This window comes from Gossypium arboreum, chromosome 2 (assembly GCF_025698485.1).
Source record: "Gossypium arboreum isolate Shixiya-1 chromosome 2, ASM2569848v2, whole genome shotgun sequence".
NCBI lineage: Eukaryota > Viridiplantae > Streptophyta > Magnoliopsida > Malvales > Malvaceae > Gossypium > Gossypium arboreum.
This window is the reverse complement of record NC_069071.1, coordinates 96,522,047-96,594,135: the sequence shown is the minus strand read 5'-3', so window position 1 is coordinate 96,594,135 and position 72,089 is coordinate 96,522,047. Positions and strand designations below refer to the sequence as shown.

The following is a 72,089-nucleotide window of genomic DNA, read 5'->3' as shown; positions in this document are numbered from 1 at the left end:
GAGTACTGGTTGGAAGCCACCGAGCGGATCATGGATGACCTGGACTGCTCAGTAGAACAGAAGTTGAAAGGGGCGGTTTCGTTACTACGGGATGAAGCATATCAGTGGTGGATTACTGTGAGAGAAGGTACCCCAGCTGAGAGGGTAACATGGGAGCTGTTCAAACAGACCTTTAAGGCAAAATATGTTAGAGCTAGCTATGTGGATGCACGCAGAAAGGAGTTCCTGAATCTGACTCAGGGAAATAAGACCATTGCTGAATATGAGGCGGAGTTTCTACGATTGAGTCGGTATGCTAATGGCATCGTTTCCACTGAATACGAGCGCAGCGTTCGTTTTGAGGATGGTCTCAGAGATGAGTTAAGGGTGCTCATAGCTCCGCAGAGGGAGCGAGATTTCGCTGCACTGGTAGAGAAGGCTAAGATAGCCGAGGAGGTGAAACAAACCGAACGAAAGAATCGTGATAGGGATCGGAATCGGTTCAAGAGGGATGCTGGACCAGCGGATGCTGCAAATCGAAATGTTAAGAGAGCTAGGATGGAGGAATCGGTTCGAGCAGTTCCGGTGAACACAAGTAGACCGCAAGTTTGTGGGGATTGCGACAAAACGCATCAAGGAGAGTGCTGGAAGCGTTCTGGGGCTTGTCTTCGTCGTGGGTCTAAGGAGTATAGGATTAAGGATTGTCCTAGGAGGGCCACTTAGGCTCGTGGTGAACAAGGGGTCAGGCGACCGCTCAACTCGTGAGGATGGACCGCCACGCCAAGAGGTCATGGACAAGGTCGGGTGGTAATGGCCGTGGACGTGGGGCACCGGCAGGGTATTGGTAACGCGGATGATCGTCACCGACTTTGGTGTATCTTGCTCGTCGCCGCATGAGGAGGGTGACGCTACCGATGTTATAACTGCACGTTTTTATCTATGGTGTACCTTATCTCGCTCGATTGATGTGGGATCAACCCATTCATATGTGGCATCTAACATTTCGGGGCCTGGGTGTGCACTCGAGGAGATCGTATATGGGGTGTCTGTGATAAGTCCTTTGGGTCATTCGGTTAAGGTAGAGAAACTCTTCAAGGAGGTGCCTCGGAGATTCAAAGCGGGGTTTTCGTGGGGATTTGATGGAGTTACCACTTGAAGAATTCGATTTGATACTAGGGATGGATTGGTTGACCAAGCATAAGGCAACTTTAAATTGTGCACTAAGAGGATGGTGTTAAGGATCACAATGATGAAGAGGTAATAATTATTGGAGAACGAAGGATTACTTATCCAATGTAGTATCGGCGTTGAGGGCTGAGAAACTGATGCGCAAGGGGTGCGAGGCATATCTGGCTTTGGTAAGCCAAGCTGAAACTGAGGATCTGACTGTGGAGACCATCAGAACTGTTAGGGAATTCCGGGATGTTTTTCCGGAGGAGCTTCTGGATTACCTCCGAATCGGAAGTTGAGTTTGGAATCGATTTGTTGCCTAGAACACTCCAGTATCTATTGCACCCTATAGGATGGCAAGAAGGAGTTAGTGGAGTCAAGGCTCAAATTCAAGAGTTGTTAGATAGAGGCTTCATTAGGCCTAGTGTGTCTCTCGGGGAGCACCGGTCTGTTGTGAAGAAAAGGACGGAACGATGCGCATGTGCATCGATTATCGCCATTGAACAAACCGACGATTAAGAATAAGTATCCACTACCAAGAATTGACGATCTGTTTGATCGACTTAGGGAGCTTGGTATTCTCCAAAATCGATCTTCGTTCGGATACCATCGCCTAAGGGTAAAGAAGGGATATTCATAAAACAAGATTTCGAACTCGATATGGACATTATGAGTTTGTGGTCATGCCGTTTGGGCTGACGAACGCACCTGCAGCTTTCATGGATCTGATGAATCGAGTATTCCAACCTTATTTGGACTGATTCGTAGTCGTCTTTATCGATGATATCTTGGTATACTCTGAAATGGAGGCGAAGCATGATAAGCATCTCCGTATTGTACTGCAAGTGTTAAGGGAAAAGGAGCTCTATGCGAAATTCAGCAAGTGCGAATTCTGGTTGAAGGAGGTAACCTTCCTAGGGCATGTGGTTTCTGCCGAGGGGATTAAGGTGGATCCTCATAAAATTGAAGCGATTCTGGAATGGAAGCCACCTAGGTCAGTATCGGAAATTCGGAGTTTCCTAGGGTTGGCAGGTTACTACAGAAGGTTTGTGGAAGGTTTCTCGGTGATGGCGGCACCCTTGACAAAACTCATAAGGAAAGGAGTACCATTTGTCTGGACCGAGAAACAGCAAAAAGCTTTTGATCGGTTGAAAAAGGTATTGACCGAAGCGCCAGTGTTGATTCAACCGGTGTCTGGGAAGGACTTTACCGTATATAGCGATGCGTCACATGTGGGGTTAGGTTGCGTACTGATGCAAGAGGGCAAGGTGGTCGCTTATGCATCGCGACAGCTTAAGGCTCATGAGGTGAATTACCCTACGCATGATTTGGAGCTAGCAGCAGTGATTTTTGCGTTAAAAATTTGGAGACACTACTTATATGGGGAGAAGTGCATCATATACACAGATCATAAGAGCCTAAAGTATTTGTTGACTCAGAAGGAGTTGAACCTTAGGCAACGAAGATGGGTGGAGTTGCTTAAAGACTACGACTGTTCGATAGAGTACCACCCAGGAAAGGCTAATGTGATGGCGGATGCGTTGAGTCAAAGGGTTGTTAATGATTTGAGAGCCTTGTTCGCACGATTAAGTCTATACGACGATGGAAGCTTGTTGGCAGAACTGCAAGTAAGGCCTACTTAGACCGAAAGTGATTAAGGAAAAACAGTTGAAGGACGATTCATTAGCTCTTGGTTCGATCGGTTAAGAGTGGTGAGAACGAGGATTTTGGGTTGAACACTTGAAGGAGTTCGTGCTTTCGTGAAAGGGTTTGTATTCCAAAGGACCACGAATTGAGGCGATTAATTCTAAAAGAGGCTCATGGTGGACTCGTGCCATGCATCTGGAGGGAATAAGTTATACCGAGACTTGCGAGAGGTGTCTTGGTGGCCGGATTAAAACGAGAGGTGACTGAATTTGTTGCGAAATGTTTGACGTGCCGACAAGTTAAATTGAGCACCAATTGCCGTCGGGATTATCGCAACTCGTGAAAATTCCACTATGGAAGTGGGAGAGAGTAACAATGTACTTTGTGAGTGGGTTACCTTTGACACCCACCAAGAAAGATTCGGTGTGGGTAGTTGTGGATAGGTTAACAAAATCGCTCATTTCATACTGTTCGCATCGACTACTCACCGCAAAAGTTGGCGAGTTATATGTGGCGGAGGTAGTGCGATCGCATGGGGTGCCGTGTCGATAATATCCGATCGAGACCCTAGGTTTACGTCTCGGTTTTGGCGGAAGTTGCAGGAAGCATTGGGTACACGATTGATTTTAGCACCGCTTTTCACCCACGCATGATGGACAATGAAAGGGTTATTCGAGTTCGGAGGATATGTTGAGGGTTGTATCATTGATTTTCGTGGAAGTTGGGAGGACTACTTACCATTGGCGGAGTTTGCGTACAATAATGACTATCAAGCAAGTATTCGGATGGCACCATATAAAGCGCTTTATGGGCGAAGATGTCGTGACGCCAACGTGTTGGACGAGTTGGGTGAACGACGAGTGCTTGGACCGAAATTGGTGGCGCATAATCGAAAGCAAGGTTAGGTGATTAGGGAGCAGTTAAAAGCGGCATCGGATAGACGAAGTCGTATGCGGATCTGAAGCGCAAAGAGATTGAGTTATTTGTTGGGGATATGGTTTTCTTGAAGGTTTCCTTGGAAGAAAATTTTGAGATTTGGTAAGAAGGGTAAGTTGAGCCCACGGTTTATTGGGCCTTACCGAATTGTTAAGCGGGTTGGACCGTGGCTTATCACCTAGAGTTACCACGTAATCGCATCGTATCCACGACAATTTTCATGTATCCATGCTTGGCGGTATCGATCGACCCAACTCATATCATACCGATGCAGTAAATCGAGGTAAAGTCAGATTTAACTTTTGAAGAGGAACCTGTGCAAATACTTGATCGTGACGTCAAGATGTTGAGAAGGAAATCAGTTCCACTAGTGAAAGTACTTTGGAGAAACCATGGAAAAGAAGAAGCTACTTGGGAGACTGAGGAGGCTATGCGTCAACAGTACCCTCAACTATTCTGATAAGGTAAAATTTCGAGGTCGAAATTTCTTTAAGGAGGGTAGAGTTGTAACATCCTGATTTTTCGAATTTATTCGTGGTTTTCAATATTTTATAAAGACTTTAAATTATTGTATTTGGATGTGAAATTAATATTTTGAGTAAGTAAATGGGCTTATGGAAGGCCCATGAGTTGGCCAAAACCCAGTTGAATTTTTGGAATTTTAGACTTAGGAGTTAGGGGTTCGGCTAAGTGGCCCTTAAGTAGATTTGTGGGTAAATTGCATCACAAAAGAGCCTTGGTAAAGTGGCAAGGGTGACGCCACTAGGCTCCTAGAAAAGTGGCGTGTGGAGCGATGGGAAGGCATGGGATCGATTCCTGTGTTGACAAATAGATGCATTTATTTTTAAGTGCGGGAGGGTAAGTGTTGGAGTTCGGTGGATTCGCTAGAAGAGATTTGGATCAGTTTAAATGCTTGGATTAAGGAGGGATAATAGGAGAGATTTAAGGGATTTGGATGAGGCTAGGAGTTGGCCGAATTATGAGAATTGAAGAGGGAAAATCAGCAGGGGGTATTAGGTTGGTATTTCGGCACTTAGGGTATTGAGTGGTGCCGTTTTTCTTCTGCTTTAACATCTTAGGGTTGTTTTTCCTCTCTTTTTCCTCTCTAGCCAAACTATCACATCCCTATTCTTCTTCTTCTATTTTTCTACTTCAAAACTATTCATCATACCGCTATTCATCAATACTTTTGCGAATCTATAAAAGCCGAAATCTCGTGATCTTTGCTTGTGCCGATTTCTTCAAAGTCGTCCTTCTATGTTCTTTGTTTTATTAATCTACGATTATCTTTTCTTAATCCTAGATACCGATGCAATTCTACTTCAAGGTTATAGTTCCACATTATCATCTTCTTCACCACCCAAAAGCCAAAAGTACCACTAGTTTAGAGGCTTATAGCCGAAACTTCTTCAAACTCCTGGATTCGGGTTTTACCATTGTTCTAAGGATAAATCTACACTAGATTGCGTGGAAATCAAGTAGGAGTAAAGGGTAAGTATTTATCATCTCAGATCTGTTCTTATTTTGCGATATTGGGAAAAGCCGAAATCCCTAAAAATTAGGGAGGCTGTCGATTTGAGCATAAGGCTTTAAGGGTTTGTAACTAATGTTTTCTCTCGGTGATTAGAGTCTTCTTAAGTGTTGGATTGAAAGCGTGAATCATTGGAGCAATCGGATTCGGAGCTAGCTATCGATTTTGACAAAAAGGTAAGGTTTCAAAGGCTTTTAGGGACATGGTTCGATCATGGGTGAGTAAGTTTTGGAATTTAGTGATTATAGTTTGTAAATAAGCACTGTGCTAATCAATTGTAGGATATCGAAAGAGATCTCAGTAGCAGTCGTCGCGAATCAGGTGTGTACCGAACACCTTTTCTTAGTTCAATTCGGCAAAAAGCCGAAATGCCGAAATTCCAGCATTTCATAGGCTTGTGAGTATGCAAATGCTCTCAAGACATAGAGTAATTGTTAGATCTAGCACCGCAAAGTGGTAAGTAAGTTTGTGTGCCGTTTCAACGTACTTCGGAAATAGGGCCTCGATGGGCCAAAACTGGGCCCAATGGACTTACGGCCTAATATGGGCAAGAGGTGGGCAAAGTAGCCTGTCAGTTAGATGGGAGAATCAAATTGCATATGATTTTTAAGAATTACTGGAATAACGTGTGTAGTTGCGTAAGTACGAAATTACCCCTAAAGAGCATAATTACCGAAATACCCCTAGAGTTTAAATTGGTTAAACCGCATGATTGATTAATCTGTATTTTACATGATATGCATTTATTAATATCTATTGCATGGGATTGGGGTATTGATGGAGGAAATCTTGAATGTGGTTCATCCACGTCTTGGAGGCTTTGCCTCAATCGATCGATAATTGAGGCGTTCTTTAACTGTGGAGTGTGGGGTGGGTGGGTTGAGATATTCCCCACATGGAGTGTAGGGGTGATGCAGGCGGTGTAGCGGTTGGTGGGTTGAGTAGTCTCCCAGTTGGGCTTGCATTCATTCTTGATATTGTTACATATGTTATTGAACCGGGCCTATGGGCCATCTTGTTATGTTAAAAGGGCTAAGGCCTTGCTCATGTATTCGAAAGGGCTTTGTTCTCTGTGTATTGTTACTGAATAGGGCTTAGGCCCAATGGGCTCGAGCTGATTTGGGCTTTGGATGGGTTTCTGTATACATTGAGTTTTCCCAAACTCACCCTTCCTCTTCCATCCTTGCGGTGAGCCCTAGTTGGTGGACTTGGAGTCGGGATTTAGAGTGGCCATGAAGCTTGATTGCCGATTTTAAATAAGTTTAGCATTTAATTTGGATTATTTTTATTGTGCTTGAAGTTGTAATAAGGCTGCTCTTTTTATTAATTTTATTTTGGGGGAATTATTAAACTGGTTAGCACTAGGGTTCGTTTTATAAAAACTACTTGTTTTTAAAAGATCACGATGACGCATAAAGTTTCCGCAAAGTAAATGTTTTCCAAGAGAATAAATATTTAAGCAAACGTTTTTCAACCTTAATCATTTTCTTAAGATGGACATAACCAAACGGTTTTCTCAAAATTATACGAGATGTTAGAGTGTGGCAATGGCGGTGTGCATGTCTAGGATTGGATCCGAAGGAGCTTGGTACTTAGCGATCCGACGGACTCACCTCCTCTTCTTCCGGTTTCCTACCGGTGCACTGACTTCGTTCACTTTAACCTACTTTTAAAAGTACCTTTTTCAACACCAACTAAGTTTTTTCCAAACTAGGTAATACGGAATGTTTTGAACGCTTCGATGTGGCGCATCAGATCCGGTCATATCGTCTAGGCCGGGTTTGGGGTGTTACATAGGTACAAAAACTCTTATTTGTATTTTGATTTCTCTTTAAAGCATCTAATAGATTTCATCTTTGTAACATTAAAAAGTTCAAAAATCTCAACTTTGGTTGTGCTTTCATCACCATTGGTGCTGCTATCATCTTCCATAAAAAATCCATCAAAAGTCACTAAGATTTTCTCAACCTTACTTTTTATGCTTTCTTTTATGAATCATTTAAGCATGACACTAACTGATGTTTGTATTTTGATGATGGGTAGTTTCTAAATTTTATGGTGGTCGATTGATGGAAATGTTGCATGGTTAGTTTTTAGGGTAGGGACTAAATCATAAAAAAAACTAAATTGAATGGACTTCAAAACCTAGAATTGACGTCTCTAGGTGAATAATTAGATAGGCGAGACCAAGAGGAGAGCCTATTGAGAACCAATTTGGTTCTCTCGATTTAATTTAGTGAGATTGAGAGATAAACAGGACTAAATCGTCTAATTGGGTAAAATGGTGACTTAAAGGTAAATTTGGACCAATCAGGAGTTTGAATGATTTAGATCCTCAATCCAAGAATTGACTAGCAACATGGAAGCCAACTAGCCACTTTAGTCTATTGAATTGATATTTGTGTACTTTTGTCTATTTTGCAATTTAATCCTCCTAGGGGTAAGTAAGTATAATTAATCTATGCTGATTATTTTTCATGCTATAATGCCTAGTGAGTAGCTAACTAGACTTTGTAATTGGATGCATTTTCATTATGAGTCACTTTATCACCCAATCTCTCTTGGGTTCAATCCTCAAAATACTATGTGTTCCATTGTAAAACAAATATTACAATTGACTTGTCACACTTGCAGTTAAGCCGCATTCATTCTTGATATTTTGTGTTGATTCTCTACTTGGCGTTCATACACCGTGGCATGATCAATTGACCATCGTTGAGCGGTGTTGACTAGCCATTGATCGTCCATATGGCGCTATTAGAACATGTTACATGTCCTTTTTCCAGTTTTTAAATATTATATATATATATCATATTGTTTAAAATGTAAAAAATATAATATATAAATAATTTAAAAATAAAATGTTTAAAAATAATTTTATAAAATTCTAAAATATATAAATATAAATTTTAAAATTCAAAATAATATATATAAATTGTAAAATTTTATAATTTAAAAAAGGTATTTAAATTTAAAATTTGAAAAAGGATACTTAAATTGTCAAAATATATAATTTAGAAAAAAATTAATTTTTTGAATCTAAATATATTTTTTTGAAAAAATAAAATGTATGAATTTTTTTAAATTATATATTTTTAATTTTATATATTATTTTGAATTTTTAAAATTTGTACTTATATAATTTTTAATTTTAAATTTTTAAATTATTTATAAATTATATATGATTTTTTACATTTTTAATCAATAGAATGTATATAATATTAAAAACAAAAAGGACATGTGCCACGCTCTAATAGCACCATTGTGGATGGTCAATGGTGGTCAACGCCAATCAATGGTGGGTCAAAGTCAAATATATTTTTAATATTTAAATATTTAAAATTATAATTTTTTAAACATTATAATTATAATTTAATTTTTTATTTTGAATAAACTTAATTGTCACGTGACACATTTTGATTGGAGCAGTATGTCAATTGGTTTTTTAACATCATTTTATAAAAAATGGCTGAACCAAGTAATAAAACGATAGTTTAGGTACCAAAGTGGGAGAACATGTATAATTCAAGGGCTAAATTAAGCATTAAGCCTTTTAAAAATAATAGATTATTTTACAAAATGAGATGGGCCAAATGGGTTGGGCAAGGTGGCCAACCAGAGCGGGAATAGGTCTATTGACCAATCAACAACTACATTGACATTAAACAATCAAATCGGGTGAGCCAAGACTTATTTGGAGTAATGATTAAAACTTTCATTTGACATCTAACTGGCATGAATTGAAACCCTGTCATTCCCCTTCCATTCCTCTAATATTGTAATGATAAAAATATGAAATCGAAAATTAGTGTACAAAACGTCATGGCCTTGAAAAGTCTTAAAGAGAAAAAGGATTAGTATTAATGTTTTAAGAAGATGAGCAAATTATACCATAGGTCACCCAATTATGGGTCATTTTCTTTTTGGGTCACTCAATCATGAAATTTTTTAAAATTGATCATCGAACTATGGATTTGTTTCTTTTTTATTTACCTAACTATGATTGTTTTTTTTTTTTAAATTGCTCACCAAACTAATCAAGATTGTTTTTTCTTTTTTCAAATTTAATTAATTGCATTAATTTGAGGGCAACATGACAAATGAAAATTTGATCTAATAACAAATTTAGCCATCAACTTTTACATATTATATCGATTTAGTCATAATTTTAAAAATTAACCCTCAAAATTTACAAATGATCTCAATTTGATCCTAATTCTAAAAATTCAAAAATATATATATAAATGCATAAATAATTTCAAAAATATATAATAAAAATTTAAAAATATATAAACATAAAAATAATTGTTGACAAGAAATAATAATATATAAAATTTTAAAATATATAAAAGAAAATTAATATTTTAAAAGTTGTGTAACAATGAATTTAAATTTATATTAATATTAAATAAAAAAGCCCCTCCATCAAGTTGGTTTTGTGGATACTTGGTCCATAAAAGTAAAAGAAACAAGAAATCATACGAAGAGGACCAGAAAATTTGATAAAAGAAAAAAAGAAGAGTGAAACATAGCTAAATATATGAAACAGAGTATTCAAGTTGTCTATAATCAAGTTGGGTTTTTAATGAAAAGATAAAAGAAAAATAAATATTATTATTTAAATATTTTTTTCTAAATGACACTACATGATACATAATTCACACTGCATAATATAATAGAAAGGGGGAGAGAGGGATGCGAGGGGGTGTTAAACAATACAACAAAGATAGAAAATAATGCTTAAAGTTTCATTTTCATTAAATCTTTCATGCCTGAAAATACTTGAGCTAGAGTATTTATACAATAAGGAATACTTTTGCTACCAACAATTATAGCAACACTAACCACATTAACTACTAGTAACTAACTTACAATTGACTTACAACTGACTTAACAAACAATATTTATCTTAACATTTCCTTGGTTCTCCAACTTTTGCTAAACTGATCTTCACTTGACAACACTCGTAATGTTTCTCTAAAAGTAGAAAACTACTTTAGTGTAATTGGCTTTGTAAGCACATTAGCCACATGTCTTTCTGATGGAACAAAATTGACCTGCAACATGCCATCAAGAACTTCCTTACGCGTAAAGTGATAATCAATTTCCACATGCTTCACCTTAGCATGATAAGTAGAGTTTGCAGCCATTTTCATTGTTGATGTGTTATCACACCATACAACTATCGGTTGTTTTACAGACACACCAATCTCAATTAGAAGTTTCTTTATCCATAACAACTTAAAAACACAATCTGCTAGGCTTCAATACTCTGTTTCTGATGAGGATCTGGACACAACAACTTGCTTCTTAGAGCACCATGCAACTGGATTGGGACCAAGATAAATGCAATAGCCTGTAGTTGATATTCTATCTTCAACAATAGAGGCCTAATTAGCATCAATGTAGCCAACTAGGTCAAACTGTCTTTTTGTAAAATATAAACCATAATTCATAATGCCATTCAAATACTTTAGCACTCTCTTTACAGCCTTCTAGTGAGTGTTACAAGGTTCATTCATGTACTGACTAAGCTTGTTGACATAGAATGCAATCTCTGGTCATGTAATGCACACATATTGTAGTTTGCCAATAACACTCCGATATTCATGAACATCAACAAGTAGACTACCATCTGTAACAATCAACTTGGGATTGCCTACCATAGGTGTAGGTGAAGCAATGGCTGTAGCCATGCCTTTGCTATGAAGCAAATCTAAAACATACTTCTTCTAAAAGAAACAAATCAACACATGAGGTGCGGTAAATCTCTATACCCCAAAAAAAGTAAAATTCACCCATGTCTTTAAAAGAGAACTTGTTGTGAAACTGCATGATGACTTGGCTGATTTCTTCAAATGAGCTACCTGTTACAGCTATATCATCTACATATACCATTAGAAAAATTGTTGAGTCATTAGTTATTCAAAAAAATAGTGATGGATCAGCTTTAGAAGCTTGAAAACCAAGGTGCTCTACCAAATGTTGCCTCAAGGTAAGAAACCAGGCTCGAAGGGCCTGTTTTAAACCATACAATACCTTGTTCAATTACACACAAGTTGTTCTCGATTGGCTCCATACATCTTAAAATCTGGTGGTTGATCCATATAAATTTCCTCAGTCAATGTGCCATTAAGGAAAACATTATTCACATCAACTTTCCTGAACACCCATCCATTAGTAACAACAATTTCCAGAATAGTCCGTATTGTTACAGCTTGAACCACAGGGCTAAAAGTATCACAAAAATTAGAACCAACATGTTAAGAGAACCCCTTAGCTACTAGTCTTGCTTTATACCTATCCATAGATCCATCAGACTTCTTCTTCATTCTGAACAACCACTTACAACCAGTTGATCTCTTAAAAAGTAGGAGAGGGCAAAGGCTCCAAGTATTATTTCTGAGAAGAGCTTGTAACTCCCTGTTCACCGCTTCTTGCCAATAACATGAGTTCATTGCTTCATGAATATCAATAGGTACAGTAGTAGATAAACCATCAGTAGGCACATATAAGATGAACTAGTTAACTTGGTGATGTATGCTTTTGGTTTAAAGGTTCCTACTTTGGCACGAGTAACCATAGGATGAATACTAGTGGCTTGAGATGGCTAACTTTGAAGTAGACACTGAGTTGGTGGATGGGAAACAGCTAACACATTATTAGAAGGTGAAGATGTTGACACACTAGGAGAAGCTGATATAGAAGTTGAATTTATTATTGTTTTAGATGATATAGATAAACTTGTGGACTCGTGAGGTGACCCTTGATTTGAAAATAAGGAGGATGGAAATATAACTAATTTAGAACTAGATGGTACAATTGAAAGACTACTGGACAATTTGGATGTATGTAGAATATTTTTAAATGGACAAATACTTTCATGAAACATGACATGACGAGACACAAACACCCTACCTAAAGGATCTCGACACCTATAAACTTTATGTTGAGGAGAATAACTTAAGAATGTACGTGGAACTGATCGAAATTGAAGTTTGTTAGTGTTATAAGGGCTAAGGTTAGGAAAACATAAGCAACCAAGCACTCTAAATGGTAGATAATTAGGTTTAACACAAAATAGTTTTTCATAAGGAGAGATATTGCCTAAGGATAGAGAAGGTAACCTGTTTATCAAATAAACTACACTTCTGAAAGATTCATACCAATAAGTCAAGGGCATGCAGGCATGAGCCAGCATGGAGAGACCAGATTCCGTAACTTGTCTGTGTTTTCGCTCAACAATACCATTTTGCTCAAAGATGTACGGACACGTGAGCTTGTGAGAGATACATATTTGTGACAAATACCATTTCAATGCTTGAAACTCACCCTCTCCATCCGTCTAAAGTAATTTTAATTTGACCCCAAGTATTCGTTCAACTTGCTGATGAAACTGAGGAAACACTGAAGTATCTAACTTTTTCTTTAAAAAATAAAGCCATGTGTATCTGGTATAAGCATTTTTAAAAGCAACATAATAAGAGAAGAACAGACTGAGCTGGCTCCCAAACATCTACAGCCACCATATGAAGAGGAGCAGTGCATTCAGATTTAGAAGTAGAAAAAGGCAATTTATGTTCTTTGCCCAAATGACAACAAACACAATCAACCAAATTTTTATTATCACACAAGTACATTATAACGAGTCAAAGCTTTCTTAAGTGTAGCTAAACATGGATGCCCTAGTCTAACATGCCATACAACTAAAGGAACATATTTGATAGCAACAAGAGACTGTGTTGAAGAAGTAGGTACAATAGATTTGACAGCATCATTTAAATGCAACTTGTAGAGACCATCATGAATCGATCCTTGAAGAAGCACATCTTGAGTCTGCAAATCACGCACTTGACATCTATAGGAAAAAAAAACTCAAACACCACCTGATTATCCTTTGTAAATTTAGACAGACATCAGATTTTCAATAATACTAGGTACAAACAAGAGAGACCTCATATACAACAGACGAGAACGAGTAAGTAAAGATGGCAGACTAGTATGAAGAATAGGTAAGGCAGATCCATTACCCACATACACTTTACCCGGGTCATTGTATAGAGTGCTTTGTTCCATTGTTGAAGTAGAGTGAGTGAGATGATGTGTGGCACCAAAGTTTGGATACCAAACATTATCTCCAATAGTGTCAGAAGTAGCAACATAAGCTTGAGGATTAGAACTCAAGACAGGAGTAGTTGTTGAAGCACTTCCAGGCTACGATGTTAGACAAAACAAGTTAAACCATGCATTTGCAAGAGTTGGAGAAGGTAAGAAAACCCAATTTCCATATGGAACCATTGTAGAAGAAGGCATTGGTAAACTAAATAAAGGCACCCATGATGACATTGATGATCCATTACTAAACATACACACATTTGCTTGTGGAAATAACCAATACTCTTGTAAGTAGCATCAAACCTATGATAGCAACGATCAACAAGATGCCCTATTTTTCCACAAAGCTGGTACTGAATGCAAGAGCTACACATGCGACCACGTCCTCGACCATGTGAGGAACCCAAAGCACGAAAATAAGTAGGATTTGAATCACTATATACCACTGAAGCAGTCTGTTGATGAGTAACCATGTTTGCTAAACTAGGAATCTCAGCTAAAGCAGATTGCATTTGTGCTTCAACATCAAGAAGCATAGTAGTAATATTCTAAACACTAGAAGGTAGTTGGCTTGCTAACAGTTATAACTGATTCATACTTAGGAGAAAGACCATTGAGAATGGCAGTAACATGCTCATGCTTACTAATGTTCTCACCACAACTAGCTAGACTATCACAGTAGCCTTTAACCTTCATCAGGAAATCCTTCATTAACAAATCTCCCTTGCACTGAGAATGGAGAGCACGTCTATAGAACATTAATCTAGATGTGGTCCTACTACCATATATAGTAGCAAGTGTATTCCATATCTGTGCGCTAGAATCCATGCTAATAAGTTGAGGTAACACATTTTGGCTAATAAAAGAAAGAAGCCAATATGCAAATACTGTCCTGTTGCTTGTATAGCACAAAAGCAGGGTTTTCTTGAAGCACACCATTTTCATCAAAGATCATCGATGTAGGAACAACAGTTTGAGGATCAAGAAAATGTTGCAGCTTGTAAGTTTTTTTGCAAGAAGTACCTATTGACGACATAACAAATAATTGGAGTTATCAAGAAGAATATTAATCTTCTTGGTGGAAAAGAAGCGACTATCAAAAATTGAATAAAAAACCATTGTTGGTGCAATGGAACAACCATGAATGCTCTACAAATCCTCAAAAATCTGTAAGGAGAGAGACTTTTGATACCATATTAAACAATACAACAAGGATAGAAACAAAATGTTTAAAGTTTCATTTTCATTCAATCTTTCATGCCTGAGAATACTTGAGCTAGGGTATTTAGACAACAAGGAATACTTTTGCTGCCAACAATAATAACAGCACTAACCACATTAACTGCTAGTAATTGACTTACAACTGACTTAACAAACAATATTTATCTTACAGAGAAAGAGGGAGAGGGATGGGGGAAGGGGGATATTGGGGGAGAGTATTTTATTATTAATTTAATATTAATATTAATATTAATATAAAATTAAAATTTATTAGTATATATATTTAAAATAATTATGTATTCTTATATATTTACAATTTTATATATTATTATTTTCAACAATTTTTTTATATATTTTTAAATTTATTATTATATTTTTATATATAAAATTTTTATGTTATTTTATATATATTTTTAAAATTTTAGAATTAGAAATAAATTGAAATAATTTGTAAATTTGTAAAATTTATTTTTAAAATTATATGTAAATCAATATAATATGTATATATAATTAAAATTATTATTATTTAAAAATTGATAGTTAGTTGAAAAAAAAAAACAGCCCAGTTGGTTTACCGTAAAAAGATACATCGAGATTTGCAGGCAATCGACAAAAGGGTCAGCGTTGGCGCGGGGAGTGCGTGGTGAGTTTTGGAGGTAAAAAGCCAACAATTTTCAACATGCCTCGTTATAAAGAAGATCCGCCAGCGGTTCGCGTCTATACAGTCTGCGACGAATCCAGGTCAATCCTTTCCTTGTTCACTTACCAATTGTTTCCAGTTGAAGAATTCAAATTCATTTTATTTCACAAACAAATCATCAAAAAGTCCTAAAATTGAAACTGTTGAAGCTAAAATCTATCTTGCCACAAACACAACCAAAAATGAAATTGAATTGTTGGTTGACAGATATTTGATTGTGAGGAACGTTCCCGCGTTGGGATGTGGCGATGATTTGCTGAAACTCTTCGCTAATTACGGAGACGTTGAAGAGTAAGTAAGTTCTCTCTCCTTTTTTATTTTTTCCTTTCCATTTTTAATTATTTGAAGAAAAATTTTGATGATGCTTATGCTCACATTTGCCTTTCAGATGTAAACCAATGGATGCAGAAGATTGTGAGCAATTTACTGATGTTTATTGGATCAAATTTCGACTCGTTAGCAATTGCAGGTCATTGAACTTGGCCCTTTTCTAACATTTTCCTCCAATAACTGTCACACTGTTTCATGTACTTAGTCAATAATATACCTCTGTTGGAAAGCTAATTTGAGTATGCAACCATGGAAATTGGTGAAAAACTGAATATATATTTTGTTAACCATTTAACCCATTAGGTTTGCGAAGAGAAAATTGGACGAGTTTGTGTTCTTGGGGAATCGTTTGCAGGTCTCATATGCTCCTCAATTTGAAAGCCTTGATGACACCAAAGATAAGTTAGAAGGCAGAAGGAAAGAAATCCTTGCAAGATTGAATTGTATGCTTATACATTACTCTAAAAATTTAGCTTTTTGACGTGCCTATCTTTTACATATAATTGGAAAAAAGAATGTCCATGTTTCAAATAGGAACTGCTTTCTAGTTGTGATTATATTTTCTTATGCATGTTATGTTGTTATGCTGTGATATCAGCTCAAAGATCTAAAGGGCGTCCGGTTCATCGCATGCTCTCTTCCAATGAGGCTCCATCACTTCCTGCTTCATCTCATCATATTCCTAACCAGATTAATAATCGACTGAGGTAGTATGCTGTTCAAATTCATGTTGCTACTGTCATCATTATTTCCTTTTTGCATTCTTTCTCTAAATAAACTATGGTTTTTCCTCTCCTTAGGGATGTTGGGGATGCAGAGTTCAGGTCTCAAAGTAATAATGCTCAAATAACAAGAGTGTCATCTGACAAGGTGTGGAATACTTTCTAAAAACATCATCCCAGATTTTAATCCTTTAACTTGTTTACTGTTTGAAAGTAAAAATTAACTCATTTTATTTCTTTCTTCTTCTTCTTTATTACAATTTGACCAGTGAAGTTCACTGGCACTACATGGTATTCTAGTAGTTGTTTATGACTTAGATGAAGTATGTTGTAAGGCTAAGTTTGTAAATGCCTTTCAGCTGCCGACCCCAGTTGAATTAAGTTAGGTCCAGTTGATTGAATTAGGACAGAGTACATGTCATTCCTGAGTATGTATAATCTTCTTTTATTGTGCATCTGGCTGTGTATTATAATGCTTTAATTTAGGGCTTTGTTTGTGTAATCCATTTTGTTGCGACTGAGATGGATTGGGTTTTGTTACTGGTCAAAATGGATTTATTGGGATTACATTTAGGAGCTGATTGTAGCATTTTCCCGTCACCCTAACATAAATGAAATGTCAGAAAGGGTGTTAAAGAGAGAAAAAAGCCTTGCTAATCTTTGGGTGTTTGAGTTTCACATTTTGGTCCTTGTTTTAGACTTACTGGTGGAAACAAACAATAAATTGTTGGAACTTCTTCTAAAGGAAAGTTTCTTGTTACCTTCCATTATTTTCTTTTCCTTTTTCTTAATTGCTCAGATTTGAATGTAGACGTATGCCTAAAGATCCAGAAGTTTCACTCCTCTTTGAAACAATTGAGCTAAACATGCTAAAGCATTTTGATCTAGATGTTCTTTTAAATTTGTGGGTGCTAGAATGCTAAAGTGTTTGATGGGGTTGCTGAAATGTTGTTTCACTCCTTACCAAGAATAGGTTCTGTCAGTCAAGTACTTTTTATATTTTTAGGTTCTGTCAGTCAAGTACTTTTTATATTTTTATCATTTTTACATGAATATATTTACGAATATACATTTTAGTTTTATATATGCCACTTATATGGAAACTGCATGCTGAGATTTTGAATTGGTTTCAAACTATTTAGTAACTCATATTGGCGCTATAAGTGCTATTATATAAAATATTATTATTGTATATTAACATCTGACTCAAATCAATGCATATGCGGCCGAATAACTAGAAATGAATTAGGTGTTTTATGATTGGTGTAAGTTTAATATAGGTGTTTGTCGGTTAACTGTTGCGCTGTTTTTCACCATTGCTTTCTTTGCTTTTGCTATAGTTCTTTATTAATGCCTTGGTTGCTATAGTAATATAAGAACATTATACTTGGTTGTGGAATTTGTGTGATAAATATTTGCTCTATGCTGATATGGGGACTGCTTTCAGGACTACTTCCCTTCCCAGTCAATGAATCAGACGGTTAAAACGGTTAGGGACAAACTCAATAAGGTGATAAATCTCTGAACTGCATGATTCTTGTCTTTAGAGAATAATTTAGTTATGTTATATTTTCATAGTAATATGACTTTTTTTTTTTAACCTACTCTCTACAATTTCTTGCTTTAGATTCAATCAAGCACTGAACATTTGCAAGCCGGACCTACACCCAAGAAAACACGAGTGGACAATAGAAGAAGAATCTGATCAACCTTACCTTTAAGATATGCTTATCTACAAGTTAGTTTTTCTAGTTTTTGTTAAATTCGCTCTAATGAAATAGAGAAGGAATGGAATGGTATTCGGAGGGAATTGAATAGAGATATTATGCAATTTGGTTGGGTGGAATGTAATAGATGAGGAATAGAGTAATACGTTGTTTGGGTTACAGAATATGCAAAGAATAAACAAAATGTCAATTTTACCCTTTATTATAAAATCATATTTTTATTTTAAAAATTTATTTTAGTAAGATATTAATAATTTATTTAATAATTATAAGATATTATTAAAATATTATTTTTAGAAAGCATTATTTTACAATTTATAAGATGTTTCATATTAAAATGATATAGTATAATATTTTAAATTTATTATTATTTAATCAACCTAAGCATTTTATATTTTTTCAAGTAGACTTTTTAACAAAATATTAAAAATGTTATATTAAAAGGTCAATGATGTTACGATTAACCAAATATATACCATATATATAGCATATTTTGAAGGGTATTTTGGAAAGTATAAAAAATTTGTTTATTCTTTAGAGCACCGAATGAGCCAGGGGAAAGCTCAGAATAGAAAACATTGAATAAACTCTGAATGGTATGGAATAGGGGAAGCGGCCGAATTATGCGCGAATCAGTTGGCTGTAAACTAACATGCTGTAAGTTCAGTCAAATGTTTATTTAAGATTATGTTTTGGTGATCCAATTTTAAAACATTTTTATGTTATGGTTATACAGCTCTTAACTCCCATTAAAAACAATGCCATTTTAATGTCATATTTGATATGTAAATTTGGATTAGATTATATAATTATGCGTTTTTGGGATCTGCGTGCTCCTTGGTTAGAACCTCTAAGAGGTCCCAATGGTTTGGACTTGAGTAGGTTGAAAAAAGACATACAACCTTGGCAAGAACGGCATGCTCTGCGGAATATATGATGTATATTCCTTTAGGGTCTTTAAATTCTGAGGTAGCGTAGCTACCGAGATCAATCTGATTAATTATGTCTCTCAGAAGTTGGTTAGCTACCTCTCATTTTGTTCTAGGATTCTTCCTATTCGTGGGTCATTTATGGCACGTAGGAAGAGCTCAGCCATGCAATGGGATTTGAAAAAGGAATTGATCGTGATTTTGAGCCTGTTCTTTCCATGACTCCTCTTAATCGAGATAATCGAGACAGAGATCCAATGCTTAAGGTAAGAGTCAATTTGATTACACTATATATATTGAAGGAATCAGGTGATATTTAAAAAGTATTCCCAGATCACAAGCACTTTTCGCCCCTTGCCATTTTCACTGGACTGGCAATCACAAGCATGGATAACATCACCACTAAATTGTAACTTAAAACATTGAATTTCAACCATTTTGAAAATCACGACATAATTCAATCAAACTCATGCATAACGTCTCTTATTCGAGCCTTCGAGGCCTTCGAAACACTTTAGAAACGATTTAGGAGTAAATCAGAAACATTTATAACTTCATGAAAAAAGATAGAATTTTTCACACAGTAGGGTCACCCGGCCGTCTAACTCACATGGCTGAGACACACGCCCGTGTCTCAGGCTGTGTGGCATTCGAAGTAGGGACACACGGCTGTGTCCACCCCATGTAACTCTCTGACTTGGATCACACGGCTAAGCCACACACTTGTGTGCCAGGTCGTGTAACTCTCGAAATGGCCTCACACGCCCGTGTGTCAGGCCGTGTAATTTCCTGACTTGCAATCTTTTGAAACCTATAGGGGACACACGGTTGAGACATAAGCCCGTGTCCTAAGCCGTGTGGATAAGAACTAGGCCAATTTCAAGCAATTTCTTTCACCCAAACCATGCTCACACCTACAAGCCATTTGCATATATATTCAAGCATTCAAAATGTACCTAAAACATGTATAATAAAGCTAAATTACTATGGTATCTATGCATACAACCAATATGCCAAAAGGCACCTCAATCATAAATCTTAAAATCAACCTAAACACAAACATGTTTGGGCATAAATTAACCACACACAACCACAAATCATCATGCCAATACATAGCACAATTGACCATATAACCACATCCACACATACCAATTTGGTCATTCAAAACATATATTTACTTGACCATTTCAACATCAACCATCAAAGCATTAAAATGTCAAAAGATCATCAATCAAAATACCAATTTACAAGCCAAACATAATGGCTATTTCATCAAGCAAAAAACACCTATACATGCCATTATAATTATGACTCAAAACATCAAAATCTACCGATATAGTCGCTGGATAGTGCGATAGTTCTCTGACGAGCTTCCAAACCGATCGAGTTTCCGATAATCTATAAAACATAGAAAATAAACACAACGTAAACATATAATGTTTAGTAAGTTCGTAAATCATCAACAATGCTTACCATTTCAATGCATTAGCTTAAGAGTAAACATGAATCAATCCAACATAGCTTGGCACAAGCCTAAGCTTCATCAACAACACAAGTTAGTGATTAAACACATAACTTAACAATACCAGCACATGGTAAGATAATTTCCATGAACTTAATGCATATGAATTCATGCTTCTTATGACATGACTATACACAAATTGCTCATCAATACATCATACCTTTCCATAATTTCATAGTGTAGAAAAATGGAACCTTTTCCAGTTCATCCCTTTTCATGTCCGTTGAACCACTTAGAATAATATCGGATACACGAGAAGCTCACACATAGTGTACTAGCACATGGCCGAAACCATTCATTTCCTTTTCCTTTACTAAACACTCTTTTCAAGGAGGCAGCAGGGATTCGACTTCCCTTGGAGGTAGGGTACTACGAAAGGAAGTTGATCATGGATTATCAATAAACTTAGAATTGATTCTTCCTGGGTCGATGCCCGAGTGGTTAATGGGGACGGACTATAAATTCGTTGGTAATATGTCTATACTGGTTAAAATCCAGCTCGGCCCAATAATTCACTAATCCGCCATAACCTAAAATGCCCATTTTTTTTTTTGTATTTTGTTTTCCTGAAAAGCCAAACAAAAAAATTAGGGAAGAATAAAAAAAGTCCAATTTTGTGATATATGCATCCCTACCGCTATTTGTTGATGGTCGGAACGTAGCTACATGATGCCGCTCACACAAGCTGACAAGTATCAGCAACAAATGCCAGAACTCAGCCATCGGTAGGACGTTCAGGACTAGCACTCGAAACATGGTAAGCCTAATGACATGTCAGTTGTATACTATATATTCCTAAGGTTCAAATGAGGCTCGATAGTTGTCGTAACGTCGTTGGATTTTCCATCGAAGCATAATATGACAATTAACATAATAGCATTTGAACCAAATACATTAAAACTTTATTTAAATTTACGAACTTACCTCGATGACAAGAACGATGAAATAGGATCGATTAGTCTGACACTTTATCTTTCCCTCGATCTAAGTCCGTACGAGGCTTAACTTGATCATGCACATAAGAATTCAATGGCCAAACCTAGAATGCTCCCATGGTTTCTTTACTTGGAATTTTCGGTGGAGAAGAAGTGAAAAGATAATAACTTTTGTCTTTTCTTTATTTTACTAACATATATTTATTAAATTACAACTTTAACCTTAATTGTCAACCTTTATAATCACTTAATTAATGTCCATACTTGTCCACCAAATGTAACAATGGTATAATTACCACATAAATCCCTTAACTAATTAATTTCATAGTCATTTAGTGCCTTTAACTTATAGAACTCTTATTTTGCACCTTTTACGATTTAATCCTTTTCACCAAATTAAACATGCAAACGATAAAAATTCTTAACAAATTTTTTATGCAATACTACTAGCATGCTGTAGATATTAAAATAATAATAAAATAAATATTCTCACATCGGATTTGTTTTTCCAAAACTACTATTCCAATTTCACTGAAAACGGGTTATTACAGTTTAAATAAATGCTCTGAAATATATTATATAACTATGAATAGGATGATTACGAATAAAAGGGGAGGACTCTATTTATAGCTGAGCTCTTTCAGATCTGCAGTACAGATTGAGTTATACCAATGGTTGAGATTAGTGTCTATCTACAAGATGAGAGTTCTAAGGGATTTAAACTCTATACAAGCTTATCCCTTAGGATTTACAATATTCACCTTGGTAACTCTAGTTTTAATTGTATGCTTCATTGGGCCACCGAGACTTCAAGTAGATAAGTTTTATCTACATGTTTCAAAAACCGAGCAAGTTTAAGTGGTTCAAATGAACCTCATTTAAAAATTGAATTCCATGGGATGCTTCATGTGTATTCATCATGAGCTTTGATCTGTAGCTCGTGACATTCTCCCCAACCTATTCTCGTGACATCTTCTTTGCATACTCGAGATGACACTGGTTTGACTCATATTGGAACCACCTCAATGCCTTAACTAATTTTTGACTAGCCACTCTGTTGGGTAGTCCCTTCCCTCGGAGCCTTTGCCTTGACTTATGTCTCTATTGTTGCCTTACTCAAACAGTTTCTCTCTTTTGTACATCTCATTCACAAGAGCCCACTGCTCTTACTTGCCCCATTTTGACTTGCCTCGATCGGGATCCCCTTGATCCGCACAAATATGCTTAGACATGTTCACATTAAACATCGAGTTAACCTTTAGAATTGTCACTAAATCTGGTTTGTGAGTCTCTTGACTTACCTGTTTCAAGACTTTGAAAAGGTTCTTGTGTCTTTGTCAAGCCAACAGCAAGCCATAATGTAAAACATTAGGAAAGTGTTTGAGATGTACTTTGCTCATAGAATTTATTCGATTCGACTACCCAATTTGCATCACCACTTTTCCCATAAATTTTGTTACACAACCCACTTATTTCATAGGTGGTATTCCCACCGATAACTTAATAGGCTTCACATTGATTTGTCGCACTTCTAGCATTTCCAAAGGGGTCTCTTTAGCACTCTGATCTACCAAGTCAATATTCTTACCACAATGAACATCCTTAACTAGTTGAATTGCCGCCAGCACCTTAGTTCCACCTTTTTCATCATGACTCACTGGCACAACACATTGTCTGTAATGACTTGATTTTTAGTGGTATCAGAAAGTGCAGTTTTAGAACCCCATTTCCATAAATCGAGTCTGTAAATATTAAATACTAATATTTATGTGTACAATATATTGTTACATCAAATTTTGGTTAATAAATTTTTCACATTAAATCGTAAAGTCCAATAACTATAAGTTTTATATTGACCAAAGGCTTGAAGACCTAAATGACAATTAACCAAAAGCCTAAAATGGTAATTAAACCATTTTCCATGGAAATTAGTGGATGGTGATGAAAGAACCCACTAAGTATGTTTAAAGAATTATTAAGTTAAACAAATCATGATTCGTTTAATTAATCAAGTTAGTTCATTTTTAATCTTACTATATATGTAATAACTCGTTTTTTAGTGGTGTCGAAAATATTAGTTTTGAAATCTCATTTCTGATGAGCGATTCACTAAATACTATTATTTAATATTTACGACTCTAAATTAGAAATATATTGAGTTTTGTTATAGTAATTTTGGTGAATTGATAGCTAATTAAGGTAAAAGGACTAAATCATAAAAATGGTAAAAGTTTAATTGCTATAGATTTTAATTAGCTAATGGAACAATTATGCAATTGGACCAAATTTATATATTGAATAATGGAAAGCGATGTAAGAATGCACTAACTTAATTTAAATATGTTTAATATTATCTAATTAAGGTTTAAGTAAATAAATTAAGACTAATTGATAATTGATAATTAATTTAAGTATATAAAGGAAATTAAAAGAAAAAAAATAAACATTCCTTCATCTTTTTCTCTCAAAGGCTGAATGTAAGAAAAAGGAAACTCTTACAAACGTTCAAACTTTAGTCCTTGATTTGGTGAGCAATTTTTAGTTCGTTTTTTATAATTTTTATATTTTTGAGGACCTGGGAGCTTGATTTAGCTAACCTATGTACCAATTTGTTAAACTGTTAAAGTTTTGAAAAGTTTCCATTGATGATTTCTTGAAGTTTTTGGTGTTAAATGGTTAGATTGTAAGCTTAGATGTGAAAATGGACTAATTTGTAAAGTGAAATTTGTTAGTTTTGAACATAAAGGCTAAAGTGTGAATATTTTGAAATTAGCATGAAATTTCTATAAATATAGATTTTAGAAAGTTGTATAAAGATGGAATTGAGATCCGTTTCGAAATTGAAGCTCAAATTTGAAAGTTATAACAATTTCGATTTTAGGGACTAAATTGAATAGAATGTAAAACTTTAAGGAACATATAAAAAATGAAATTGAACTATCATATGCATAAAATAGAATGTTATAAAGTATTTGGAATTGATAATTGAAATGAATCATTAATATAGATCGAGATTGAACCAACCGATTGATAATCGAGGAAAGGAGAAAATCCCTGACTTCTTATTATCGTAGTTTCAACCAGGTAAGTTCATATGGTGAAATTATATTTAATAATAATATAAAAATTATGAAATTATTTTTGTAAATGTAATTTTGAATGTGTTGTGATTTGGTACAAAAAGCTGAGATATGGACTAAATTGTAAAGAAATGTTCTATGATGTAATTATATGTATATGATGACTCTATGTAACATCTCTTAACCCTTATTTATCGCCAGAATAGAGTTACGGAGCATTACTGAATATTTCAGAATAAATACGAACAATTATATAATAATATAACATACACATCATAATTTAATCATAATACCCCTTTATTGAGCCCTCGAGGCCCAAATTACGTGTTAGAAACAAATTGGGACTTAATCGGAAGTTTAGAAAAATTTTCGTGAAATTTTAAAATTTTTCCTAAGTACAAGGCTCACATGCCCGTGTGACCCTAAACACACCCATGCTTGAGGCCGTGTCCAACCCCGTATAACTCTCTGACTTAAACAAAAATTAAGTGCAGTTTTCACATGGCCCGATCACATGCCAGTGTTCTAGATCCTTTGCCTCACACAGCTGAGGCACACACCCATGTCTCTGGCCATGTGGATATTCTTTGGCATTCTGTTTTTGAAAATTTTAAAATATAGGGGACACACGGCCTAACCACACACCCATGTGTAAGTCGTGTGTCTCACACAATCTGGTCACACGTCCGTGTGCCAGGCCGTGTGGACTCAAAATGAACCTTATATATCAATTTAACCAACCCTGCAAATGTAACACTCCTAACCTATACCTGTCGCCGAAACAGGGTTTCGAAGCATTACTAGAACATTCAAAACATTTTTCAATGAATTCATGCAAGTCACTATTCATTAATCGAGATTATTCATAACGTCCCTTAATTGGACCCTCAAGGTCCAATACGTGCATTAGAATCGAATTGGGACTTAATTGGGATCTTTAAGAATTTTTTGCGAAATTACAAATTTTTTCTAGGGTGCAGGGCTCACACGGCCGTGTGGTCCAAGGGATACCCCCGTGTGACCCTGGGACATGCCCGTGTTAATGGTCGTGTTCGACCCTGTGTAACTCTCTAACTTGCACACACGGCCATGTCACACACCTGTGTGCTAAGCCATGTGGTTAATTAATTTAATTCAAATTAGATACAGAGGACACATGGCTTAACCATATGCCCGTGTTACCAAGCCATGTGTCACACACGGTCTAAACACATGCCCGTGTGTCTGCCCGTGTTGACAAAATGAAGTCATTTCCTAGCTTCATTTCTCACTCAAAAATCACTCAAAAACCTGTACTTGAAACTCACAACTAATACCAACCAATTCAAGCATTCCAATTGAACAAATCCATGGCATACTATTTCATGCATACATGGTTTCAAACTCACATTAACTTAACTTAGGTATTCACAACATTGGGTCACATGAACTTAGCATAACACATGTGGATATATATATATATATATACCATAATAGTTTACTAAATCATATCCAAAATGAACCACTACTAGCCATTCCAATGGCTAGGTTACAAAATGACATTTCAAGCCACTATTGGCCAAGTTTCCCTATACATGTCATTACACCAAAATGATTTCACTAAATATACCCAAAATGCTAGTTGATAGTTTGACGATGCTTTACGATCTTCCAACCTTCACGAGCACTATAAAACAGGGGAAAAATAAAAGGAGTAAGCATTACATGCTTAGTAAGTTTGTATAGCAGAAACTAAACTTACCAATCTTGTTTATTAAAATCTAGGCATACAATGTTATGTTTCCATCATTTGGCTAAATGGCCTAATCACATACGTTTCATCAAACATGTTAGTCACCAACTATTCATATAAATCAAGTAACATAAATGAGCTCATCAAGCAATGTTCTTTCAAGTCATTATCATTTTATCTCAAGAGTTTCAAGCCAAGTCAAAAGTTATATGTCCATTGAATTATTGAAATTCCGATGAAGGCTCAAGTAGTACAGTCAAGGTGTATGATTCATTAATCCATTAATTCTTATCGGGGGTACCCCTTAGGGTACTTAACCAAGGAACACACTCACAAGCCACATGTCGTATAACAGGATTACCAGTCCAGGCTAAATCCTAATTGTAACATATGCTCGAGAGATATTATATCAGGATTACCCGTCTGAGCTAAATCCTTCTTATAATGAGATTAATAGAATTACTCATCCAAGCTAAATCCCGTCAGCAACAAATGCAGGACCTCATTTTATAAGGTAATCACATTTATCCATCGAAATTCAATATTCAAAGGAGACTTTACCCTTTTTCCAACATTTCTGAACATGTAATCATTTCACACATTTATAATATTCACATAAATATTAATCATATTGCATACAATCATAACATTCAAGTTAACATATTTACATGCTCGATTAAGTTTCACAAACTTACCTCGACACTTGTTCGCGTAATAATCTACTAATCCGAAATCTTTTCCTTTCTTCGATCTAACCTCGAGTTTGTTTTTTTCGGATATATAAATGAATTTAATCATGAATTTTATACATTTCATACTTAAACGAACTCAATTTACATCCTAGGTAAAATTACCATTTTACCCCTAACTTTTCCAAAATTCTATTTTCGTCTCGAGGCCCGAAAAATGAAACTTGTACAAATTACTTCCTATTCCAAGGCTAACCAAAACCTCATTACAAATTTTCCAGCACATTTTACATAAAATTTCAAAATTTTTCCTTCAATTTCACAAGTTTACATTTTAGTCCCTAAATCAAGTTTTCATCAAAAATAACATTGCAAAAGTTGTTTATCTATCAATAATATTTCATTTTCTACCATAAATTTCTAATTTCCAGCATAATACATCCATGACCCATTTTCATACCTTGATAACTTCTCAAATTAATCCCTCAAATAGAGAGATTAAGCTATCTCAGTTTTAAAAATACCAAAATTACTAAAAACGAGACCTAATTAGGCCTTGAAAGCTTCTTTTCTCTCTCCTAGGGTTTCCATGTATTTTTAGGTTAAAGATGATAAAAATAAGATGATATAAATTTTTTTCATCTTTTAATTAATTAAGTATATTGGTATTTCTAATTTAGTCCCTTGTCTTTTTCTATAATTCCATGGATAAGTCACCATAAAAATCTACATACTTTTATTAATGGTATAATTACCAAATAAGGACCTTTAGTTTTGAATTCCATAGCTATTTGATCCCCATAGCTATTTGATACAATTTAGTCCTTCTCGTAATTAGGTACTAAATCGATAAAATTTTCCTATCAGAATTTTCACACATCATTTCTATCATATTACGGGCCATATGGTAAAATAAAAATAACATATATTTTGAATCGGATTTGTAGTCCCGAAACCATTGTTCTGATTTCATTGAAAAATGGGCTGTTACAGCAAATCTTGAACCTTAAGCAACATAAAAACCAAACATTCAACCAATCCAAAACACGTTCAAATATATTTAAAACATGTCTAATTAATCATCCTAAGTACCTAACCAATGTAATCTTATAGGTATTTCACATATACTAGCCAAATCAATACAATTAAAAACTCATTCAAACCAATTCTAATTTCAAACAAATTTACTACTAAAACTTATCATTTGATAACTTTAACATTTCATATATATTTAACTAACCATTATCATATTGCAACATTATTTACAAACATTTCTTAAAATGAGAAGCACAACATCCTAGGTACATGCCATTTACCAAAAAGAAATGTACTTCACCACAATGAGTTCGAGATCGGCCTTGGATGTTGATTCAACGATCAAAATTTAACCTAATCTGCGCACGAAAGCAAACCGTACACTGAGTATAAACTCAGTGGTATTTCTATAATCTGAATACTTTAAAGATAATAACATTATAAAACATACACTTGAAATCATATAAGAACATTAACCAATCTATAATTCAATCCATCCAATTAACTTTCATTTCTCATCAATAGCTTTTCACTTTGATTCATATAACATTAACAATAATAACACTCTATTTATGAACTTTGGTTCATACATTTCATTTGTACATTTCAATTCAATGTCCAATTCTAAATTCACATTCAATATCATTCAATATCAATCTTATTGTCAATTCATTTATTTACCCCTATTAACAAAACTCGAACTTCGACAGATACACGGATCCAACCAAAACACACCAGTATGGCACCTAGTGCCTCATCAGATAATTCGAAGTAATAGATTGGCACCCAGTGTCTCATCGGCCATGCCGAAGTAAGTTGGTACCCAGTACATCATCGAATTTATCCAAATTAATAATATGACACCCAGTGTCTCACTGAATCATGGTCGAAGTAATCCCTGAACTCTTCCAATCCTGTAACGCCCCAATTTTCGGGAATTCTGTAAATGTTGGCAAAATTTCATGCTTTGATTTTGTCATTTGTGAGTGAAATTATGAAATAGAACCTATGTGAAAATGTTTGAAAATGCTATAGGCTAAATTGAAGTGGCCAAATAAATAGGAGTGCAAAATAGGAGGATTTGCATGACAAACCTCCTATTTTACATGAAGTGGCCAGCCATCATGTTGTTGTAGACAATATGAGCACTTGATATCCATAATTCATGGTACAAATTGATAATGAGTTAGGTAAATGTTCCATGATAATGGATTAGGTAAATATTCCATGATAATGGGTTAGGTAAATGTTCCATGATAATGGTTTAGGTAAATGTTCCATGATGGACATTTCATGTCTTTTGTATTAAAGAATTAAATGGATGAAATATGAAATTTTATTAAAAGAAAAAAAAGGGGTGAAAAGAACATAGTTTTGTCCATCTTTGTTCATCATAGCCTAAAGTTAGAGAAGAGAAAGGAGAGGAGAAAGCTCTTGAATGTTCAGTCACTTGGGGAAGAAAATTGAAGGTAAGTTTATGATAGTTTGCTTCTATCTTGATGTTCATGAGTTATTCTTGATTCTACCTTAACTCTTGAAGCATATTTTGGTTTTTGGTTGTGTTGTGAGCATTTGTTCATGAATTAAAATGAAGGAAATGGTTGTTGTTTCATATTCTTTTGATGAAAAATGGAAGATAGGTGAAGTTGAGCCAAACAAATGAGCATGCATGTGCCTTAGATGGTAAGGGGAAAAATCGGCTAACATGTTGTGCTTTAAAATGATGAAATGGAGACTATACTTAAGTAAACCCATAGATATGTGATGATTGATTGGTGATATACATGTTTAAATAACATGCATGCAAGTTATGTGTGAAAGAGTGATTTGGTAATAAATCTGCTTGGGACAGCAGCAGTAATGTGACTTTGGAAAATCACCATAAATTGTGAGAGATGAGTTAGAAGGTGAATAAATTATGTAATTAAAGCTTAATGAGTCTAGTTTCAAATGAAATAAACGAGAACATATTTTGAATTCTTTACAATGAGAAATTTGATTCGTAATGAAGAGTGGTCAGATTAGTCAAACAGTGAAACATGGGAAACTTTAAGAAAAATCTGGTATTGATTGGCCAAACCAAAAATTATGAAACTTTTATGGATATAAGATATATGAGTCTATTTTCAGGTAAAATTAACGGCACTTGATTTGGAGTTTCGTAGCTCAAGTTATAAATGATTTAGTAACTGTTGCTCAGGAAGACAGCTTGCAGTAAAATTATGATTATGTGGTAAACATTGACAAAAATTTGTTAATGAGTTGCTTATTGATTTCTTATAAGCTTACTATGATCTGTAGGTGTGGTTCACCGAATATTGTAAGGGGTTAATACTAGTTCGTATTTGAATAGTTAGATTAACGTGTTAGTAATCCAATTGTAGGCAGTTCGTGTGTGGATCTCGTCAATATATCGTCGCAAATGTGTGTAACTAACACCCTCTTTTTAGTCCGGATCGGCAAAAGTCGAAAAGTCGAAATGCCGAAAACCGGTATTTTGTAGATTTGTGAGTGTGCGAATGCTCGTGAGGTAAATCGATTAATGTTTTTGGTAAACTGCAAAATTTGGACTGTAAAGTGCATGATTTCTGTGCCCTCGATATTTTTGGGCTTAATGGGCCAAAATTGGAATGATGGGCCAACGGGTCCAATTCGGTAAGAACCCTCGGTACGTGATTCTATTAGTACGTGAAAAGTAGGAATATGCATGAAAAACCCTAAAATAGATAAATTACTGAAATACCTTTAAAAGTGGAAAATTTACAGTTTTACCCCTAGTAGATAAATTACCGAAATACCCCTAGAGTTAAATTGACCTAAATGCATGTTTGACTGTTGTTATTTACTGCATGCCATGTTGTTATTATCTGATGCATGGGATTGGGATATTGACGGAGGAAGTACTGAAAGTGGCTTGTCCACGTACTAGAGGCTTTGCCTCAATTTATCGTTAATCGAGCAAAGCAAGGTCAAGAATGTGTGGAGTGTTGAAGGTGGGTGGGTTGAGCCATTCCCACATGGAGTGTATGGCTGGTACGGTGGAGTGTAGTGGTTGGTGGGTTGAGTAGCCTCCCCAAATGGGCTTGCATATGTTTATTGATGTTGCATGTATTTTGAAATGGGCCTATAGGCCATACTGTTATTTGAATAAGGGGCTAAGGCCCAGTTTATTGTAATCTGAAAAGGGCTCTGGCCCAGTATCATTGTTACCTGAATGGGCTTAGGCCTAATGGGCTTGAGCTGACTTGGGCTTTGAATGGGTTTTCCTTACACACTGAGTTTCCCCAAACTCACCCCTTTTATTTTCATCCACGCAGGAAATCTCCAACCATAGTGGGCTTGGAGTCGTGAGGAATTCAGAGTGGCCACCGCTCGAAAGTTTGGTTTTCTTCTCGTGAACTGGACATCCTATTATTTACGTTGAGGTTTGGGTTTTTAAATGTAATAAGGCCGCTTAATTATTTTTGATGGTTTTAATATGTGTTACTAAGATAGGTATTCCTTATTTTAACTGTTGAAATTGGATAGCTTTAGGGCGCGTTTTCAAAAACAACAATTGATTTCAAAATAATACGACAACAAGTAAAGCTTCCGCAATGAAAGTATTTTCCAAAATTAATCACTTTTCCTAAAAATGACTTAATCAAAATCAGTTTCCTAGAAATATCCATGACGTTAAGGTGTGGCAATGGCGGTATGCATGTCTAGGATTGGATCCGAAGGGAGCTTGGTACTTAAGCAGTTCGATGGGCTCACCACCTCTTTTCCGGTTTCCTACCTGGTGCACAGCTTCCATTCACTTTAACCTATAATGAAATTATCTTTTAAAACACTAAGTAAGTTTTTTCTGGATCAACAATATAAAATGTTTTGAACGCTTCGATGTGGCATGTCGGATCCGGTCATAACGTCCGGGCTGGGTTTGGGGTGTTACAAATCCTATGGCATGCCAACTATATCCGATACAGTTAATAGGGTTTTCAATTAACTTTTCAATTTCCAATCAATACACATTTCAAATAATCACATATACTCATAATTCGATTCAATTCAATCCCATTCAATTCAATTCAATACCAATACTCACCTCAATTCCACTTACTATACATATTAAATAATAAATACAACAACAATTATTAAATTCGGATTATAGAAATACAAACCTTAATTCTCGAGTTACTCTTTGATAATCTTGTCTTTTCCTTTCTTAGCCGAGGTCTCCAGCTCAAAGTTAGCTATGGAAATTAAACAATTAAAATTTATCAATATACTACAATTTAACATTGAATATTTCAATTTATACACAACTTTTGCCTAAATTTCAATTTAGTCCTTAAATCAAAACTAACTCTTTTTCTTCCAAATTAATTCCATATCTTATTCAATTTCCTCTTTAAACTAATTTCAACTCTCTAATTTCACCATAAAACCCTAATTTTAAAATTCTCTCAATTTAGTCCCTATTACTTAAAATTTATGATTTATTTTACAATTTAATCCCTTTTTCACTTCTAACTTGAAATTTTATCAATTTAACCCCTATTTTTTCAATTTATTCAACATAAACAACATCTAAAAATTCACTAACTTCTAAAATTTCAACTTAAATCAAGTAGTATTTTGTTCGAGATTCCAAAAACATCAAAATTATAAGAAAAGAGATTAAATTGACTTACCAATCACACTTTGAACCTTAAACACTATTTTTTTTTCTTTTCTTTCTTCTTTTCCCTTCTGTTTCATTTAATTTGTTTCTTTTATTTAATATAATAATATAATAATGTTATAATATAATATTATTTTCTTAAATCATAAGTAAATATATATGTATTTCAAATGTATGTATGTATATTATTACACAAGTATATTATTATTACCATACAATTGTTACAATTTAGTTTATTTATTTATTTAGTCCCTTGACTTTTCTCTATTCTATAATTAAACTTTCACACTTTATTCAATTTAATCCTTATACCTAATTAACCCTAATTCAAACTAATTCACCTAACCAAAACCTAATTAACTACACAATTAAATTTGTAAATATTTTTAATAAATATTTACAAATCTGTTTGTTGAAAACAGAGACTCAAAAATACACTTTTTCGATACCCGTAAATTTTGGGTCGTTAATCTCTACAGTGATTTAAATGATACGGATACAATATTTATGACCGCGTAAACTTAGTAAGTGATTAGGATATGATTGACATGCCAATAAGGTTAGTTGCACTTTTGTACGGGTTTAACACTTTTGTGCTCTTTGTTCAGTACTTCGATAATCTCTGATCAGCACTCTAGTGCTCTCTACTTAGCACTACGAGGCTCTCTGGTGTGGTGTAGTTACCTGTGTATCCAAATCTTTTTATTGTAGTTCGTTGGTCTACTCAAATAAAGAAAGAGAGGAACAAAAATGATATGTTGCTAGTTAAATAGTCAAACGGTTATATGATGATTAAGTGATGAAAATTCTTGTAAATTGTGGAACTTATGTGAATGTACTAAATCGAATAGCGTAATAACTGTTGAAATGCTCTGCGATTCAGTTATGTAATTAACTCACCTATTTTTCGTGAATTGCGATGTTAGGCTTATTATGTCTCATTAACTAGTTTGATACGTTTATTTATAAATCAAGGTAAATTATTGTTTCAATATCTATGAACTTACTAAGCATCCAAAATACTTACTCTATTTTTTTCGTCTTTTCTGTAGTTGTTAACTTACGGGATTGGTCGTCTTTTCTGTAGCTGTTTAATTATTTATCTATTTTGCTACAGTATTTCCAGTCCAAATGTTCGTATGCCTGGTGGTGGTTAACAGGGGAGGAGAGGATTGTGTAAGTAGGCTGATTCAAGCTAGGCCAGGGCAAAAAAAATCTTACCCGATGCACGACCTGTTTTGAAAATGAGCTTTAATTTTTATCCAAACCCATTTTTCTGGCCTATAATTTTTCCCAAACCCTCCATTTTTCGGGTGAGCCTTTAGGATTGGATGGGTGGCCTAACCCATGATTAGGTTTACTTGTAAGTAGTAGTTGGGTTTTTAGCCTTTTGCATGTGTGTATATTCTAACTTCTGAGATGGTGAGAGAAATGGGATTTCACTTTTCAGTTTCAGTCCTTTTTTCTTTTGGCATGGTGTAGGTTGTAAGGGAGGGGGGGAGAAGGTTGTGTAAGTAGGTTGATAAGGGCCGCGCCTAGGCTAAAAATCCTACCTAAGGATTATCCCATTTAGAAAATAGGCCTTAATTTTTGTCTAAACCCATTTTTTGGGCCTATAATTTGGCCCAAATCTTCTCATTTTTTGGATAGGCCTTCTAGCCTGGACGAGTGGCCCAGCCCATGATCAGGTCTAGTTGGACCAAAATTGATTGTCTGATCGGTTCAACCACTGGCCAGGTTCTTAAAACATTGATTTTTTAGTCACAAGTGGTACATAAATTATTCTTCTATTACCCATTTTACACAAAAAGTTATATTCATTAAAAAATTCTAACCAATAATAATTAGCCACCTAATATAAACTTAAAAATATATAATTTTTTTAATTTATAATTTTAATTTTAATTTTTTTCTTTTTCTCTCTCATTTTTTTTCTTTTTTCCTTTTTTTTCTTGCTTTTTTTTTATAATGTATGCCAATACTAGCGGTGTTCGAAATTCACCCTCTTAATGTTGAGATACTGGCGATTAATTTTGTTTTCAAACTTCATCGTCTTCTTGCTCGACTTGATAAGATCGAAAAAGTTATTTCATCAATCAAAACCAATGCTTTCATAACCAGACTAGAATGGTCGATTGAACTGATTAGATCAGGAATTGATTGGGATATCGATTCGAAGATAAGGGTTGAACCGATTGGCCAGCAAATGATACAGATTGGTTGAACCAAGCTAAAAAAGCAATTGATCCATTTTTCTCTATTCTTATTTTTTATTATTTTTTAATATTTTATTTGATTAGACTAGAAGAATTGATAAAATCGAGAATTTGTGGCTTGACTAGTTCGACCACTGGTTCAATTTTAAAGAAATAAGGAAAATAAAAACTATATATATATAAGAGAAAATAATTTCTTTTATCTTTTTTTGCCACATGTCAACTTTTAATTGGTTATCTTTTTTAAAAATAGACTTAAGGTTTAACTAATGGTTGAACTAACAGATGTACTAATTTGAGAAAAAAAAGTAGTTTAGATACCACTTGTAACTAAAAAATGGTTTAGGTACCAAAATGGAAAAAATGCATGTTTAGGTACAAAATTATTGGTTAAGCTTCTTTTTTAAATAGCCTTTTGACTAACGGTTTGATTAATGTGGTTACCAACTTGGGAAAAATGTAATAAAAAGAATTTAGGTACCAAGATGGGAAAAATTGTATAATTTAAATACTAATTTGAGAGTTAAACCCTTAGTATTTTATAATGCTTAAATATTATAGTAATTTTAATATATATAATATATATTAAATATTATTTTTATTAATATTTTATACTATTAAAATATTCATATTTTTATATTATAAAAATTAATTACTAAACATTATAAATTACAATCTATATATTTGTTGTTAAAATGTCATATTTCAATGAAATATTAAGAATACGATTTAAATTTCTATATAATTAGTAATGTTAAAATATAATAAATATATTATTAAATTAAAAATATATTACATATATTTTATTAAAATAAAAATATGAATATATTTAATAATATTAAAATTTATAATATTTCCTTAAAAAATAAATTCATAATATTTAAAATCAATATTTTAATGTTCTAAGATATTAAAATAAGAATTAATATTTAATATATGTTATTACGTAGGTCTCATGCACCATGAATTACTAATAACTAATAAGATGACACATCATTATAGGTGTAAAATAAAAATATTAAAATACTTTAAAATAAATATAATTAAATTTATTTGAACATAATTAAATATTAACTATAATTATTTTGTTTCACGGTTGGGTTTATGGTTTTAATTTTTAGTTTTGGGTTTCATATTTCAATTTCAAGTTTTGAGTTTTGAATTTGATATTTTGTATTTATTTATATTTAATAATAAATAATATTTATTTTTAAATAAAAATATTTATATCATTTTAAACCCATTAATAATTTCCTTTTGTTTTACATTGATAGTGATTTGTCATCTTATCATTAATTGATGGTGTATAAGACCAATGCAAAGAAAGTGTATCAGATATTCTCTCTTAAAATAAAACCCAACTTTGATACATGATATTAGATAAATTTAAGTATATTTATGTACTTAAAAGAAATTTTAATTTAAAAGATGTAAGATAACTTCCTTATTTTAAAAAAAATTAACCATTGTAAATAAATTCTTTTAAAAATATTATCTACTTAAAATAGAGAGAATAGAATAATTTAATGAAAGTGTGATTATTTCACTCTCTTGCAATTACAAAAATTGTAATTCCCTAAACGTGTTTGACTAACGAGTGTAATTATATCGTAATTCTCAGTATCATATTTGGTAGTACAAATCGTAATTACACGGTTACATAATTTATATTTTAAAAACTATTAATTATTATAAAAATTATTAGTATGATAAAATAATTGCTAAATAAGTAAAAAAATTGAAATCAAATAATCATATGTGTTATGTTAGTCTAAAAAGTAGTTGATAATACATATACTAATTAAAATAACAAGAAAAATAAACATTATATGCAATTTCATCTAATTGTTTTAGTGCATATTTCTTGGTTTATTCCTTTTAATATTTAACATGTGCTCCTTATAATCATTTGAATTTGAATTTGTATGGTTAAAATTATCAAGATCTTCTTCTTTCATGCACTCTTTAAGGTATGGATCATCTTAGTTCCACCTATGATTGAAGTTATGAAATATGCAATATGCTAGTGTCACGGGCCAGAGTTCAAAGCCCGTGACCATCGAACCAAATGCATCCGATGGAGGTCTATTACTTAGATGGGGATTATTTGGCCCACGAGAGCTGGCCCGATTCAAGGAACTGTTGGAGAAGCCTGTCAGATTGAAGCCTGGTTGGCCCGATAGGGAAGATATGACAACTTAGGAAACTATGGTAACTAATCTTTAAAGATAGAGGGAATCATATCTTGTAAATATTAGATAGGATTTGATATGGCAATATCTTGTAAATCCCTTAAATCATGGGATTGGTTAATCTCGTCTGTCGATGTAATTGTATCTTGACCGACAGTTTTGGGGGAGATCAAGTATAAATAGAGAGCCTCCCCCTCATTTGTACTCACTCCATTTATTGTTTCATTATTCTTTGTGAATAAGAGAATAGAGAGCATTTACTCAAACACTTTGCGAGCGTCCCTTTCTATTGTTCTTTTTAAGCTTCTTTTGGCATAAGTTTGCTTTCGCTGTACGAGTTGGTGCCTTGGAAGAGTTCTTAAGGAATCCTCATTCGAGTAAAGGCTGACTTGGGCGAGTTTGGAATACAAATCGCCTAAGGCCACACGGATTGCGAGACGAAAGGTCTAGCCCTGTGACAAGTGGTATCCGAGCTGTTGGTTCGAAGGCACTGTTGGGATGTCGAAAGAAGAGTGCGAACAAAGGAGGGCAAGAAAAGGTTTGAGGGAGATGCTGTCGGCAGCAGAAGAATTTGTGGGTAAACTCGAGGGATCCATGGAGGACGTAAAGGAGGCACTCGATGGGTTCGAGGGTCACATAAACAACTGGAAGGAACAGTCTAAAGACTATGTAAAGATGTCCCTTAATTCGACCATGGATAAGGTAAATGAGTTATTTGATTCACATAAAGATAAACTGTCGGACAGGAGTGATGCTCTTGAGGCCATGTTGATGGCTTTAAAGGAGGAAACAATGGCCACGAAGCTAGCTTTAAGCACAAGAATAGAGGAGCTCGAGGGAGAGCTGGCCTTATGTCGAGCAGCGGTGGGGGAAGGAGTGTCAAGTGTAACACTCAGTAACGAGTATGTCCCGAAGCTGAAAGAGTTTGTGGGGACAAGATCTGCATGTGATGTGGACAATTTCTTGTGGAGGATAGAAACTACTTCCGTGCCAAAGGCATCGTGGATAATGCGGGTAAGGTACAAACTGCTTCATTATTTCTTACTGATATTGCGCTTTTATGGTGGCGAGGTAGGACCACAGATAAAAGGCAAGGTGAGATTGGAACATGGGAGAAGTTCCAATGCGAGTTGAAGGGACAGTTTTACCCTAAGTTTACCGAGGAAGAAGCTCGAGCAAAGTTGCAAGGGATAACGCAATGGGGCACAGTGGGGGAGTATGTTCATGAGTTCAAGGAACTCATGCTCCAAGTTTCGGATGTGAATGAGAGAGAAGCAATGCTTGCTTTTCAAGAGGGATTGAAGCCGTGGGTCAAACAGGAGGTGGAACAAAGAGGTGTCCAAAAGCTGTCGAAAGCCATGACGGTAGCAGTATCCATGGTTAAGCTTGGTCTAGGGAAAGACAAGCTTGGATCTTCCAAGTCCGAGGAAAGGGGCGTATGTGAAAGGAATCACAAGGAAGATACGGATGAGTATGGTAATGGCAACGGCAACAATAGTGGTAATGGGAAACCACGAGTTAGGAAAGAGAAACCCAAGAGGAAAAGGGACAAGTTGAAATGCTTTCTCTGCGACGGTCCACATATATTGAAGAAATGTCCGAGGAAATCCGCGCTTAGGAAGAAGCCGGTGGGTAAGGCCTTGGGACTTGGTTCGAGCGCAAGGGGTGTCGAAGCCAAGGAGGCTAAAAGTGAGAAGAAGAAGCCAGTCGAGTGCTTCTTATGTCATGGTCCGCATAGATTGCGGAAGTGTCCGAGGAAATCTGTTATCGATGGGAATGATCGAGCAGATACGGAGCCCAGGAAACTTGGTTCGAACAAGGGAAAAGCCGAAGCAAAGAGGGCAAAGAGGAGCAAGTCTGTCATCGAAGGGAACGATAGAACAGACAAGGAGCCCAAGAAGCTTGGTTCGAGCAAGGGTAAAGCCGAAGCCAAGAGGGCTAAGAGGAGCAAAAAAAAGCGAGTAAAGTGCTTCTTATGCCGTGGTCCGCATGAGTTGCTGAACTGTCCAAAGCAAGCCGTAGTCAAAGGAAAGACAATGTCCGAGCATAGTGAGTCGTCGGAGGGGCTTCCACCCAAAGAAGAGGTGAGTTTGTCATCGAACTTAGAGGAAGAAGTTGCGATAAAAACAGTGAAGATGGGACCAATGAGGCTCGAATCGAGTGAAGCGTCGAAGTTGGCCGAGTCATCGACAAGGCTTCCACCTATAGGAGAGGTGGGTGGTGCATCGGACTTCAAGGAAAAAGAAGTGATGCATGTGGGACAGTTGACCCGAGTAAATGCAAAGGTACATTCGGAACACTCTGATAGTGTTTTGCATTCTAACTTATGTATTTGGTGAAAACGTAGGGGCCCTTTCGAAGTTCTTAAGTGAGGAGGCCGAGAGACTGTGGGCAAAGCGAAGCCAAGTGTTGTGAATCATGAGGATTCTGTTCGAGGGAAGTTAGAATGTGGGCAAGGGAGTGACATAACTCCTTGTCGTCGAGATGTACGAATGAGTAGGACGGCTCGAGTTAAAAAGCGACAGAAGCCGAGGCAAAAGTCCCAAAGGAAGGGAAGAGCTAATGCAATGAGTGGGATCCAAGGCGAATCAAGTTAGTGCCATTCAGAAATCGCAACGAGAACGTTGCGAGAATGGGTGGGGAAGAATGTCACAAGCTAGAGTTCAAAGCCCATGACCATCGAATCAAATGCATCCGATGGAGGTCTATTACTTAGATGGGGATCATTTGGCCCACGAAAGTTGGCCCGATTCAAGGAACTGTTGGAGAAGCCTGTCAAATTGAAGCCTGGTTGGCCCGATAGCGAAGATATGGCAACTTAGGTAACTATGATAACTAATCTTTAAAGATAGAGGGAATCATATCTTATAAATATTAGATAGGATTTGATATGTCAATATCTTGTAAATCCCTTAAATCATGGGATTGGTTAATCTCGTCCGTCGATGTAATTGTATCTTGCCCGTCGGTTTTGGGGGAGCTCAAGTATAAATAGAGAGCCTCCCCCTCATTTGTACTCACTCCATTCATTGTTTCATTATTCTTTGTGAATAAGAGAATAGAGAGCATTTACTCAAACACTTTGCAGCGTCCCTTTCTGTTGTTCTTTTTAAGCTTCTTTTGGCATAAGTTTGCTTCCGTTGTACGAGTTAATGCCTTGGAGGAGTTCTTAAGGAATCCTTATTCGAGTAAAGGCTGACTTGGGCGAATTTGGACGAGCAAATCGCCTAAGGCCGCACGGATTGCGAGACGAAAGGTCTAGCCCCGTGACACTAGTACAATCGAACCTTATTTTTTTTATGCCATACTAAGGTGATGTTAATATGAGAAATATCTTTTTAGAACAACAAATGTTATCTCAACCACATTTCCAAGCCTTGAATGTCTCATATTAAAGAGTTCGTGAACTTTCTATGGTGTGTCTAGCACCATTCTTTTAAACGGAATCATACCCCACTATATGATACAAGAAATCTTTTCTATTTGCATAACTAACATCGACCTTAAAATATTTGAGTTCATAGTTCAAATAGATTGTACCTTTAATTATAAAAACTTATTTTAGAGAAAGACTTATGCTAAGTTATATCCTTTTATAATATGTAAATTAAATTAAAATAATATAAAATTTATAATAGAGTAACCTTTATTAAAAAATTATAAATTATCTTAAATTTTCGTAACATTTCTTATAAATAATATAATTTTTATTATAAATTTATAAAATACACATTTATTTTTATAGTAGAATTTTTAAGATTTATATATATATATATATATTTGCTATAATCATCCCAAACACTAAAAGTGTTAACTTATAATATTTTTTTAAATTGTTAATTTATAATTTTTTTAGATTGTATAAAAATAATTTATAATTCAATGCTCACCTCCCTCCCTTAATAATTGAAAAGTCCTTATATAATTATAAACAATTATACCTAAATCATTTTAAAATTATATATATATATATATATATATATATATATGTATGAAAGTCTATAAGATCTAAGTTTTTTTTTGTCAGAATTTCTAGTAAAAAAAAGGACCACTATCTGACTCAATTTCTATTAACCAAAAATCTTCTTTTTTTTTTTTTTGTAAAACATGTTCCTTTAATCTCCAAGCATTTAAACAATCGAATTTAGAAACAGATTTCTTTCGCTACTAACACTTGAATAGACATAAAAAACCATGAGACGTGCAACACCTACCAAAAGAAACAAGAGAGAACAAAGGATGCTTTGCAAACTCCATTTCAACAAATCCTTTACTTTCATACATCTGTTAGGAATAAGCAGATACAGGCAACACATCACAATGAAGAGGGTATATATATACTCATTTTCTTTTAATCTGTAATTTGCTTCACAGTTTATGATAAGTAAACTTGGACATGAGCTGTTTTCTTAACCTCGCAGACAGGACAAACACTAATTAGCACATCACAATCTTTACATATGCAAAGATGCCTACATGGCATCAACAAAACGGACACCTCCTTTGCGTTGCAAGCTCTGCAAATCATGCCATGGTGATTCCCGGAAACACATTTTGCACCACCAACATCAGGAATGCTGAGTAAGTTGTTGGGGTCAATATATGAGGCAGCATCATCGACTTCACTTTCTCCAAAACCTTCCTTTCCCTGCTGCTCACCACCCTGTGACTGTGACATTACTTGCTCCAGGTTGCTCTTCAACACATTAACGACTGACTCATTGTATTTTGCTCTATGGTGCCAATTCTGGGCTTCCATAGTCACCTGCTTTATCCTGTCAATCAGTTCCCTATTCTTGCGATTCAGAGTCTCTAGTTCTACGTCTTTCTCCCTAAGCTTTTTGCTGACACCTTTCTCAATAGCAGCAAGAAAAGAAGCCGCGTGTCTTTGTTTGATGTCTCTTATTCCCTTCGTCAAGTGCTCTTCCTGATTAAGAAAGAAAAAAGACTGAATCAGAACGTCCTCCTAGGCACCATAGTGCTAGGTGTTACCAGCAACCATAAACATGTGAGATTTATGGAGTATAAAATAGCAAAATCATTATCAGGACGGATGTTAGGAGCCTTGAAGCAAGGACACCTCCAACACATAATTTATCAGAATTATTATAGTAAACAAAGAAAATTACTAAGCACCTATGCCCAGCCAAAAGCAAATGCATCAACATAAATACGAGTTATTAAGATTGACTAGTAAAAGCTGTTTTAATCCTGTCACTAAGAAACCCCCTATATTGAGAGATCATACAGAAAGGTGACATATTTTATTTTACTTGGAGAGCAATACCACAATAGTACCTGCATTTTGATATATTGATCAAATTCTTCTTTCTGACGATCAAGTTCGGTTGTAACATTGTCACCGAGAGCCAAGATCATTAACGGACCATGTGTCATGCTTCTGCTAGCAGAAGTCACAGATGAGTTCCGCTCATCATCATCATATGATAGCCGTAAGCCAGTAGATATAGCATGTGGATTAGGAATGCTAGCTGAACAGTCAGCTTCCTCTTTATAAATTTTATAATTCAATGAAATTTGTAGCTTCTGTTGCCTCAGAATATCTTCTGTTTCGTGGCCTCTTTTATTGGGTGGAACCATGGGAGCTAAATGCTCATTTCCAAAATAATTCACCACATCAACAGTACATCCAACGGGTACTGAAAGTTTAAAAAAAAGACGGATCAGTTGCCATTAAAAGTTTAAGTAAAAGAGAATGGATCAGTGTGGTTTTGCCTGACGAAATAAGACATTGAAAGACAATAAAACATAAACTAATTGCTAAATAAATGAAAAAAATAATAACATACATCTTCCAAATAACTGCAGTTGATTTGATGCATTAGTCTGATATGGAAGACCATTCTCATCCATGCAAATGGGCAGCATAGGATTACCTTCATTGCCTCCTAGCATTTTCCTATATCAATACCTAAACTATTATGATTTATCTTAGAAGAGTATCCAAAGTTGAGAATTTGCCTGCACAAGAAAATGAAATACAGTTAAACGCCAAATAATCAAGCTTTTTTTATCCAGGAAAATGGGAAGCACAGGATTAATGTTGTTGCCTCCTAACATTTTCCTATCTTAAAGCCTAAGCTATTATGATTTATAGTTCTCCGAGAGTTTCCACAACTGAATTTCCCTGTGCAAAGAACAAAGAAAAGAAACACAGTCAAAATCCAAATTATAAAGATGACAATAGTGGCAATCTAGCAATTCTAAACGTGCCTGCATAACAGTCAGATCCAACAAAATTTTCAATGGAAGGTCCTAAGGTCAGACACATGAGTTCAATATTGGTAATTGAAACACCTTTGAGTTCCTTGAAGATGAGACACAACCAATTCATGTACTATATCTCAGTTTTTTACATTTATTCACGTTAAATTGCCTTGCACCATCCAACAGGAATAAAGTTAATTACCACCTATTTTATCACTACTAAAAAATAACAAAACTCTCAACGGTATCTATTTACATATTTTCTGTTCTCATGAAAGCAAAGCCAACATTTTTACAAGCAGGTGTAAGATAGAACAGCAAGAGATTGGTTGTGATGCAACATGCAATGAAGAATCGTTGCATGCCATTTATACTTGGTTACAACAGGAAAAAATGGGAACCCAGATGGAGAATTTGGAATTTACCCACAAACAATTTGACATAAAAGAAGGTGATTGCATTGATAAATCTAACAGCATGTTTGGTTGGCTGTAATGGCTAAGCCATTACATGCCTATTACCAGCCTATTCTTCAGGCCCACTTAAACTGGCGTTTGGTTCAATGGAATACCCTATTACGGGTGTATTCCATTCCGGGCTTAAGCAAAGATTTTTGGGGATTTCTATTCCTTTCCCTCTTCACCGTTTAGCCATTCGTTGCTTAAAAAACCCTATTCTGCCCTTACAAAAATTTCACCTCAAAACACTCTCAATCGGCAGCCATTTCTCATATCCGACTCCGGCATTCCTCCCCTATCAGGTAAACATTTTTGCTTCTTCTTCCTTCACATCATCTTCCTTCATCATCTTAACTTGAACTTTGTCTTTTGCCTTTTCATTTTTGTTTTATGGTTAAACGGTGTGTTCCTTACTGAGTCATCAAAAGAAACAATGGCAGAGCCTTGAAGAAGTAGAGTATCTCAACGTTCTCACTAAAATGTTTTGATTTTATAGTTTCTTTTTTCCAAACTTTTGGGAATTTAGTTAACTATTATGTTTTAGTTTTAGAAAGCTTCGAAAATTAGGGGAGATAGAACCTTTGATTCTGAATTTAAGCAATTCCTTTGCTTTTTTGTTTGTTTGTTTCTTTCTTATATATTTGTTTGATTCTTGAGAATGTGTTTTGGAAATGGCAAGGTACCTGAAGTTTTGGCTTTTAGGTTTCTGATGTTTGCAAATGGCAGAAACTTTGTTTTTTTTTTCTTTTTTGGGTGGGGTGGGGTGTAATGTTTATGATTCAATATTAAAGGCGAAAGTTTGAGTATTACTAGTTTCTATTTTAGGTGGCAAATACAATGAAGCGAGCTGTTTTATTAGTTTTACATATTCGACTTGGTTTATTTGGTTACATAATGGTAGTGTTAGGATATTGATGGATTGTTGTTTACTACTTGACACCTAATTGAGGTCAGTATTTCACATCAAGCTTGAGGGGATGGTGGCTGAGATTTAGCTTTGAAGTTAATTTTTTGGAAACATTTCTTATGTAAAAGAGCATGTTATATTGGTAATCTTTGTTATTTGAGATTAATGGTTATTTCTTGTATGGGATTCTTACCATAGGGCGTTGCTGTTTTGATATTATGGGTGGATGTTTTAACTTAATTTTCTTCCCTCTAGGTTGGGGCGGGTCTTTCTTTCACATTGAAATGCTGGACACCACTATGGAATATTAGCATATTATTCCAAAGTGAAGGATATGATTTATTTTAGACCAGTTGAGACTTGTACATTTGTGGAAAGGTAAAAGGAAGGTACGGGGATTGGATGGATAGTGAACTACATGAAGAAAGGAATTGTTAATGCAATGACTTAGTTAATTTCAAATCAAACCACTGGATTTTGGTTGCAGTACTAGTTAGATTCTGCTGGTGCTTCAAGTTAATTAGGCACTCACTTGCTTTCTCTCTCTCATGTAGATGTCTTCTTATTCACGCATGTAAATTGCGTATATATAAGTATTCTCTACTTGTTTGTGAACAATATTTGTTTTTAATCGTTACTATGAAGATTTAGAAACTTGCTTTCTACTAGATTGAAAATTTTTATCTATTGTGTGAACACAATGATTCTGATCTATTGGCTTCCTTTTCTTTTTTTTTTCTGTACCATAATCTCCTAGTATATGGCTTGGCATACATAAACCGATTTAGAGACCTCTTAAAGGAATTCAATAAATAATACATGTTGGAGTCTATAAAGTCATAGGCATAAACAACTTGGAGTCACAAAGGAAATGTTGACAGTGAGAGCAGGATACAGTCTATAAGGGTTGTCGTGATACATGAGGAACCTATTAGATTATGAACTTAGGTTCCCTTTAGTGGTTTGGTGTGTTATAACTAGCTAAACCACTTATATTAAGTTATTTCAACTATAGATGCATACTTTTGCCGATTTTTGTGCCTTTTTCCCTCTCTTCTATACTGCATGTCAAGTTTACATTTTGATTCTGCCATGAGTCGATGACCAAGTTTTCACCGAGAATTCGAAACTAAATGATGGTTCCTTTTCATTTTCGCTTAAGAGATGTTCCATAACCAATCTGGTTAAAATATTTTGGTAAGTGTTGCTACAAAAACTTAAAATTTGAACTTATTATTTTATTTTTGAAGTGGTCGAATGATCCATATTCAGTTATTACTAAAAGAAATTCTTGTATAATGATCCATATTTTACCCGAATAAAGTATGTATTAATAGAAAACTGTATAATTTATCCGGATGAAGTATGTAATAACAGAAAACTGTATAATTTAACCGGATGAAGTATGTATTAACAGATATACTTAAAATCTAGTTGACACTTAAAATCTAATTGGACTACCACATAGGATTATCATTAAGGAGATAATAATAACATAAATGACTAAAACGTAACATTTCAAATATAAGTGACTAAAATGTAACCCGAGGCAAACAAAAGTGACTATTTTTGTAGTTTACCCATAAATAAAACATTGCAATATATGTAAAAACAATTTAAAATATAAATTTATTAATGTATATATATAATAAACTCAAATAAACAATGAAAAGATAATAAATTTTAAATATATATTTGTTTAATTTAAAATGACTTTTATAAAATATTTTAAGAAATCTACCAAATAATGGAAAATATTTTACATAGATTCATCCAAACACCACAAAAGTAAATCATTTCTAGAAAAGTAAATCATTTTCCATAAATTATTTTCCTAAAAATATTTTCTTGGCAAACAAACGAGCCTAAATATGAATTGAAGTTTAAAAATAATAAAGTAGATTATATATTTTTTATAGTGTTATATATCTTGATTTTTAATTCATATAATAATAATTATATAATGAATGTTATTAAATTATATTTTTATTAAAATATATTTAATAATAATTATGTTAAAATATGGTTAAACTATTTATTATTTTTATTAAATTATTTTCAATAATAATCTTATTAAAATTTAATAACAATAACAATATTCATCTACCTTAACAAAATTCTGCTAAGGGTATTCTGATCATTTTAGTTTTTTTCCTTATGCTATTACAACATCATTCCATTCAACCAAACACAAGAATACTATTACAGTTCTATTCCATTCCATTCAACCAAATAATTGAATTACTTATTACAACTCTATTCCATTACAGCTTTATTCAATTACAGCTCTATTCAATTACAGCCAACCAAGCATGCTGTAATAATGGTGAGTAAAACCCCTTTCATAAAGTGAATTGGAAGAATAATTGGTGCATGACCTTGAATTGAATAGGGGTGGAACTAATATTTAAGTTGCTGATTTTCATTACAGGATGCATGTGAAAGCACAAGAGTATGATATGCTACAACCTATTTATGACAGTATCCAAAAGAAAGTGAAGAATATGTATATCCAGTTCAAGGAGAGTCGTTGATTGTTTGTGATGTGTTAATAACAAAAATTGAAGATAAGGAGGAGACTAGTGTTATGGTAGTGCATTTACCCAACTATCTTCCCTACCAAAGGCATTGAGGGCTCAAGTGAAGGGTTTTGAAAAATTAGGGTTCAGTATGAAACAATCCAATATTTCAACACAAACATATTTGACAGTCCCAATATGTTCAACCAATGAGACCTCTGGAAGTGAATTAACAACGAAGATCAAAAACAATGATGATGAGACCAAAACATAGAAGCTCCCTTGAGTGAAAACCAAGATCTTAGCCAGCATTCCAGAAAGAAACATTACCATGCCATACCCAACATTCAACCCAAGGGATGGAAGGATTCTTTAAAGAGTGACCTTATCTAGATGATGAGGCATTGTTTTATGTTTCTATAGATGTAGGTCATATTCTCAAGAGGAGGTCTTGGTTGAATGTTATGCTTAATCAATTGGCTGGTTCTATCCAAGGTTTTCAAAACCAGACTGGAGACCAGTCCAACCGGTTTGACCAGATCAATTGAATAAAATATTTAAAAAATAGAGAAAACCATTTCAACTGATTCCACCACTGGTCTGACTGCCCAGTTCAACTGATTCACCACAAGTCAATAGGTCCAACTCCTTTTTCCGAACCGAGACCCTAGCTGGTTCTCAGTCCAACCAGCTGGTTCAGTCTGGTTCTGAAAAAAATGGTTCTATCATGTTTTTGAAGAACAAATATCATAATGGAAGACAACTTTTAAGACTTTGGAAAGTCTTTATTGAAAGGAGATTGTCACATTCAGGATGTTCAAGATTGTCAATTCCAGATTATAAGAATTGCCAGAAGATACATGAACAAGACAATAAGTACGAAGACTTCACAGTAGATTCTATTGTCATATAAAGAAATAATTAGAAAAGAAATAAAAAATGGCCATAGGAGAAGTAGAACTTCAAATTATCTTGATAGCCTAGGAATTAACCCTAGAAATGTGTCTGTCTTGTAACACCTTGTTTTGTTTGCTACGACAAGAAAAAAACTTTGTAAGATAGTCCACAAAACCCATTCCTTTCCCATCTTCAGGGTCTAGTACCTTGATTCCAGAATCAAAAGGTGTAGATTCAATGTTTATAATCTTTCAAGTTTTGATTTATGTATCTAGAGTATCTTTGGTCAATAAAGCTGTAGCAGGGAAGAGCGATCAAGGTTCTGGACCCAGCCAACTTCACAAAATACATGCACATAAAATTCATTCTCTTGTTGTTTCAGTTGGTTCCAAATTTACTCAAAGACAAACAGCTGAAGTCAGTTATGATGCCCAAGTGATGAAGGTAATTTTCTCTGGAACCTGCTTTCTGAAAACTAATACTAACAAACCTGCTAGGGTTGAGGACAGGAATACTTCTACTCCATGAATATCAAACAAGACGCTCAATGAGAGGTAGACAAGAAAAGTTAGTTGTTAAATCAGCTATCAACATACCAGCTTATCATAAGTTGCCTTAGCTTATGATATTCCACGAGAAGAAAGTAAAAAATCATTTGTTACTAAAGCTGACACCAAAGAACTAGAGTGCTCTCTCTAAAAGATTTATGTTAGAAGTGGTGAAAGCTCCTTGCCATGTTCAAGTTTTTCCAAGCGAAGGAGAATGATATAAGGGCTTTTAATTATTTTATATTTCATAAATAATTATTAGACATATTATGGACTAAGATAATAAGATATCTTTAGGGTTAAATCTAGAGTTAGGATCATCAGTTAAGTAAATCTAGGGCTAACAATAAAAGTTCAGTTGCAAGAAAGCCTAGTATAAATAAGTTGTAAGCTATGCTGCCAACATTAACATTTCATTCTCCTTTTTTTCTTAACTAATAGAGAGAAACGAGAGGTTTTTTTATAACCTTTGGTATTTTAGAGTTCCAACTTCTAGCTCATTTTCAACCTAATTCTTTCAATTGCTTGTATGGTTTAGGTAGAAAACAACTATATTTGAAAGAAACAAGGCTGAAAATTAGTTAGAAGTTGGAACTCCAAACAAATTAGGTTTATAAACAACCTCTAGTTTCTCTCTATTAATTCAAAAATAATAATAATAATAATAATTTTGGTTGTAAAACTTACAAGTTATCTATATTAGGCTTTCTTGCAAATAAAATATAGTCCTAGCACAAGATTTAACCCTAAAGACATTACATAATACGTCTAAAAATTATTAATTATTAAGGAAATAAAAAGTAAAATAAAATAAAAAGCTCTTGCATCAGCAAAGTGAGGGTGTGCACAAAACTAAATAAAACAAGTTTTAAATATGAAAAGTAATTTGTTAAAAGAGAGTTTTGATGAGAACTACAATGGAAAAACTGTATCAACTTCATCGACAAGTTACTGAATATGTAATCATGTCAAGATAATATTTCAATTACTTCACCACTGTAAAACCATTTGGCTATAAAAGAAAATTCCACTCTTTACGGACGCTTCTAGTAGATTTTAGCAGTAAATATGGCACAATGACTCTAGGATAAGAGTTGACTATGTCCACCTTCCCACAATAATGCAATAGCCAACTATTCTAGGACATTTATCAGATATATGTTCCAATATAAAATTTTTATTGGTGATAATATAAAATTTTTATTGGTGATAATACACTACAAATACATATCTACTAATTTGAATATTCAGGAGAAGAAACAAATTGATCATGTAATTGTCTTCCTCTATTAGGTTGACAATAAATGCTAAGCTATTCTATCAAAAACTACGAGGGTCCCCACATGAATTATTACCCCCAAAATTCATGCACCCAGAATTAACGCATACATGAATCGCATTCAGATCAACAATGATGAAATTATTAGGAATTCAAATACAAATGAATCAAAGAAACACCTTAATCTAAGCTGATGATAATAAAAGGGGGGGAACACTTTAATGTTCTACCTCAACATCTTCTTTATTTATTGAAAACAAAAAAAAGGAAAGAAATATGACGGAATTACTGATTGAACTATCGAAATATTTAAGTTAGGTTCCAAAAGTAGATTCTACAGTCAAAAGGGTAAAAAAAATAGGGGGAAAAAAATCACGCCGATGACCTAGTGATATCTTAAAAATAAAGGTTGGAAAATGTACGAGGTATAATTATGGATAATGCTTCATAAGGAGATCAACATGGAACTTATGTTTGTTTGGTTGCAAAAAAATTCCATGATAATTAACGACAAGATAACCGGATGTAAAGTCTAGACAAGAAGGGATGTGGGAGATGAAGTGATGGAAACAAGAAGAAAAACCAGAAAGGAGAATATCAAGATCAAAAGAGAAAACAGAAAGAAAAATCAGATATCAAATTAACAAGGAGTAATAATCATTACACAAACTAGGAGATTAAGATCAATTTCACATTCTAGATGAATCTCGACAAAAAGAAGTTTTTTCTTTTTTTTGAATGACAACCTAAAATAAATAAAAGTTTAAAGAAAACATCATCGAAGACATGGAAAACCCAACAATCTAAAAGACCGTACCTGCGATACGTATGCTATTTTTATTCAGTTTCAACAACAGTAACTGCGCAGAATCTGCAATTCCCAAACCAATCTTCAATACCCAGAAACAAATATACATATATATAAAGAAAATACATCGTAGAAAGAATAAATAAAACGTACCACAAAATGTAACGTTTTTGGAGAAGATATCAAAGAGAGAAACCGATCATTTAGGATCTGAAAGTATTGACCTCAGAAAATCAAAGAAAGAAAGAAATGGAGGAAAACGGACGTATAGAAAGAAATAAAAAGAGAGAAGAAATAAATAGAAGAGGAAAAATAAAAGCCGAAGGGAAAAAAATGAAAAGAGAGAAAGAGGAAGTTGGGAGAACAAAATTATTTGAAAAGAATAATACTAATGATTAAGAATCGGTGGCATTAACAAAGCACGCCCTGTCCTTTCTACTTAGTGGTTACGCTAACTGAAATCAGTAGAATTTATTAAGGTTTTTTATTCACGATTTATTTGTTGCATGAATTATATAATGGGTAAATTACACCAATTCACCCAACTTTGATAGAGTTGACAAAACAATCATTCAGGTTTTAATTCAGTCACTAAACTTTTAAAAAATGATAAATCAGACACTAATGTTATCAAAAAGTGACAAATCAGTTACCCACTAACATTTTCTATTACAGACCTAAGGAGACGGTGATGTGGCCGGTTAACTAGCTGATGTGGTCAATTAACTAGCCATGTTGGATATGGCTACGTGAAAACCCACCTAATTTAAGAAAAAATTGAAAAAAATAACCCTAACAAAGAAGAAGAAGAAGAAGAAGAAGAAGAAGAAGAAGAAGAAGAAGAAGAAGAAGAAGAAGAAGAAGAAGAAGAAGAAGAAGAAGAGAAGAGACTGTAAAATTGTTAAGGTTTTTTTCCCATATTATTTTTCTTCTTCCCTTAATTGTTGCTATTGTGGATTAGAAACAATAATTAACAAACCAAGGTGTTGGATTAGAAATCAATTTCAAGGTTCAAGGTTGGTTGAGGGTTCAAAATCGATTAACAGGGTTAAGGGTTTGAAATTGATTGGTATTTTTCATCTGCAATTTGCATTTCACTTTGTTGTGAGACTTCTCACTTCAAGATTTCATATTTTCTTCTTTCTATTTTTGGGTTTTATTCAAAAATAAGAAATTATTTGTCTTTTCATGAGGAAGATCTGATATTTTTTATTTATTTCCTGTAAAACCCAATACTGAGATGGGATCTTTTTTGTGCTTAAACCCATCTTCTCTATTTGGAATGCCAAAATCTACTGAATCTGATACAAACTTATTCAAGATCTGTACTTTTTTCTTATTTTGGCCATAACTAGTAAACCCCATTTATCATCCCTCTAATGTGATTGTTCTCATGAAGAGGTCACTCAGACCTTTAATAAGCATTCTAATGCTTGTTGCATTGACTACAACTTTAAGCTATCGGATTATCGATCCCAGTCGCTGTGTCTTTACTGTTTCAGCTGAGTTGGAATCAACCAAGGTCCTAACCCAACCCCTACAAACCCAAATTTTTAACTTCACTCTGCTCAAGTTTGCATCTATTGATATAGGTGAAGAAAACTCCAAGCTTGACATAAAACAGTTGTTGGAAAGAGACTTCCCTAGTCAAGGTAGGCAAAGGAACTTTGTAACTTTGAGGAACTTCAGTCATCATGATGCCAAATCAAGAAATTCTAATGGATTGCTGGTATTACTCAAGTCCCCAAACTGGTGCAACTTTCTATTTTTTTTTCTCTTCTTCTTCTTTTTCTTTTCTTCTTCTACTAAACCCTAAACTGATGCTAAAAAAGGTTGTTTAAATTGGTGCTTAACATCCAGCTGGCCGGTTAATGACAACAAGGAATTTGTCAACCGCCATGTCACTTTTCTATTACGTATGTAACAGAAAATGGTTAAAAGGATTATTTTGTCATTTTTTGAAAGTTGAGTGGTTGAATTGAAACCTGGGTGACTGTTTTGTCAGCTGCATCAAAGTTGAGTGACTGTTGGTATAATTTACCCTTATATAATACTTCTTTTTAATTTTTATCTATTTTGATATCGATTTATTAAGGATGGGATTGGATGAGTGATTGGGTGTGCTGTGTCTAGCTTACTTTTTGTCTCACACTATAGTATCGCTACAGTATTTAATTTCACCGTTTCTGCTATTTTTACACTAATCACAGGTATCTAAACCCACCTAAGTCAATGATTGAGTTGTTTTCATCCTTAAGAGAGTCACTAATTCGATAAAAAATTATGAAAATAGTTCTCCATAATTAAAAAATTATATTATTTAAGGATATTTTAGTCTTTTCATTGATATTTTAGTCTTTTCATTTCAACAAAAATAAATTAATACATATATATATATATATATATATATATATATATATATATTAGGATTTGAATGTACACTAGTTGAATTACTCAACCAAAGTTTTATTTTAATCTATATTATACATTTTTGTTTTAATATGCACAATTTATTATTTTCATCAATTGCATATATCTATGCTATTTATTAAGTCTCTGATTGAATTGATGTCACTCTCAACCCGGTTACTAACTCGGTCAGAAATTATGAAAATGTACTTCGTAATTAAAAAGTTATATCATTCAACAATATTTTAATCTTTTTTATTGTTTATCTGATGAATTTATGTGTTTAAATTTCGTTTTACTCATAATTTAATCTAATTTTTATTTTAATATCGTATATATTTCATGTTTTATTATGATTAATTAATTTCAAACCATACATTTCATTCTTTATCGTATATTACTTTTAAACAAGCATATGTATTTTGAATCTATGGTTTCCACATGCAAACATATGTGACAAGATTTCTAATTTAAATTTTAATTTCATTCAATAGTTTAGTTCCTGAATTTAATTGTGTTAAAGAAACTGAGAGGACACATGAACCTATCAAAAGGCAAAAGTGGCTTTATTCATCATCGAGTTAAAAAAATTTGGGAGGACACATGAGCCTACCAAAATGCATTTGGCAATTTTCGTCACATTAACAAATGATTTGGCGTCTAGATTTCTATTATATGTATATGTGTATGAAAATCACATATTTAAAATACATGTAATATATAAAAAATATGGTGAAACAATTTGTTTAATAACATTAAAATATATGAAAACATCAAAATAAAGTTATAATGCCCCAAAATTTTCCTACTTACCGTAGGGTGCTTTTTCGGGAATTTAATCAATATTTTGATATGAAGAAGCAATTTCTATGATTTATTTAAGACAACATAAGTAAGTGTTTTAAGTTGTTTTCTTTCGAATTCAATTAGGTAAAAATATGAGTTGAGAGATAAAATGATATTTTTGCCATCAAGAGTATTTTGATCATTTAAGGTATAATTGTTATTAAATATTAATGTTTGTATAAGTGTGTGGTGATGGGATGATATTTTGAGTTCTAAAATCCATTTGTTTGTGTTAAGAAAAATGTAGGTCACATTAAAATTTTGACCTTTTGACTTTTCTTAATTTTTCTTTCAACATTAAAAAGATAAATAAAGAGGACAAAAAGCCCCCATTTACTGCCCTTGCAGCTGACCATTGTAGAGAAGAAGAGAGAGGAGCCTTGTTCTATTTTCAAGCTCTTTTCTGTCAAAATTATGGAGATACTTGTTGAGGTTAAGCTCCCTTAGTTAGAGAGAAGACTTCAAGGAGATCATATCATCTACAAAAAAGTCAAATTTTGGAAAGAGGGATTGTGGGAGATTTCATATACTTCAAACAATTTTACAGACATGTGATTTGTTAGATTTTGGCTTCATTGGTCTTAAGTACACTTGGTATAAAATGCCTAATTGTTGAAAGTCATTGAAGGAAAGGCTTGATAAAGCCTACTCTAATACATATTGGAGGACTATGTAATACCCCTACCCGTATTCATTGCCGGAATAGGGTACGAGGCATTACATGAGTTTACGAATTAAATTTTTTTTTTAATTTTCAATATAGCCCTTTTATAAATATCTAACATTCCCTGTAATATTAAATCGAGACCAATCCACATCAACCAAATCAATTCAACATATTTTCATGATAGACTCATGCATTTATATAAGATAACGTCATCACATATCTATAACCAGGTTTGTTAACCATACTAATGGCTAACTTTACATTCATTTCACGTTAACATTTACTTTGTTAGCTTATACATGCCATTGATTTCCAAAATAAAGTTTCTTTATATACCGAAATTCCTGAGGTTGATAGTGTGATGTGTCTCCGACCAAATCCGACCTCCGAGCTCTTAACACTACAAAACAGGGAAAAAGGAAACGGAGTAAGCACTTTGTGCTTAGTAAGCTCATGTAACAAGAATTATACTTACCTAATATTTTCAATACAATATAATAAACATCCATATATCCATTCAATGCATTATTACCCTAATATGCATAAACTCAACATTCAGGTTAGTACAATAATTTCCATGTACCAATAATATATACTATGATTGATGAGCTCGTCAATACCATGATTTCCATTTCCTTGTTATTTTTCCATATTTATCCCGTTGAATTTCTTGGAATTTTCGATGGATTTTCAGAGGTACACTTTTAGTGTACAATTCCGGGTCTGTCAATTCATATTCATGTGTGCACATATCCATTTCAGAGAGCACACTCCCGCGAACCTCAACCTTGCAATGGATTACCGTCGAGCTAAATCCTCAGTAATATAAACTCATAGAGTATTGTCGGGATTACCGGTCCAAGCTAAATCCTCGCAACGACAATTACTCTAATGAGCTTGGATCTGAATTACCAGTCCAAAGCTAAATTCAGACCTAATTCGGATTACCCGTCCGGCTAAATCCATTTTACACATATTCTTCGGAGGGCTATATCATGATAGGATCACCCGTCCGGCTAGATCCTTTTACCGTCAATTCTTTTTGAGAGATCCATCGAATTTTCCTTTCATTCAAACGGATTTCTTCCCATTTTATCAAATATATCAATGTTTCATTAATTTTCATACAATGAACACTCAAATCATATTCACATCAATAACATACAATCTCAAGCATTTAAGAATATAATTCAAGTTACACGAACTTACCTTGATACTTGTTTGTAAACAGTAAAAATCTACTAATCCCGAACTTTTTCCTTTCCTCAATCTAGCTTCATATTTGAATCTTCTGGATCTAAATAAATAAATTTAATTATCAATTTAATACATTTCATGTTCATATGCAACATTCTCTATAATTCAACTATTATTTATAGTTCATTCAAAGCTATCTACTTGAGTCATAGTCACTAAATTATTTATAACTTGAGCTAAGGAACTCTAAATTAAGATCCGTTAATTTTCCCTGAAACTAGACTCATATATATTTTTACCATAAAATTTTCAGAATTTTTGGTTTATCCAATAAGTACAGTTTATTCTTCAAAGTCACCCCTGTTCTGTTGTCTAACAGTTCTGACCCTTCTTCACTAAAAATAAATTATCTCTTTATACAGAATTCAAATGATGTTCTCGTTTGTTTTTATTAAAAATATACTCATTCAAAATTCTATACATATAAATTTAAGTCCCTAATTATTTTTATTCAATTTTTTATAATTTTTCAAAGTCAGAATAGGGGAACCCGAATTCATTCTGACCTTGTCTCACAAAATTCATTATATCTCAAAATTTACAAATCCATTGCTTACAATATTTCTTCTATAAGAAACTAGACTCAATAAGCTTTAATTCCATATTTTGTTCATCTTATAATTCGATTTCTACAATTTTTAGTGATTTTTTAAAGTTAGTCTACTGCTGCTGTCTAAACTGTTTTAGTGCAAGCTGTTTATTACCATTTTTCCCCTAAGCTTTTAATAAATGATAATTTCGTCCCTACTCAATTAGCCTCTCAATTGAGCTGATTTTTTCTCAATTAATATTTTATTATATCACGTTAAACTATTTTACAACCTTTAGGAATCAGAATTTCAGCAATAGACTTTAATTCCAAACATTTTCACAATTAGGTCCTAAAAATCAATTTCCATTGAAATTGCCTAATAAAATCATCTCATAAACAAATTAAAGCTTTAATTTCATTCTATTTCATCATAAACGTACAGCACTCAACCATGGTGACTTTCAATTTCATCCATGAAATCAAAAACTAATGAATTTAATAGTAGGACCTAGTTGTAAAAGTCTTAGAAACACAAAATTACAAGAAAAGGCAAGGATTAACTCACTTGGTGAAAAAATTATGAAATACCAGCTTAGAGAACCCTCCTATGGTGTTTTTAGCTGCTGGAATTGAAGAGAAATGAAGAGAAATCTAGATATTTCCTATTTAGTCCTAGTTTTATTTAGTTAATTTTGCAATATTCCGATTTTACCCTTAATTTATCATTTTTTCTGCTGATTTCATACCCTTGCCGTCCAGCCCAAATAACTTTTGGGTCTAATTGCCTTTTAAATCCTTTCTCATTAGACTTTTAAGCTATTTAATCATTCTAGCAACTTTTACACCTATTACAATTTAGTCCTTTTCATTTAATTGACTACCCAAACATTAAAACCTAACGAAATTTTAATACCACATTAATAACATTTCATAAATATTTATAAAATTATTTTTGACTCGGTTTTACGAGATAGAGGTCCCGATACCTTATTTTACCCAATTTCTTCAATAATTTCTTTTTCTATCTAATCATTAAATCGATAAAATTTTCCTATCAATATTTTCATACGATTTTCCTATAATATAAATTTTCAAGCAAAAATATTGAAATAAATTTCTCTTTAAATCGGATCTATGGTTACGAAACCATTGTTCCTATAACCTTGAATTTAGGCCATTACAACTCTCCCCCCCTTTTAAGGGTTTTCGTCCTCTAAAATCTTACCAGTAAAGAGGTTTGGGTATTGTTTCCTCATTGCCTCCTCCGGTTCCCATGTCGCTTCCTCAATCCCGTGCTTTTGCCACAATACTTTCACCAAATTTATATTTTTATTTCTAAGCTCTTTTGTCTCCCTTGCCAATATCTTGACCGGTTCTTCACTGTAAATCATATCCAGTTGAATCTCTACTTCTGTTGGAGAAATAACATGTGAAGGATTTGATCGATATCGTCGTGACATAGATACATAAAAAACATTATGGATTCTATCAAGTTCCGGTGATAATGCCAATCGATAAGCGACCGGTCCAATTCTTTCTATGATTTCATATGGCCCGATAAATCTTGGACTCAATTTACCCTTTCGACCGAATCAGAGGACTTTCTTCCAAGGAGACACTTTCAGAAATACCTTGTCACCGACTTGAAATTCAATCTCTTTTCGTTTAAGGTCGGCATATGATTTTTGACGATCGGAAGCTGATTTTAGACTATCCCGAATAACCTTTACTTTTTCTTCTGTTTCCAGGATCAAATCAACCCCATGTATCTTCCTTTCACTAAGCTTTGTCCAATATAACGGTGTTCTACATTTTCTACCATACAAAGCTTCATACGGAGCCATTTTAATACTAGACTGATAACTGTTATTGTAAGCAAATTCAATCAAAGGTAGATACCTCTCCCAATTACCTTCAAACTCTAGTATACAACATCGGAGCATATCTTCCAATACTTGAATTACGCTCAGATTGACCATCCGTCTCGAGGATGAAATGCGATCTTTGAAATACAACCGAGTACCCAAGGCTTCTTGCAATTTGTCCCAGAAACGAGACGTAAATCGGGGATCTCTATCTGATATAATAGAGACAAGCACTCCATGTAGCCTGACAATCTCAGATATGTACAGTTCAGCTAGTTTATCTAAAGAATAATCCATACGTACTGGAATAAAGTGAGCTAACTTTGTTAATCGGTCAACAATCACCCAAATAGCATCTTTTTTCCTTGGAGACAAAGGTAGCCCCGATACAAAATCCATAGTGATTCTTTCCCATTTTCATTCTGGTATAGTAATTGGCTGAAGTAACCCCGAAGGTACCTGATGTTCAGCTTTAACTTGTTGACATATTAAACACCTTGATACAAACTCAGAGATATCATGTTTCATTCCCGACCACAAGTACATCTTTTTTCAGATCATTATACATTTTATTACTCCCCGGATGTACAGACATAATAGCGCTGTAAGCCTCGCGTAGAATCTTCTGTATGAGCTCTGAATTCTGAGGTACACATACCCTACCTCTGAATAATAAACAACCATCAAAACCAATCTGAAATTCAGAATCATTACCTGACTTACACTGTGCCCGTTTAACTTGTAATTCTCATCATTCTTCTGAGCTTTACATATTTACTGTAAAAATGTCGGTTTAGCTCTCAATTCAGCTAGGATTGAACCATTATCAGTCAATGATAACCGGGTATTCATAGCTCGTATAGCAAACAGAGATTTCCGGCTCAAAGCATCAACTACAACATTAGCCTTACCCGGATGGTAATCAATAATCAAATCATAGTCCTTTATCAGTTCAAGCCACCTACGCTGTCTCAAATTCAAATCTTTCTGTGTCATCAAATATTTCAAGCTTTTATGATTTGTATAAATATGACATTTCTCACCGTACAAGTAATGCCGCCATATCTTCAGCGCAAATACAATAGCAGCTAATTCAAGATCATGTACTGGGTAATTTCTTTCATGTGGTTTAAGTTGTCTTGAAGCATAGGCTATTACTTTACCTCCTTGCATCAAAACACAACCTAAACCATTTAATGAGGCATCACTATAAATAACAAATTCCTTACCTGGTTCAGGCTGCACTAATACAGGTGCTTTCTTTAATAGGTCTTTCAATCGGTTGAAACTTTGTTGAAATTCATCAGTCCACTCAAACTTTACATCTTTCTGCAATAATCGAGTCATTGGAGAAGCTATCATAGAGAATCCCTGTACAAATCTCCGATAATAACCAGCTAAACCCAAGAAGCTTCTAACTTCAGATACATTCTTCGGTGGACTCCAATTGACAATAGCTGAGATTTTACTTGGATCTACCTTGATGCCTTCGGCAGATACAATGTGTCCATGAAAACCCACTTCTCGAAGCCAAAATTCACATTTACTGAATTTAGCATACAACTGCTTCTCTCGTAGAATTTGCAACACAATTCTAAAATGTTCTGCATGTTCTTCTTCATCCCGAGAATAAACCAAAATATCATCAATGAATACTACTACAAATCTGTCTAAGTACGGTCTGAATATCTGGTTCATCAAATCCATGAATACTGTAGGTGCATTAGTTAGCCCAAACGGCATAACTAGAAACTCATAATGCCCGTACCTAGTTCTAAAGGCTGTTTTTGGCACATCTGACTCCTTTACCCGTAACTGATAATAACCCGATCGAAGATCAATCTTTGAAAACACAGTAGCACCTTTCAGCTGATCAAATAAATCATCAATTCGGGGTAACGGATACTTATTATTTATGGTTACTTTATTAAGCTGCCGGTAGTCGATACACAATCTCAAAGACCCATCTTTCTTTTTCACAAACAGAACCGGAGCACCCCAAGGTGAATGACTCGGTCGGACAAAACCCCTGTCATCAAGCTCTTGCAATCGTGTCTTTAACTCTTTTAATTCTATAGGAGCCATCCAGACGGAGCTATGGAGATCGAGTAGTTCCTAATTAAATCTATAGAAAATTCCACGTCTCTTTCGGTGGCAATCTCGATAATTCTTCCGAAACACATCGAAAATTCACATACCATCGAACTACCGTATCTTTGACTCGAGATACCTTGGTGTCGAGTACATAAGCCAAGTAAGCATCATACCCTTTTGACATACCTGCGTCGCCATTATCGAAATCATATCGATAACCCTCCGTTCGATCGATTTAACCCGAGCAACTCACCATTCGACATTTTAGCACAATATATTTTTGTTTACAATTTACTACCGCATCATGTCGGGTTAACCAATCCATGCCCAATATCACGTCAAATTCATCAAATGGCAAGAACATCAAATCAGTAGGAAACAATAACCTTTTACCATCAATAGACAATTTTTACAAATTTTATCCACCAACACAGACTGGCCCAGGGGGTTCGAGACTTTAACCACAAATTCAGTAGGTTCAACAAATAAATTTTTAACAATTGCAAGTTTAACACATATATATGAATGCGTAGAACCAGGATCAATCAATGCAGTAATATCAGTATCAAGTAAAGAAAATGTACCAGTAATAACATCGGGTGCTGAAGCATCTTCTCTGGCACGAAGGGCATATGTCCTAGCAGGTGCTCGTACCTCAGGCCTACCTATAGTATCTTTTGTAGCTCCTCGACTACCATTGACATTACCGGATGGTCGAGGTGGTCTGCCCCTCGAAACTAGATTACTCGGCTTCGATATATATTCAACTTCTTTTTCAATCCTTTCTGGACAACCTCTGAGGAAATGGTCAAAAGAACCACATCGATAACAAGCCCCACTCTTTAATCGACATTCACCAAAATGAGCTTTATTACAATACTGGCATCTCGACTTAGGAGTGCCAACGCTACCAACACTGGTCACTGATGGAGTAGAAGGTCTTGGATTAGTGCGTTGAGAACCTCGCTCTCTGCCCGAATACCCAATGGCTAAAGTAGAACGATCCTGATACTTCTTCAATTTCTTTGAAGCAGAAAACTGGGATTTTCCCATCGGTCTTTTACAAAAAATTCGAGCTTCCCTCTCAGCTTTTTTCTTTTCTTTGCTCAATTCTTCTACTTTATAAGCTCTCTCTACCAATGTAGCAAACTCTCGAATTTCAAGAATTCTGATCAGTAGTTTAATGTCTTCATTTAACCCTTCTTCGAATCGTTTGCACATTTCAACTTCTGACTGTACCCATTCTCGAGCATATTTACTCAATCGAACAAATTCTCTTTCATATTCAGATACTGATCTATTGCCCTATTTTAGCTCAAGAAATTCTTTTCTTTTCTGGTCAAGGAACCTCTGGCTGATATATTTTTTTCTGAACTCGGTCTGAAAGAATTCCCATGTAATTTCTTCTTTCGGAACAATTGAAGCTTTAGCACCAATGGTAAGTTGTATCTTTTAGCAGTGAGACGGCACATTTCAGACATTCTTCTGGTGTATAAGATAATTCCTCCAGAACCCGACTAGTGTTTTCTAACCAGAATTCAGCCCGTTCGGAATCATCATCAACTGCTGCTAGAAATTCTTCGGCTCCATATTTTCAAATTTTATCTACTAGAGCTTTCCCTTTTCTGACAGATTCAGTACCTATACCTTGTGGGATCTCGGGAACCGGTGGAGGAGCAGGAGGGGGAGCTTGAAATTGCTGCACTACAGGGTTAGTTCTTAAGTATTGATTAAACCATTCATTCATCATTTGAAAGAAGGCTGTTTTTGCCTCCTTCCCTCGACCCTCTGTCTCGGGCCTTCTACTGCTAGTTTCTTCTCTTTGTACTGAAGCCGGAGCATGACTCCCAGCTTCCTCAGATTGAGCTCGGTCGGATGACATTACTATAAGAAAAACACATTTTAAATGGTCAGGAGATATCACACTATCAATAATAATTTAAATGGCATGTATAGCTAATCCCATATTTGCTACATCGATCCTAGAACCGGCTAAACCGTAGCTCTGATACCAATAAATGTAATACCCCTACCCGTATTCATTGCCAGAATAGGGTACGAGGCATTACAGGAGTTTACAAATTAAATTTTTTTTATTTTCAATATAACCTTTTTATAAATATCTAACCTTCCCTGTAATATTAAATCGAGACCAATCCACATCAACCAAATCAATTCAACATATTTTCATGATAGACTCATGCATTTATATAAGATAACGTAATCACATATCTATAACCCGGTTTGTTAACCATACTAATGGCTAGCTTTACATTCATTTCACGTTAACATTTACTTTGTTAGCTTATACATGCCATTGATTTCCAAAATAAAGTTTCTTTATATACCGAAATCCTGAGGTTGACAGTTTGATGTGTCTCCGACCAAATCCGACCTCCGAGCTCTTAACACTACAAAACAGGGAAAAAGGAAACGGGGAAAGCACTTTGTGCTTAGTAAGCTCATGTAACAAGAATTATACTTACCTAATATTTTCAATACAATATAATAAACATCCATATATCCATTCAATGCATTATTACCCTAATATGCACAAACTCAACATTCAGGTTAGTACAATAATTTCCATGTACCAATAATATATACTATGATTGATGAGCTCGTCAATACTATGATTTCCATTTCCTTGTTATTTTTCCATATTTATCCCATTGAATTTCTTGGAATTTTCGATGGATTTTCAGAGGTACACTTTTAGTGTACAATTCCGGGTCTGTCAATTCATATTCATGTGCGCACATGTCCATTTCAGAGAGCACACTCATGAACCTCAACCTTGCGGCGGGATTACCGGTCCGAGCTAAATCTCGCAATATAAACTAATAGAGTATTGTCGGGATTACCGGTCCAAGCTAAATCCCGCAACGACAATTACTCTAATGAGCTTGGATCTGAATTACCACCAAAGCTAAATTGAGACCCTAATTCGGATTACCGTCCGAGCTAAATCCATTTTACACATATTCTTCGGGAGGGCTATATCAGGATAGGATCACCCGTCCGGGCTAGATCCTTTTTACCGTCAATTCCTTTTCAGAGATCCATCGAATTTTCCTTTCATTCAAACGGGATTTCTTCCCATTTTATCAAATATATCAATGTTTCATTAATTTTCATACAATGAACACTCAAATCATATTCACATCAATAACATACAATCTCAAGCATTTAAGAATATAATTCAAGTTACACGAACTTACCTTGATACTTGTTTGTAAACAGAAAAAATCTACTAATCCCGAACTTTTTCCTTTCCTCAATCTAGCTTCGTATTTGAATCTTCGGATCTAAATAAATAAATTTAATTATCAATTTAATACATTTCATGTTCATATGCAACATTCTCTATAATTCAACTATTATTTATAGTTCATTCAAAGCTGTCTACTTGAGTCATAGTCACTAAATTATTTATAACTTGAGCTAAGGAACTCCAAATTAAGATCCGTTAATTTTCCCTGAAACTAGACTCATATATATTTTTACCATCAAATTTTCAGAATTTTTGGTTTATCCAATAAGTACAGTTTATTCTTCAAAGTCACCCCTGTTCTGTTGTCTAACAGTTCTGACCCTTCTTCACTAAAAATAAATTATCTCTTTATACAGAATTCAAATGATGTTATCGTTTGTTTCTATTAAAAATATACTCATTCAAAATTCTATACATATAAATTTAAGTCCCTAATTAATTTTATTCAATTTTTTATAATTTTTCAAAGTCAGAACAGGGGAACCCGAATTCATTCTGACCTTGTCTCACAAAATTCATTGTATCTCAAAATTTACAAATCCATTGCTTACAATATTTCTTCTATGAGAAACTAGACTCAATAAGCTTTAATTCCATATTTTTTTCATCTTATAATTCGATTCCTACAATTTTTGGTGATTTTTCAAAGTTAGCCTACTGCTGCTGTCCAAACTGTTTTAGTGCAAGCTGTTTATTACCATTTTCCCCTAAGCTTTTAATAAATGATAATTTCGTCCCTACTCAATTAGACTCTCAATTGAGCTAATTTTTCTCAATTAACATTTTATTATATCACGTTAAAATAATTTACAACCTTTAGGAATCAGAATTTCAGCAATATACTTTAATTCCAAACATTTTCACAATTAGGTCCTAAAAATCAATTTCCATTGAAATTGCCTAATAAAATCATCTCATAAACAAATTAAAGCTTTAATTTCATTCTATTTCATCATAAACGTACAGCACTCAACCATGGTGACTTTCAATTTCATCCATGAAATCAAAAACTAATGAATTTAATAGTAGGACCTAGTTGTAAAAGTCTTAGAAACACAAAAATTACAAGAAAAAGGCAAGGATTAACTCACTTGGTGCAAAAATTATGAAATACCAGCTTAGAGAACCCTCCTATGGCATTTTTAGCTTCTGGAATTGAAGAGAAATGAAGAGAAATCTAGATATTTCCTATTTAGTCCTAGTTTTATTTAGTTAATTTTGCAATATTCCAATTTTACCCTTAATTTATCAATTTTTCTGCTGATTTCATACCCTTGCCGTCCAACCCAAATAACTTTTGGATCTAATTGCCTTTTAAATCCTTTCTCATTAGACTTTTAGGCTATTTAATCATTCTAGCAACTTTTACACCTATTACAATTTAGTTCTTTTCACTTAATTGACTATCCAAACATTAAAATTTCCTAACGAAGTTTTAATACCACATTAATAACATTTCATAAATATTTATAAAATTATTTTTGACTCGGTTTTATGAGATAGAGGTCCCGATACCTTATTTTACCCAATTTCTTCAATAATTTCTTTTTCTATCTAATCACTAAATCGATAAAATTTTCCTATTAATATTTTCATACGATTTTCCTATCATATAAATTTTCAAGCAAAAATATTGAAATAAATTTCTCTTTAAATCGGATCTATGGTTACGAAACCATTGTTCCGATAACCTTGAATTTAGGCCATTGCAGACTATGTTTTCTATTGTTGTTGTGAGTGAAATTTGATAATCGTCCTATTCTTATAGATATTGATGAATTCAAACCTTCCCTTAAAAAAATACATTTTTGGTTTGGGAATGTGTGGATGTTGCACTTGGATTTTAAAGATGTTTTTCGACAAAGCTAGAGGAAACATATTGAAGATCTCCAAGTAAAACTTAATGGCGTGACCTTGGACAAGTGAGAATTGTTTTTGTAATATTTTTCAGCGAAATAAAATACTGTTAACAAGGTTAAGAGGGATTCGGTTGGCTCAAGATACAAGAGATAATCCATTCCTAGTGAAACTAGAATTAATTTATAGGGAAAGTACTATGTTTTAAAAGGCAAGAACTAAAATAGATTAATTCAAGAGACAGAAATACATTGTTTTTTCTATATGACTGCCTTGGTGAAATGTAATAGAAGAAAAATTTGTGTTTTAAAGAATATTAGTGGGGAGTGGGTTATTCAGGATGCTCTTAAGAAGATGGATATGGATCATTTTAAGATGTTGTACACTGAGACCCTTTGGTCTCAGTTGAAGAGATTAAATTGCTACATAAAGTTGTAACGAATGAAAGGATCAAAAGTGCTATTTTTTCTTTAGAGGCTCACAAAGAACCTGGGCTAAATGGATTTCAAGCTTCCTTCTTTTAAAAGAATTTGGATATGTGGAACCTGAAATTTTACAAATGGTTAATGATGTTCTCCAAAGTGGTCAATCGAACCTGCATTAGTATAATTCCTAAAGTCAAAGCCCCTGAAAGTATAAGTCAGTTGTGTCAAATAAATATTTATAATGTAATTTATAAAGTGATTTTTAAGATTTTGGTAACTCAGCTCAAAGAGATTCTTTCTAAAATTATTTCACCAAATCTAAGTTCTAGGACACCAAATTGTGGATAATATCATTCTTGTACATGAAATGCTTCATTCGATGAGGAAAAAAAAGGTAAATTAGGAATAGTGGCGTGAAAATTTGATCTAAAGAAGGCATACGGTAAGATGAACTGGGTTTTTTTTCAAGATATTCTAGTTGAGATTGGATTTAATAGTTCTCTTATCTCATTCATAATGAATTGTGTTCAGTCTAGCTCATTTCAAATTTTGTGGAACAGTAAGGCTATAGAGGAGTTTAATTCATCTAAAGGACTACAAAAAGGATATCCATTATTGTCGTATCTTTTTGTTCTACTTTTATGTATCTTTCAATATATAATTGACAAGAAATTAATGAAGCAAGTTCAACGCATACAACTTCTTCTAATTAACAAGGGGTTGGAATATGATTTCCCTTGCTATGCTTGGTTGGAGATTAATGATTAAGGAGGATAAACTTTGGATACAATTATTGAAGGCTAAATACTATAGCAAAGACTATTTTTTAAATATATGGAAGTCTGCCAATAGCTCTTACACTTGGAGTAGTATCTTATCTGGTCAACACCTATTTTCTAAAGGGCTTAAATGAAGGGTGGGTGATAGTAAGGATATTCACTTTTGGATTGATAAATGGTTTACTAATGCACCTCTGATTGAGAGTTGTAATCAACCTATTCCTCATAATTGATGTTATGGGACAAAAAAATGAAATAAGAAAAAGATAAGATATGATCAAAACGGTGTGCTTAGTACACAACAATATTAATGAAAACGTTGCGTTTTGTGCAATAATGGTCAAGTTTGTTGGTAACAATTTCTTGAAACCATTTTCTCTTTCTTTCCTTTATTTTTGGCAGTTTTGAAAATAGAAAGGTATGAAATGAATTAGCATGTTTTTTTTCTTTCTTTCTTCCCCTAATTTCTCTCATCTTTTTCCTTTATCTTCTTCTTCCCTTTTCTATTTTCTTCTTTTTGTTTTGATTCATAACAAAGGTATCAGAGCTTCAATCGGTTCTCATAGTTGGTGATGGGATTATTAGTTGACTGCAAAAGGATGTTGGGCTTTTGTAATAGAAGGTTGCCAAGCTCCAAAGTACTCTGTCTCAATGGGATGCCAAGTTAGAGACCAAATTCAAGGAGTTTAAGGATGAGTTCAAGTGTGAGATATGGTGTGCCACCCTTACCTGATTCGAATGTCAAATTTAGGTATGGGGCGTCACAACTTAATCAGGTTCATGTACAAGATTAAAATATTATTATTTTAAATCAAATTGTATTACCTATTTATTAAAACTTAAAATAGAAACAAAATTCTTTACAATAAAAGTTTACTATCCAAATTCCAAACTCTAAGGGAACTACATAAATACAATATAGTCGCTCCTATGGCAAAGTTCTTAAAGGTATTTCCCCCTTTTCCCATGTGCATGACACTTTACTACGGAGCTTCCTAATCCAACATGGTCTGGCTTGGTCCCCCATCGAGTTCCTCATTTCGCAAATCCTACAACTGTGAATTAAAAATCTGTGAGTACCAAAAGAACTCAGTGAGTCTCTTAATTGGAGTACTTATATTTAAGCCTCGACTCGTAAGAACTGTAAAAGAAAAGAAACTAAGTGTAGATAACTCCATACTTATGCAAAAAATTTCCTCTTAACCTGACGTGGTGGACTCTAACTTAGTTTTGATCCTATCCATTGGAAAATAAATCATTGAGTGATTTCCTTTAGAGAAATCCTATCAACCCACGATCAACCTTATCAGATTTCTCAGATGTCTCATCATTTCTGCGGAGTCTGCCCTTCCTTTACTTGTATTATTTTTTCCATTTATTCCTACTATCAAAATCTTCCTTCCATCGTGTCCTTATGAGGTAATCCTACGGTCTACCATTCCAATGGCCCTTGGATACCTTCTATTTGGTAGTCATTCCAAATCTGTTTAGTCTATGGCAAACTCATTTTCTTACCCTAATTCTGAAGGACTTGTTGTCATCCCGTCCTTTGGGATACTTAGTGAGATTCCTCGTCACTTTGGTGGATTAAGCCCCACTTGGGACACATAGCAGTTGGATTGTTTCATTGTAATCCACCATATTTAAGATACCATGCTCGAAATCATGTCATGTCCATCTATTGTAAACCACTTTGGCCTTTCATACCCCGTAAATGTTAGAGCAACCATCTATTTTCATGATTTCTCTCTTATTTTAGTTCACTATGAAACTAGCCATTTGACATATACTTCTCCAATAGTTTTTCCGTTGAAGAGGAATTATTTTGACAGACATATTTGTTACTCAGTTTATCCTTCCTGGTACCACTTTCTATTAAATGGGTATTAATTAACCTCTTCTTGCCAATTCGAATACTCAGAGTATTGACAATCAATCCTCCCCGCACTTTCTAAGCGTTAACAAACTGTATATTGGAAGCGAGACTCACTATAACTATCTGAAGTTTTCTTCTAATATACAAAGCCTCCTTGAGCACTTCTTTTGTGGCTCTTAATTGTGGAACCTTAACTGCGATCTAGGATAAGTCCTTTTTCCTTACCTAATTACAAGGCATTATCATGTCTAGTTTTTGCTAGGTTGCCACCCTTATGCCCTACCAGCTTTTATGATTACTGTTTAACGGACTAATTTCCTTTCTACTTCATTTTCCTTCTTCGGCAGGTTCCTCAGAACCTACTCGTCAACACTTGTATTAATCTTCTAAACCTTTTTTCATATGCGTGAATTTCCTTAATTTTCATCCCAGTGATCTACCCCAAGTTTTATGTCCCATTGGACTATATTGATTTCCACAGTCGAGCTATGGTTTTACCCTCTTTCACCCCATGCTTACTGTCTTGGCAGAATACTCTGTGTTTACTGTCCTAGCAGACTACCCAAGGATGCCATATCGTCTTTCAACTATGGTATTAGTCATATTTACCATTCTGGTGTGTTTTCATATGGTGTCATAGTGTCTTTCAGCTATGGTCTTACTCATATTTATCGTTGAACCAATACATGATGTAACACCCCACGCTTGACCCTTCTACTAGATTTGGGTATAAAGCATTACAAATGAACCTATACTTAGTTTGGCTAACTCAGTTACCAAATATCAGACTAAAATAAATTTAATCTAGCTAATAATTATTCTTACAGCTAATAATTATTCAAACATCATGAATTAGGGCCTAGTCGAAATAGTAGTTTCGAGACCACAAATTCAAAGTAGAAATATTTATTTTATGATTATTATAAAGTCTATGATATGTTTCTATGCTTGTGTGAAAATTCTATGAGGAAAATTCTATGAGGAAATTTTATGTGAAAAGTGCCTAATTGAACTTTAGGGACTAAATCGAATAATTTGTAAAACTTGTGTTCTAGAAGCATTTTGCATGAAATTGAATTGGATTATTAATTAGAGGTCCTTAATGAGTAATTTGACCAAGCTCTAAAAATTTTGGACAAAAATGGGCTTGGAAGGGTAAAATTTGAAAGAATAGTAAAAAGGGCATTTTGGTCATTTAAGGGTAAAATGAACTAAAAGACAAAATTAAAAGCCAAATGTGTCCATCTTCTTCCTAAGGGCTGAAATTCTCATGAAAAACACCATGGCTAGGGTTTCCAAGCTTCCAAGCTCAATAGTAAGTGCTTCTGAACCTCGTTTTTAATGTTCTAAGCATTTTTGAAGTCGCGGTAGCATGATCTATCTATTTCTACCATTATTTTGAGCTAGGGTTCGATGTTTAAAAAATTTACCCATGCATGACATGTTAGTATTTTGATGTTTAATGGTAGAATATGAAAGATTGGAGTGTGTTTAACATCTTTTACTAAGTGATTTTTCATGAAAAGCCTAAAAAGGACTAAATTGAAAAAAGTGTAAAATGGGTAACTAAAAATCTATTTTAATGAGAAATGTGGGCTGCCATAAGATTGAATATGGTTTGGCTAGGCTTGGGTAACCAAGAAATTGAACACATTTCATTTTACGAGCCTAGGGACCAAAGTGGAAATATGTAAAAGTTTAGGGGTCAAAATGAAAAATTTTAAAAATAAGATTTTTGGACTCATATGAATAATTTGACTAATTAGTAAGCTAAATGTGATATTATAGATCAAGGAAAACAAGATTCGGGCTTAGAATGAGGTTGAACAAGGTTATGGACTAATTCAGAATAAGTAGTTGTACTTGAACCTGAGGTAAGTTCATATGATGAAATAAGCAAGTTGTTAATGTTATTGTTGTTTATGGCTGAAATCTAAATTGGTATGTTAATTTAGTTGTGATGAATTGATTGGAATATGAAAAATTGAAATGAAATGAAAGCTTTTACTATGATGAGTATAAATAATTAATGTAATGTTGTACCATGTGTTTAATGCTTAAATTTTATTATGGAATGTTCTTTGATTATCCGATGAATATATGGTTGATTTTATGAATGGGAAATTGGTACTATTGTAAGCCTGAATGACATATGGCCATTAAATATGACATCACGAGCAAGTATGCCATGTGCAAGTGAGAAAGAATCCCGTTTGAACCTTAGGAATAATTTAGGATACAAGTGACATGTCACTAGGAATTAAGCAATCCGAGCTCGTTGAGCGGTCCAAGTTCGTGATATGTATGAGATTCCGAACTTGTTGAGTGGTCCAAGTTCGTGAGATATGTGGCATCCAAGCTCGTTGAGTGGTTCGAGTTCATTATGGATGTGAGCATCCGAGCTTGTTGAGTGATTCGAGTTCATTATGGATGAGAGGATTATGACTGAGTTCCAGGCAACGATTTTAAGCGTTCTACCGGTGGCTAGGTAATCCTTGAGCGGTCGGATACCTATCAGCTTTTGTGAGCAGCCCGTGTAGTTACACCTAGATCGGTTACTATTTGTGTAAGGTTCTGTGTATCCAATAGTATTCCAAGTGTTCAACGGGTATTGATATGTAATGAATGTGATGAAGTCCCAAGAAGGGCATGTTAAGAGGTATGGTTATGTGATATACTATGATGAGCACAGGTATGTATACTAAATTCATGAGTAATACTTCGATGAATGATGACTTGTGATGAGGAAGCATATGTATGTGTATATATATGATAAACAAGTGAAAAGAGTTGAATGGTGAACCATCCTTATGCCTATGATTATGAAATTTGTTGTAATGTCATGTTAACTTACATTGTGTAATTGAATAGGGGTGTTACACCTCAAGCTACCAAATATTAGTACTTCACAATTTCAGTTACTAACCAAACCAATTGTTTACAAAAAAAAATCCTAAATCTTTACTAAGGACTATTTGTCCTAAAATTCTAGAATCTAGGAAGGTTATCGGGATTCATTGTTTTGATCCTGAGGTGAAGCCTCTATTGGTACCCTTTTCTGCGTGCATGACTCTAACTACTTATGGTTCTCGATCTCGACATTGTCTGGCTTGGTCCCTCCTCAAAGTCCTTGATCAGCCTCGCAAATCCTGCGAACATTACACAAACTTTGGTAAGTTCAAATGAACTTATTTAGTTCCCTTATTACAACATAATTAGACCCCATCACATGAGGGAAAAAGTATAAAATAAAAGAACATAAATAAAATACTCTTTGCTTGCTCATAGCAAGTTTACTTTGTTAGGGTGGCGAACTCCACCCAATCCTTTAAGCCAATCAACTCTTTAGAGGCCTTCCCTAATTGAACTCTCGATTTGAATGAAATCCCAGCACCTCTCCACATCCGCGAGTTCTATTCTTATTTATCATCTTTTCCTCTTTCAGGCACATCGCATACAAGGTGTTCGATGACCTCGTAACAGCCCATCC

At 34.2% G+C, this 72,089-nt stretch overlaps 2 protein-coding genes across 3 annotated transcripts; one reads left to right on the top strand and one right to left on the bottom strand.

The window, feature by feature from the left end:
* Positions 1-15,135: 15,135 nt before the first annotated feature.
* Positions 15,136-18,242, top strand: LOC108466513 (uncharacterized). Its single transcript, XM_017766879.2, has 8 exons — positions 15,136-15,340; positions 15,507-15,590; positions 15,688-15,768; positions 15,933-16,072; positions 16,228-16,336; positions 16,430-16,499; positions 17,799-17,861; positions 17,979-18,242. Exons 1-8 carry the CDS (start codon positions 15,279-15,281, stop codon positions 18,054-18,056), a joined length of 687 nt encoding a protein of 228 aa, XP_017622368.1. The 5' UTR covers positions 15,136-15,278; the 3' UTR covers positions 18,057-18,242.
* A 23,088-nt stretch (positions 18,243-41,330) lies between these two features.
* Positions 41,331-51,161, bottom strand: LOC108467114 (BOI-related E3 ubiquitin-protein ligase 1). 2 transcript variants are annotated; one of them, XM_017767631.2, is made up of 6 exons: positions 50,872-51,161; positions 50,728-50,781; positions 43,154-43,222; positions 42,885-43,056; positions 42,373-42,734; positions 41,331-42,001 (listed from the first exon to the last, which is right to left on the bottom strand). In XM_017767631.2, exons 4-6 carry the CDS (start codon positions 42,988-42,990, stop codon positions 41,450-41,452), a joined length of 1,020 nt encoding a protein of 339 aa, XP_017623120.1. In that variant the 5' UTR covers positions 42,991-43,056; positions 43,154-43,222; positions 50,728-50,781; positions 50,872-51,161; the 3' UTR covers positions 41,331-41,449. The 2 variants fall into 2 exon arrangements, with proteins under 2 accessions (XP_017623120.1, XP_017623122.1); XM_017767633.2 differs by lacking the exon at positions 43,154-43,222.
* Positions 51,162-72,089: the final 20,928 nt, after the last annotated feature.

Coding starts and splice junctions, on each gene's coding strand:
- LOC108466513 (XM_017766879.2), top strand. CDS start 15,279: ATGCCTCGTTATAAAGAAGATCCGCCAGCGGTTCGCGTCTATACAGTC. Junction 16,337..16,429: donor CAGATTAATAATCGACTGAG/GTAGTATGCTGT, acceptor TCCTCTCCTTAG/GGATGTTGGGGATGCAGAGT. Junction 17,862..17,978: donor TTAGGGACAAACTCAATAAG/GTGATAAATCTC, acceptor TTCTTGCTTTAG/ATTCAATCAAGCACTGAACA.
- LOC108467114 (XM_017767631.2), bottom strand. CDS start 42,990: ATGCTAGGAGGCAATGAAGGTAATCCTATGCTGCCCATTTGCATGGAT. Junction 42,735..42,884: donor ACTGCAGTTATTTGGAAGAT/GTATGTTATTAT, acceptor TTAAACTTTCAG/TACCCGTTGGATGTACTGTT. Junction 42,002..42,372: donor ATCAATATATCAAAATGCAG/GTACTATTGTGG, acceptor TTTCTTAATCAG/GAAGAGCACTTGACGAAGGG.